The 70,056-nt window shown below is 54.4% G+C and overlaps 2 protein-coding genes across 3 annotated transcripts in view; both read right to left on the bottom strand.

The window, feature by feature from the left end:
- Window positions 1-16,936, bottom strand: part of VPS13D (vacuolar protein sorting 13 homolog D) — a 260,740-nt gene extending 243,804 nt beyond the window's left edge. The window contains exons 1-6 of the mRNA XM_040645796.1: window positions 16,829-16,936; window positions 13,640-13,811; window positions 7,849-7,926; window positions 5,237-5,427; window positions 5,058-5,138; window positions 1,814-1,930 (exon numbers count right to left, since the gene is read on the bottom strand). Of these exons, the coding sequence (XP_040501730.1) occupies window positions 1,814-1,930; window positions 5,058-5,138; window positions 5,237-5,427; window positions 7,849-7,926; window positions 13,640-13,736 (564 nt within the window). The 5' untranslated portion in view covers window positions 13,737-13,811; window positions 16,829-16,936. The remainder of the gene's footprint in view (window positions 1-1,813; window positions 1,931-5,057; window positions 5,139-5,236; window positions 5,428-7,848; window positions 7,927-13,639; window positions 13,812-16,828) is intronic.
- Window positions 16,937-24,923: 7,987 nt separating this feature from the next.
- On the bottom strand, window positions 24,924-58,570 carry TNFRSF1B (TNF receptor superfamily member 1B). 2 transcript variants are annotated; one of them, XM_040645794.1, is made up of 11 exons: window positions 58,404-58,570; window positions 40,053-40,152; window positions 38,182-38,310; window positions 37,449-37,598; window positions 36,835-36,928; window positions 36,169-36,407; window positions 35,569-35,646; window positions 34,928-34,962; window positions 29,407-29,614; window positions 26,653-26,967; window positions 24,924-26,566 (listed from the first exon to the last, which is right to left on the bottom strand). In XM_040645794.1, exons 1-10 carry the CDS (start codon window positions 58,479-58,481, stop codon window positions 26,684-26,686), a joined length of 1,395 nt encoding a protein of 464 aa, XP_040501728.1. In that variant the 5' UTR covers window positions 58,482-58,570; the 3' UTR covers window positions 24,924-26,566; window positions 26,653-26,683. The 2 variants fall into 2 exon arrangements, with proteins under 2 accessions (XP_040501728.1, XP_040501729.1); XM_040645795.1 differs by having other exon boundaries at window positions 24,924-26,964; window positions 58,404-58,567.
- Window positions 58,571-70,056: the final 11,486 nt, after the last annotated feature.

The following is a 70,056-nucleotide window of genomic DNA, read 5'->3' as shown; positions in this document are numbered from 1 at the left end:
GAAGATGGAGGCAGAGACGGAAGGGTTGCGTCCACGAGCTAAGGAACGTGAAGGCAACCACCAGAAGCAAGAGGGGGCGGTTTCTCCCTCAGAGCCTCCAGGTGAAACCAACCCTACAAACACCCTGATTCTGGACTTCAGGCCTCCAGAATGAAAGGGAATAAATTTCTGTCGTCTTAAGCTATTGCGTTTGAGGTAATTGGTTAAGGCAGCCCTAAAAAGCGAACACACTAGGAAAGGAAGTTTATGGCGCACTAAGGAGTTTGAACTTGATACTTTCAGAGACATGGAGCCGCTGAGGGTTGTGGTATAGGAATGCCACCAGGGTCAGGGGTGGGTTTGAGAAACAGGACTCTGCTAACACTGCAAAGTGGAGCTTCCCTCCTCGGTGTGCTAGAGAAAAAGACTCGTGAGTGTGTCAGGAAATGGGCAAGTTTATAGGCTCAATTTACATTTAGAAAGACCTGGCTAAGAACCACCAGCCCCCAGCAGCCGCATGCACTTGCCCCAGCATGCTGGCCAGATGATATCTGTTTTCTGTGTGTAACGTGATATGGAAGAGACTGGGAAGCACTGGTTTAGAAAGAATCGAGGGCATGGGATGGAAGCAAGGAAGTCATGGAACAGGTTGCTTTATGAGCCCGGGCTAAAGCTTAGAGGGTCCTGAAGTAAGGCAGTCACAGTGAGGATGACAGGAAGAGACACATTTGAGACACTCTGCAAGGAAAACCAGCAGGATGCTGGGAGCAGATGGATACTGAGGCCGAGGAATGAGAAGCAAAGGCTGAGCACAGGCTGAGGAGCTCAGCGCAGTGGCTAAGAACACACGCTCCGGAGCAGGGGCGGCGAACTTTTTCTGACAAGGGCCAGACAGAACATACGAAGGCTTCGTGGACCGTATAGTGTCCGCTGTAACTACTCGACTCTACCCACTAGAGCACAAAGCAGCCTTGAACAATACGTAAATGATGGGTGTGGCCGTGATCCAGTCATTTCTTACGGACAAAAACGGGCAGTGGGGCAGCGGGGGGGCTTTGCTCACAGTCCACAGTTTGCAAACCCCCACTCTGTAGCTGGTCCATGTGGGTTCGAGACCTGGTTCTGCCACTCCATCACTCTGCACCTTAGCGTGCTTAGCTGTATGTAATATGAGGCTAACGGGGGTGGTGAAAAGTACTGAGAATTCAATGCAAAGCACTAAGTACCTGGCACAGAAAAGGGCTCAAAAGATGTTAGTTTTGTTTGTTTTAACATTCAGTAACCTGTTAGAGAATAAAGGGGAAAAGTTGGTTTCAGGGAAGCAAAATGGACCGGAGGAACATAATGGGATAATTTTGCTTAGACAAGCCTCAACCACCACGGACGTGATCCACAGGTAGTTACAGACCACGAAGGAGAAGGGAGAAAGGAGGTGGAGCATGGGGTTCAGGATGTGTAAGGCATCAACAAATCTTCCCAGGGCACGGCTGACTCTGTGAAACAGAACTAGCTTACCCCAGGAGTACACATAGCACGAGAAGAAAAGCAGAGCTGAAACCCTTTCTGTGACTCAGTTTCTTCGTGCATAAAATGAAAGGGATCCCATCACCATTGAACGTATGAGTGGAAGAACGAAAAGTCAGAGAAAAGTTGCCATTTCCCGATTTCGGCAAATAAATCTGTTGACACAGACAAGAAACATACATTCCCGCCAAAGAACATGGTGCAAAAGAATGCGGCCTCCTCTACAGAACATGAAATGACCAAAGGCAGAGCCCCAAATCTCCAAGAACCAGTGCTTTCTCCCTAGCTCGCAGGCACAGTTCATACTCACAGGCTCATTCACTGCATTCTGCATGGACACATTCTTAATACAGATGCCAAATGCAAAAGGATGGGACGGATTGGTAATACCATCTTCGAAGCGCAAATGGACATCTTGAATTTTTAACTGCAAAGGGGAGAACAAAGGGAAACGCATTTAGACATGTACTACAGGTAGAATGCTATAGGCGGACGTCAAACTGCCCTTGAGCGTTTAAGTCAGTCACGGCAGGCAGTTTATACAAACGCTTACAGCACACACAAGTCCAATGCTATGATAATTATAACCACAATCCTGAGAGTTATAATCACAAATGACATGAACGACATTTCTTTGTGATTTGTACTACCTCCAGAAAAGAGCTACAATACTTTCATTAAACCATTTCACAAGACCCCTTTAAAAACCACTAAAGGAAATACTGTGGCTCTAGATAACTGGCCTGCCCTCTCTTACGATAGTGTAATCTTGTCTCTGTGTTCCTGCAACTAGACACAGGAACACCAGCAGGACACATATACTTTGTACTTATTTCCCCTGGCCCCTGGAGGTGGGCTAGAGAAAAGGCACTCTGCTTCGGTAAATTAAAAATTGTAACAGAAAGTGAAAAGACAACCCATAGGATGGGAGAAAATATTTGCAAATCATGCATCTGATAAGGGATTAGAATCCAAAATATATACGGAGCTCTTGGGGCACCTGGGTGGCTCAGTCGGTTAAGCGTCTGCCTTCTGCTCAGGTAATGATCCCAGGGTCCTGGAATCGAGTCCCGCATCAGGCTCCTGCTCAGTAGGGTGCCTGCTTCTCCCTCTCCCTCTGCCCCTCCCCGCTGCTTGTGCTCTCTGTCTCAAATAAATAAATCTTTAAAAACCACAACAAAATATATAAGGAGCTCTTTCAACTCAACAATAAAAAACAAATAAACCAGTTTTTTAATGGAAAAGGGATCTGGATAGACATTTCTCCAAAAAAGATATAAGAGTGGCCATAAGCATATGGAAAGATGTTCAACATTAGCCATTAAGAAGATGCAGATCAAAACCACAGCGAGGTAGCACCTCGTACCCACCAGCATGGCTATTACCACCAAAGACAACAGCAGGCAAGTGTAGACACACAGTAACAAGTGTCGATGAGGATGTGGAGAAGTTTAAATGTTCCTACATCACTGGTGAAACTGTAAAACGGCACAGCCTCTTTGGAAAACAGTTTGCCAGTTCCTCAAAAAATTAAACACAGAGTTTCCAAATGACTCCAACAATTCCACTCCCAGGTATATACGCAAGAGAACTGAAAACATATATTCACACAAAACCATATATGTGAATGTTTACGCCAGCATTATTCATAAGAGGCAAAAAGTGGAAACAACCCAAATGCCCATCAACTGAGAAGCAGATAAACAACATGTAGTATATCCCAAAACCCACAAAACCTCTCGGCATGAACACTCCATTCAACCTCCGCACTGACAGAGGTGACCACATTTAACACGGCTTCTAACAGCGTAAGCCTGCGTCCCTGGGACATTCCAGCCTGGTTCTGAGTTCCTGTCTGGAAAAGCTCAGAGCTGTTTGTTCCAGCCAAAGCCTGACAATAGGTCCCTGACCTCCCTTTCTTAGAGCATTTACCAAAAAGGGCTTACAATAGTGAATCCTTTCTCTGTCCCTATGAGACGTGTATGTATCTCCTATAATCAAGGACTTGAAAGCCATTCCTCTGAAATGTAATCACCAGGAAGGACAGGGCCTGTCTCTCAGTCTCAGTCTCTGCGGGAGCACAGAAGCCCAGCTAACAGATACAGCTGGCCTTATCACATGGACACTGACCCTTTGTCATTTTTCACCTGAGCCCTCCCCCAACAGGATCCCCTGCCTCACTCTCCCTTTAAAAGACCCCGTCACCTCTGTGTATTTTGGAACCGAGCTCTGCTCTTTCCGCTTCTGTCAGCAGTTACGGAATAAAAACCGTTTTCACCGCTTTAACCAACATTCAACTTTGTTGATCTTTGACGGTCCCTATCTCTGACTGAATACATTATTCAGCCATAAAAAGGAATCAAGGACTGGTCCGCGCCACAACATGGACGAACCTTGGAAGCATTATGCTCAGTACAAGAAACCAGACACAAAAGGCCACATGGTGTACAATCACATGGATATGAAATGTCCAAAATACGCAGTTTCCATAAAGAAAGATTAGTGGTGGCATGCTGGAGGGAGAGGAGAAATGGGAGTGGCTACTAAGTGGGTATGGAGTTTCTTTGGGGGCTAATGAAAGTGGTCTGGAATTAGGGAGTGGTAATCCAGGCACTTTGTAAACACACTAAAAAAAACACTAGAGTGTACACATTAAAAGTGTGAACTTCACGGGATGCGAACTAAATCTCAATAAAGCTAATAGTAAAAATAATGATGAATTTTTTCAAATTAATGACAGCTTAAAAAAAAAAAAAAAACCCTGCCTGAACCAGAATTCAAAGCACTCACCTCAAATGTACCCATCTCTTTGTCAACGTTATGACAGTTATGAAACCAACAAACTCAGACTGCATCTTGGGGGGAAGTAGTATACCTCGAAACCATTTGGCCTGTGGCACCTTGGCATTGCAAGAAAACCCCGGAGGTACCAAGTAGAGGCTCCCTCTTATGGCACTCATAAAAATTACGTGGACCCTGATCTAGTTTTCGAGGATGAAACAAAATTGTAATTAAAGCAGAAAATGGGGCCAAAAGCCCTGACGCTGTTAACTCCTCAAACCGCCACCAGATCCATCAGTGAGAGATTGAAACACCCCCGTGGGCTGTTCGCAATTCACTATGTAATCAACTAGAAACCATGCACTCAACCTCTCTCACGTTACAGAGAAGAAACCGAGACCAGAGAGGTGAAGTGATTTGCCCTGAAATGATCAGTCATGAAGGTTTAGGTGACCCGGCTTCGAAGGAGGTATATATCCTTTTAGCAAGTAAGAGTCCAACATTCAAAAGCAAAGCAAAATGTGAGTAAAAGGAAAACTCCTACTCATACGAGCTGAAGCAAGAAAAACCTATGTCTTCCCAGAGCTGGAGACTTGCTTTTCCGGTTTCCCTTTGGAACTGCCTAGAAGAGGCCACACCTGAGCCGTCAGCCAAGGCTCTGTACAGCCCGTTTCGGTTTAACCCACGAGAAACAAAGTACTAAGAAGCGCAACACAGTTAAGCGTGAGAAGTCCCTGTCATGTTCGTACTTTACAAAAGTCAGGAGGACTTACTTCAATATTCTCCACAATTCTCGTAACTACAGAGGCAGTAACTGAATACCAGTAGGACTCCCCCTTCCGCTGGCGTTCATTCTACAAAGGAAAGAGCTGGGGTTAGCCAAATCCAGTGCTCTGCTCAGTTCATCTGTCTCACCGCAGCTGGTCTGGTGGCCGAGCGGGGTGTGCCTTGCCTTCCATCTGTCCTCCAGGGCTTGAAGCAGAGCCTTCTTGCGCTCCCTCTCCAAGAGCTTCTCCTTCTCATCATCGAAATCCTCTAGCTTTTCAGGGGCTCCGATCAAGTGAAGGCTGGAGATGGAGATCACCCAAGGGTCCACGTGGGGGCGATAAAACGGAATCTGAAGAGTTACCTTCCCAATGAAGCCTGGGGAAAGCAAAGTCTTGTCAAGTGCCGATACACGTTGTTACTTCTTACTGTTTTTCTATATTCTTTTAGTTTTCTATAAGAAGCACGAGGACTTTTACAATTTATTTTTTAATCTAAGAAAACAGGCAGCAGGTTCTCGTACGTGGGAAACAGAAGTTAGCAGGCTGAGATCTGTAAGAACGAGGCACAATAAAAGATGGAAAAAGCCCAGGGTGGGGGCACCTGGGTGGCTCAGTGGGTTAAGCATCTGCCTCCCCTCAGGTCATGATCTCAGGGTCCTGGGATCGAGCCCTGCATTGGGCCCCCTGCTCAGCAGGGAGTCTGCTTCTCTCTCTTTCCTGGCTTGTGCTCTTTGTCTCTATCTCTGTCACTATCTCTGTCTCTATCTCTGTCGCTATCTCTGTCTCTATCTCTGTCTTTCTCGCTCTCTCAAATAAATAAAATCTTTAAAAAAGAAAAGCCCAGTGTGACTTGACCCTATCAAATGCAACAGCCCTCCTCCGAGAAGTGTCTCTTCCCCAACGGAACTACATCTTAAACTTCCCTGGGGTGTCTTTCTCCCCACAGCACCTGCAGGAGCCCCTGAGCACGAAACTCGTTTCTTGTTGGTTATTCCTGGGCTGGTTGAGAAGCACTTCTTGGGAGTTAACAGACTTACTTACAATATATCCAGTCTTGAACATACCAACTGAAACATGGGTCAGAGTACTACTGTGGCACTCTATCGAGGAAGAATCCTAATTCTTCACGAGAACCCGGACTGACTGGAAACCTGCTAGAACCGTGATTCTGATTTCCCAAGTCCTAACATTTCTAGCCGAGTCTCCTAGGACACAGGTCTTCTTTAAATTCAATTAGTAAGAGGCAAGTCACCACTAAGGAATAATGCATAAGGATATCTGAACTGTCCTAAAGGATCTCTCAAAGATCCACACGGCCCAACTAATATGCTCCCTCTGAAAGAAACACATGTTATCAATTGCTACCCTCTAAGATCTAGAATTCAAGTGGGATTGATCTGTTGAAGGTAAGAGAATATTAACACCAAGTGACCAACTGTGTAATCCAGTAATAAATTAAGAAATGTGGCAACAAATAATGAAAAAACGTTTTAATTTGGATTTTATCTAGCAAAATGAAAGTAAGCTTTTTCTATTTAATAGTTTATATCATAACTGAAACCGAATAGCAATTTTCACTGCAGAGTTTAATAATAATTGGTGTGCAGCTGCAATTCTAACCTAAACTACTCGGGGGAGAGGCATGTTTGATAAGTTAGGTGACAGCAAAATATAACCTCCGTTACATTTCATTTAATTTTTGCAAAACAAGTACAAATAGGGTCATTTTTGCAAAAATATTAGGAAACATCATCAATATTCCCCAAGAGCCTCTCCTAATCCTTTGATATTCAAATAATAATCTTTGGAAGTACCCTCAGTATCATCATTCCTGAGTTTCTTTCAGATTCTAATTCATCAGTGTCTTTGCCTCTGATTCTGGCAGTTCACCCATCACTTGAATTGACTTAAAAAAAGCCTAAATCTTTTGCAAGAAATCTATGCTACTTCACCTAGCAACTAATTTGCATTGTCCCTGCATTTTATTGTAATATAAGTACCCAAAAATGATGGAAAGACTGACATCAACAGGCTATTATTGAACAATGACAATGTCTGAATAGGGACTGATTCTATACACGGTCATTTAACAAGGAATTTTTTTTAAGACTTTAAGTAATCTTTACACCCAACCTGGGGCTCGAACTCATAACCCGGAGATCAAGAGTCACAGGCTCCCCTGACCGAGCCAGCTGGGCACCCCAACAAAGAATATTTTTATTCCAGGACAATTCTTGTTTCCTCACCAAACCTAAGTAACTGCAGAACTCCTATCACAACTGCAAACCTCTACTGTGTGTGCTAGGCGCTGTTCCGAGTAATTTAATTTTTTTTCTCTCTTTTTTTTTTAATGATTTTTTATTATATTATGTTAGTCACCATACAGTACGTCCCTGGTTTCCGATATAAACAGAACCCCCCTTTCATTCAATAAACTGTCTCTCAGTAATACTATGAATCCCCCAAAAATAAGAACCCCCCTGTATCTAGGACAGACGTTCTCACACTTCAGGATACCTAAGAATCACCTGTGGTGCTTATTAAACATCCGGGTTCAATGACACTCCCTTGGCAGTTCTGATTCAATGGGTCTGGGAAACACCTGACCTCCCCGCCGCTGCCCCAAGGTCATCCTGATAGAAAAGGCCACACTCGAGGACTGATCTAAACTCCCTATTTCCTATCCTGCCTCTTCCTGCTCAAACAGAGCCGAACTCAAGGGCTCTCGGTTTTCCTGTCCCAAGCAGTGGAAGCAGCCGAGTACGACTGCCGCCCTCTCCTGCGGAGTGCCACGCACCGGCTTTGACTTCAAATGGTAATTCCAATTCTTTCAGGGCATCCTTCTTTAAAGGCAAGTTTTCCAACTCAACAGCACCTGAAAAATAAAAACAACAGCATGATATGTTCACCCAACACAGGCAGCAGGCACCTACTGTGTGCAAATCTTTGAAGGTGAAAGGGAAAGTTTTACAGCTCAGCCGGGCTATAAACAGCCAGGAGCAGCACGGCGCCCAGCCTGCATACTCTGTCTGTACTAGCTTCCTGGACAGCCCACTCTGACAGCGGAAGCTCACCGGCAGGTGAAGGGTACCGGCAGGGATCTTTTTCTATAATAAGCCAGACAGTACAAGCTTTATGGTATCTGTTGTGTATTCTCTCTGGGACTTTCTTTTTTTTTTTAAGCCTTTAAAAATATAAAAGCCATCTCAGTTTGGATTTGATCAGCTGGCCAATTTGCAGACCCCTGGTTTGGGTGAATATTCACCAGACGACCATTAACATCTGAGTCACTTGGGAAGAAATGCAGGCTCCAGGGCCCCCTGTAAGACATCTCTGGGACTGAAACACAGAATTTTGCAATTTTTAACGAGCTCCAGAAACCCCCTCCCCAATGGGTCTATTGCACGCAACATCTGAGAGCCCATGAGAGTTAAATAAAGCTGGTCATCAAAAGGAATTCTACTCCCCCTTCTGGAGAGACCAGCTCCGCACGTTCTGCTCCGCATCTACGCGTACAGGCTTAATCACCTGTTCGAAAGCAAAGAACAAACCACTGCCAAAGGGCCTTTTCAGATCCAGCTTTGACAGGACTTAAGCCCAGGGGTACAAGACGTCTCTGAACAGCCAAGGCTGTCTGCCCCGTTCTTGCCCTCACTCTCCCAGCTGTGGAAGTCATGCGTCCACACTGACATACCACTCCCCAGTCTCTAGCAGGCACTGTGCTGGCCACTGGTAATATGAAAAGAGAAGGCACGGTCCCCATCCTAAAGGGTGGAGGAGATAGCCATCATTCTACAAAACTGTTTGCACAACTTAAGGCAATTTCTGAGAACAGGGAGTACAGACAACCACCCAGGAACCACTGGTACAGGAACTCAGAAGAGAGGCAAGCCAGCCAGAGACAAACTAATAGAAGAAACAATTATTTTTTCCTTTAAATGACTGTTCAAGACTGTGGGTAATTGGCTTCTAAAGTATTGAAATCTAGCAGCTTGGCAGGTGCAGAGCAAATGCAACCAGCTTACGTTTTAGACTTTTGCAGGAACCTGTGTCCCCACGTGGGTCCCCACATAGCTTAAGACTAACCAAAAGGAGAGGTTAATAGCCCCAGAGGGCCTGGAAACAACTCTAATTCCACATCTGGGGAGTAAATGATCAGAAGGGGGGGAAAAAACATGAAACACATTCCTCAACAGTTGAAACTGACTTAAAGGGGGAAAGCATATGGTTTCTTCTTTGGAAGAGCATCATTTGCACTTTGAATCATTTGCCCTATTTTTCAATACCCAAATCTGTCACAAAGGCAGACGGCACTAGGTTTCCTTGGCTGCTGTGCACCTTGGGGAAGTGGAAGGAACCGCAGGCAGCCCACGCCAGGAAACATTAACGCTAAAGTGCGGAGAGCGAAAGAGGTGCTCTAGGAAGGAGGAGAAACCAGGGACAGGACGAAAAGAAAGGGCAACCTCCAGCACATCAGAAACAAAGGAATCGGGCAGAACAGCAGCAGCGGTTGGTCAGCCGGTAGGTGGTTCCGGAGGGAAGGCTCGCTGATTCCCCACCCACTCAAACATGCACCCACACCTGGCCCTGCTGGGAAAGGTCCCTCAAGGGACCCAGAGTAGGTGAGGACTTGATAAATGATAGTGCTCTCCGTGTCTTTCCCAGCAGATAACGTGCAGGCTTATTCCTGGACGTCTCCTCCCCAAACGCCTCAGCTTAGCCGAGCAAGAAGCGGAGTCCCTAGAACTGGGGTCCGTCTAGAGGCTGGTGGCTTTTCCGTCAGCACTGATGACTGCTGGACTCTCTTCCCGCGGCTCTGCGTCACTGAGAAAGCCAGCCCGAGGTGCAGAGCTGATAGGAACAAAAAGGAGGGCGGCCCGAAGTGCTGAGCCACAAATCTAGATAGGCCTGCAGCCCGCAGTTCAGGCCCCATGACGTGACACCGGCAGCTGCTATCTTCTGGCCCCAAACCATCCTGAGCATGCCCTGCGAGTTCTCTGCTTTCTGCCTGTGCTCACAAGCTTCACTCCACCTGGAATGCAGTGACCCACCCCGCGCTGCCTGCCGAACTCCAGCTGGAACTCTTGCTCGGCTCCCTCCGTGACAGCCTCCCCAGGGTGCTCCCAACAGGGTGAGTGACTCCCCTGCTTCGCACACCCCCCTCCCCGCAGTGTGTCTGCATCTCCAGTGCGCCTGGCATGACTAACAAGTTAACAGGTGTCCGAGGGCAGGGACCCCCGTGGTGGAGTAATAGGAACAGCAATCATCTAGTGAGATCTTCCTAGTGCCGAGCACTTCCTCTCCAGCATCTAAGCCTCGAAACAATATGAGTTAACACAATTATCTTCTCCACTCTGAGGGGAGGAAAATTAGGTGCAGAGGTAAGCAATTTGCTTAAAAATCACAGAGCTGGGGCGCCTGGGTGGCTGAGTCAGTGAAGCATCCGCCTTTGGCCCAGGTCATGATCCCAGGGGGCCTGGGACTGGGCCCCAAGTCAGGCTCCTTGCTCAGTGGGGAGCCTGCTTCTCCCTCTCCCTCTGCTGCTCCCCCTGCTTGTGCTCTCTATATATATCAAAAAAATAAATAAAATCTTAAAAAAAAAAAAAAAAGAATCACCGAGCTGGTAAGTGGTAGTCCTAGAGTTCGTACCAGGTCTGTCTGATCTCAAGTGGCAAGAGGAGGCTTAAGTAACTTGCTCACGGTCACAAACAGCTGGTAAGTGGTGAAACCAGGCTCAGACCCTACGCCTGAGCTCCTGGTATCTACTACTGTCCCCCCTTTCTGTATCAGTCCATAACACAGAGCTGTACCCAAAGCAGGTGCTTAATGGTGTTTGCTGAGAGACGGAACAAATGAAATCATATACAAGTTCTCTCTCTTTCGACAACTCGTATGCTATTTTGCATTTTTATCACTTTTAGTATGTGTGCACAATCCACCCTTGAAGTCCAATCATATGCTGACGATCGTGACAACGGGGGATGATGAGTGACTGAGGGCCCATTATATGCCCAGAATGGTTCTAAGCTCTCTGACCTACATTAATGTGTCTAGTCCTCAAAACCTTACGAGACAGTTAATATTCCCTCCAATTTACAGAAAGGAGGAATTTGAGAATTCATGAAGAATTGGAATAATCTGCCCAAGCTACTGGTAAATGGAGGAAATAGGATTCAAAACCAGTCTGGCTCGGGCGCCTGGATGGCTCAGTCAGTTAAGCCTCTGACTCAGGATTTCGGCTCAGGTCGTGATCTCAGGGTCATGAGATCGAGCCCCAAGTCGGGCTCTGCACTGGTTGTTGAGTCTGCTTAAGATTCTCTCTCCCTGGGGCGCCTGGGTGGCACAGCGGTTAGGCGTCTGCCTTCGTCTCAGGGCGTGATCCCGGCGATACGGGATCGAGCCCCACATTGGGCTCTTCCGCTATGAGCCTGCTTCTTCCTCTCCCACTCCCCCTGCTTGTGTTCCCTCTCTCACTGGCTGTCTCTATCTCTGTTGAATAAATTAAAAAAAAAAAATTTTTTTTAAATAATAAATAAATAAATAAAAATTAAAAAAAAGATTCTCTCTCCCTCTGCACCACCCCCACCCCCACTCGCTCTCTCCTTCCCTAAAACAAAACAAAACAAAACAGTCTGGCTACAAAATTCATACTCTTGACCACTATCTCTGTCTTCTTGGCATCTCCCAAAACATCTCAGACACTAAATATCTGCAGATGGACCGAAATAACATGCTTATTCCTATACAGGACCCTCTGCCCCCAAACACTGCTTTAACTATCACTGCAATGCTCCATGCTCCAACGCCTCCCTAGCCAAGCACTGTGGTGTGCTTTGAATCTTTAGGATGGGGCAGCACGTTAACCTTGGTTATGAAAGAAAAATAATTTTTTTATTCTGCATAGAAAATATTATTTAAACAGGACGAATAGAAAAGCACTTTGAAGAATCAGATACACACAGGTGTCATTGCCAGATACATTCTAAAACAGATGAGAAATCTGTTTAGTATAGAGTCCATGATATATCAGATACCACAAATTTCTATTTATTCATTTCTTCGGCAAACATCCTCTTACCATGCCACTCTTGAAAAGCTAGCTCTTTTATTAACAAGGTTATGGTTTGCGACTCCCTTTCTAGGCCCTGCTACCTGCCCTGTGCAACCTGGTTAGCTTCACAGCGTGTATGAGAACTTCAGTAAGTGACCAAAGAGGTGACCTTGACACTACTCTTGTACTTGGAACACAACCTCTTCCCTGACAGACTGGTCACTTTCACCTTGCACTTAGCAGCTCCCTTCTAAGGACAGGAGGAAAAGGTCAGGACAGAAGTTAGAGATAAAGAAAAAACCTACTTCTGTTTCCAATGAAAGGAAGGGAGTGGGAGGGGCGACCAGAGAGCTCCCCACAGCCTACGGCTGCCGCAATCCTTTTACTGGTTTACATGGGTCAGAAAAACCTGGGAACAACACTTTTGGGGACAAGTGAGCCACGGGCACCCTATTCTCCTACTCCACCACAATCTGTACCACCACCACATCTCCACTAACCTGTCCTGGCCCACTTGCCAAAACCCACACCCCCAGGAAGGTGAACTTCCCGCTGTATCTGAGATCGCCTTTCCACTTTCTGGGATGCTACATGCGTGCAGACTGACTATCTCCTTTCTCTAGATTTGTTCAAGCATTCCATTTTCTGTTGAGGAAAGAGAACTTGTATTAAAACAAGGAGGAGGGGGAAAAAAGCAGTTTTCCGATCCTCACACCAATTCCCTGCACTGCATTAAATCACGTATAGGCATTTACCAAGGATAGGCCTGTAAAGGCTAAAGCGTCTCAACCTTTATTCTGTTAAAGACCCCACAGCAACATATTTTAAAGCTTCAACTTGGCATCTATTATGCACCAGCAGGACAGGAGCTTTCAGTGTCATTCTATTTGATCCATTTGAGCCTTACAGCAACCCTGGAGAAGTATATTATCCACTTTTTCTTTTTCTTTAAGATTTTATTTATTTATTTATTTGAGAGAGAGAGTGACAGAGAGAGCATGAGCAGGGGGAGGGAGAGGGAGGGAGAAGCAGGCTCCCCGCTGAGCAGGGAGCCCCATATGGGACTCGATCCCAGGACCCTGGGATCATGACCTGAGCCATCCAGGCGCCCCTTACCCACTTCTTCTAAAGAAACTGAGGCTTGGAATTTCAATGGCTTGTTCACATAACTAATAAGTAACACCAGAGGATTTGAAGCCAAAGCCAATGCCACTGTCACTACATCATGACCACCTCCATTAAGCTTCATAAAGCTAAAAAATTAACTGGGATAAAGTGCAGTCGCCTGCAGTATAGTCTTTTTCTTTTTAATATTTAATAGTTCCCTAAAATCTATAGCAATACAGCTACATACTTAAGTCACCCTGTAATAATAATCAGCGTCATGTGCGAGAACGTATTTCCTTTTACACATGCTTAGTACAAAGCCATCTGGGCATTATGTTTTATTATTCTCAGTACAACAAAATGAATATTAAAAAAATAGATATGCCATCTGCAGTGGCACACTTTACCAAAAAGAGATACGTGTACTCACCTTTCAGAAGCGCAACAGAGAGCTGATCAGTGTTCAGGTTATTGACGTATTTTCCCAGATAGGTATTGAGAACCCAGGCTACAAGACCTTCCAACATGACTATATCCTCAAGACAGGTGTTTAAAAATCATGGATCATTCTTTATTTGTCTCTCTCATGGTCATAGAAGAATCTATGAAAGAAAGAGAAAAAAAGGAAATCAACAGAAAACCAGGTGCTTTTCTAAGCTGATTTCCTACTCTACCTTCCCTAAAGGTGGACGAATGCAAAGCACAGATTTATGAAAAGATGGGGTGACCGGCACTGTAAGACGCCCTGTTAGCAGAGGATCTAACCAACACGTCTACGTTCTGACACAGCTACAAGGCACAGTCACTTGTAAATATGCCAAAACATGCCTACAATTTCAAGTTGTCTGTCCTTTCAATGTAACTGATCATTAAACTGCTTGCCTTTAGTAATTCACCTTGGGACTAGACTGTCCTGGTCAGAGGTTCTCATCCAAGTGTAACTGGGCAATGTCTAGACACATTTTTTATTATCGTGACTGGGGGTTGCTACTGGTGTCTTGTGAGTAGAGACCATGGAGACAGCTAAACGTCCTACAATGCACAGGACAGCTCCCCCACGGCAAAGAATCACCCACCCCAAATGTCAACAGGGCCAAGGTTGAAAAACCCTGCCCAGAAAGAAAGAAAGAAAGGAAGAAAGAAAGAAAGAAAGAAAGAAAGAAAGAAAGAAAGAAAGATCCTGTCCTAGACTAAGGCAAAAATGCCCTAAGAGATTTCAATAAACTTCACATTCTGCAATGATCCTCTTCAAGCCTTCCCTAATTCAATTGTGCAAATTTGTTCATCAAGATCATTCATAAAATAACATAAGTGAAAGGGAGAAGGCAGGGGTTTATCACTGTTCTTAAATGTTCTGGGCCTGCATTACAGGAACCCAGGCACCAGATGATGCTCATACCATGAACTATCTTAGTAATACAAATACAAGAAATCCTCTGGTTCCAGCTACAGTACTTACATTCAGTACTGCTTTACCACTACCTATGAGAAAACTGTGTTTATTAGCATAGCATAAATATACAGGTTACTTTTTAGTATTGCAAAAAGCTAACACGAAGGAACCTGAGACATAAAAATTGAAATGTGTTCTGAAATTGCTCAGCTAGCTAGCAGATCCCAATTAGAACTGTGAGTTCCAGAGCTTGCTCTGAGCCAAGCACATCACACACCAGCCCACCATGCTGGACACTCCAGATTTGCTATGGCATGTGTCCCACTTGGAACCGGCCCTTTCAGGATCCTTTCCAGGCACTCTGCCCCACCTCCAGTGATTCATCTTAGTGCCAGAAGATACACTTATCCCAAATGAAAGGCTACCACCCAACAACGACCCAAAACACAAGGCCCTGTACGAGTTAACTGAAGCTCCAGGAAAGACTGACTTTTATTTGTGAACAGTGTCTTGCACTTCCAGCAAGATTCATTTTTATTTGCCATCCGTGACAGTAAAAATAAACAAGTAAATAAATAGCATTTGATGAAATACTGATTTCTTTCCAAAGATTTTTTTCAGCCATATTTTGTGTAAAACTAAGAATTTGCTAGATATTATTGGATACATTCATTTAAAGGAGAGGTTCAAGAACAAATTCTTAAAAATAAGAAATGTTTAACAGTCTGGTAAAAGACACATGTCTATATTATAACTTCAAACAAGTAAATCTGTGAAAACAAAACGTGAACCTGACTTATTCTAGTATTACTATGTAGGCTCCAAACACACTTAGGCAGGGAGCCAAAACCAGAGTCCTCCTTATTTGAAGTTAATGCCATTGACTTCACCCCTAAAATGCCAACAAACTCTCTGAAGTGCCAACTACAAATGCTCTCCCAATAGAGGGAAACAACTGTCAGTTTGTACAAAAATCCGGTCCTACTCTACTTCCCCTGAAGGTAGAAGAATGCAAAATACAGATTAGGGAAAAGCTGGGGTGAGAAGCACTGTAAATGCCCTGGTCAGTAACTTAAGACTCAAGCCAGAAAGAATCTATTAGCTCAGCTAAGCATCTAACCCAGGCTTGAAGCCACTTCAAGGATTCCCTTAAGGAATCTGGTGTCAGGAAGAGCCGCCAGACTGGCTAGAATCCCAAAGTGTTTACACTCGGGTCCACCATGGCTTCCAGGCAGCCGCCTGGCACTAACTCGAACCTGACCTCCCCTAATCGGTGTGGTAGGTGACACTGGGGATCAGTGCTCAGCTCACGGGAGGGCAGACAGCCGGGCATGACCTTGAGCCAGGCCCCTCCCTCGAGGGGCGGCCAAAGCCGGGAGTAGGAAGGACCGGCAAAGGGACCAGGGCGCTGCTCCCCAAGCCGGCCGGGCCTGAGCGCTGTGGGAGCCGGAGAGCTCAGAGAATAAGGGACTAGAGGGGGCGAGTGCCAGGACCTGGGCCCCACAGGAATGGGACTGCCCTGAAGGTGAGGGTCCCACAGCCCTTCCTCCACTCCGGGGGCTCCAAGGAATGGAGACCCCCACCTCCCAGATAAAGGCCGGAGGAAACGGCGCCTGGCGGCTGGGGTGCCGCACCTGAAACCAGGAATTCAGCTTGGGTGCGATCCCGGGGAGCGGGGGTAAAGACTGGTTTGAGGCCTGATGTCCCCATCCCAGAGCGTGACCCCAGAAGGCTGGTGGGTGGTTAAAACACTCTGGAGAACTGACCAGCGCCCCATTCTCGGGCGTGAGGTGGGGGGGTTCGCACACGGGGGCCCCGCACTGAGACCGCGGCTCAGGCGCGGAGACGCGGGCTGACACCGTCTCCAATCCCCGGGCATCAGGCTGCCGGGACCCCGGAACGGGTGCCGGTCCGGCGGGGACTCGGACTCCCAGGACAAGGACGCCGGGGTCCCGAGAAGCCAGGCAATTCCAAGCCTGTCAGTCCCTGGGGTGCCCGCGGGGGCTCGGGGCCGTGGGGAGCGCGGACGCCCCAGGGCCCCCAGGGGAGCTCAGACGGCGGGAGGGCCGGACGCCGGGCTCCCCGGGCTCCCAGCGGCGCGCTCCCCGCGGGCGGGCCCGGGCCCCGGGTCCGAAGCGGAGCCAGAGCGACAGACAACGGACTCACGGCCCACCTGCAGTCTCCGACCCTGCCCGCCGCCCGGCGCCGCCCCGCCTCGGCCCGTACCTGTCTGTGTCCCGGGCCGCCCGCCTAGCCCGGCACTGCGCGGCGCTTCCTCTCCCGGCTCCTCAATGGCGCTGGCCGGCGGAGCTCCGGCCCGCCCCGACCCGACCAATCGAGCGGGAGACGCGCCGGAGCCTGGCCAGCCGAGCGCCGAGTCATCGAGGAGGCGCCCCCTGCCGCCGCCGGCCGCTCGCGGATGCCGCTGCGGGTGCGGGAGAACCTCCAAAGGATCCGCCAGCCTATGCGGCTGGGAGGAGACTGAGTCCCAGCGGAGGGCAGGGCCACCGATTCGTGTGGCTTCGACAGTGTCAGAACCCAGGATTCTTCCTCCATCTGGCCCACCCACAGTGGGTTCCCCACTCAGCAGCCACAGGGGTCTGCTAAAACACAATTCAGACCAAGCCACTTCCTTGCTTAAAACGGCTTCCCCCTTATGCTTGAATGAAAATCCACCTCCTTACAGAACCGACACCCAGATCCTCCTGGATTTGATCCATTCCTATTTCTGCCACTCTCTCTGGCTCACTGCCCCCAGCGGCCCTCAGTTCCCACCCCAGGACCCTGTGCTTTTGCCATTCTCTCTACTTAGAATGCTTTTCCCCGAGATACCTGCTGGCCGGTAGAAATATAACACAAGCCACACGTACAAGACACATCGTAATTTTTAATTTACTACTTGGTACATTTTTAAAGAAGAAAAAATGTAAAAACAAATAATGTATTTCATTTAATTCAGTATGTCCAAAATATGATCATCTCAACCTGTAGCCAACAGAAAAAAGAATCAATGAAATATTTTAGGATTCTTTTTATAGTAAGTTTTTGAAATTGAGTGTGTCTTTTACACTTACTGTGCATCTCAATACTAACCAGCCACAGTTCAGGTGCTCCATAGCATTCTGTGGCTGGGGGGCTGCAGAGCAACTTTGGAGAGTCCTACAGTCAATTCTTTCTGGCTTCAAATATTCCACCTCAGAGAGCATTTCCTGCCGTCTTATCTAAAGTTCCCTTCAACCACCACCTGGTTGCATTTTCTTCCCAGACCTTAATGTTACTTGAAATTATCTTATTTGTTTATACTTGCCTTGTCACCTTTCTCCACCCTGAAAGTTCCCTGAAAGCAGCGATTTTATCTTTTTCATTTAAAGGTGCTATACATGAATGAAGGAATAAATGAACAAATGAGCATGTCATCTTGCCTTAGCCCCAGAAGGACAGGAAGAAGACCTCAGGCTCATAAAAAGCCAAAAGATACAGGAGGCACGGTGGCAAGGTTGCAATAGTGTATTTACCATAATAATTACCAGCTCTCATAATGCTAAGCTAATGAAGGAGACTGTGGGCTGAACATTCCTGGCAAGGCCTGAGTTCCTTTGAGGTGGGAACAACCTATCAGAATCTCAGTCCTGGGTCTGTGCAGGGGCTAAGGTTTGGATATAAAACGTCAGACTCCGCGGACGGAAGGCAGAAGGGAAGTAGCCCGTTAGAGCCGAAGGATCTCAGAGTCCAGATCTCCTAGCACAGAAACACCCCAGCCATCCCTGGGGAGTTTATTAAAATGCAGATGCAAGGACACCATTCATTCAACTCGTATTACTGAAAGTCTTTGGGCCCTCACTTTGGAATCTGTGAAGGTACCGGACAGCAATCCTCCTTCTAAATATTTACCTAGGAGAAATGAAGTCACAGGTGCATGCCAAGAACGTACAGGAATGTTCACAGCGGGTTTATTCCTAGCAGTCCAAAACTATTTTGACTGTTAGTGAAATAATGAAAATGTCCATCGATAGAATGGATAAACAGATTGTCGTGTACCCATGCAATGGCACACCAATCAGCAATACAAAAGAACAAACTGTTAATACAAGCACCATCTTGGAGGAACCTCGGAAGTATTAGCTTTGGGTAAAAAGCCAGACCACAAAAGACCACACGTCGAAACCATCCCATTTCTGTGATAGTCCAGAAAAGACCAAACTAGAATGGCACAAGCCGACCAGTGGTTGCTAGGGACCAGGTCTGGAGGGAGGAGACTGGCTAAGGAGGGGCACAAAGGGGCGCCTGGCTGGCTCAGTGTTAGAGCATGTGACTCTTGATCTCAAGGTTGTGAGTTCAAGCCCCATGCTGGGTATAAAGATTACTTGAAAATACTTTTTTTAAATAAAAAATTGGGGTACGAGGGAACTTTTAGGGTGATGTCACTGCTATATCTTGATTGTCGTGGTGGACACAAGGCTGTATACAGTTGTCACAATGCATTGAAGTGTGCACTTAAAATTGCTAAATTGTTTTGTCAATTATTCCTCAATAAAGGTGATATTTTTAAAAATCCCTGCCTTCACGGGGCTTACATACCAGCAGGGGAGGAGAGGGTGGGAAAAAGCAAAATCAACATAAAATATAGAGTGAACCAGATGGTTCCACATAGGCCCTGAAGAGGAAAATCACACAGGGGAGCAAGGTAGGAAGGAGGGATACCGTTTTAGATAGGTGGCCTGGGGAGTTTCAATAAGAAGACCCCCCCCCACCATGCATTCTAATTCGGGGAGTCTGCAAGGGGTCCCAGCCACCCAGGTGATGGCTTTGGAGATACAGAGCTGGTTCCAAGCCCTCACTGTACAGCAGGGAAAACCAAAGACAAGAAAGGGGAGGGGACTTACTTAAGATCATGCAGAGAGACCACGGGATAGTCTGGACTCTGCTGCAAGCCGGCAGCCCCCTCCAATACAGCCCCCAGCCCTTCCTGCACCAGCCCACTTCCCTGAGCAGTCTTCAATTATTAGAGCAAAAGTTACTCCTGTTATGGGGGACCTAGGGGACAGAGAGGTCAAATGTTGGCCTGGCCAAGAAGAAGTGGTGATGTTGGCCACAGGGAAAGTCCTCTGTTGGTCCCCACCCATGCTGTGACCACTGAAGCTACAGGCTACAGACACAGCACAGGTGAGGGGCTGCACGAGATGGGGGATGTCCCTTAATCACCACCCATGCAAGACCCTTAGATGCATGTTGGCCCACAAGGGGCACGTTTTCTGGGACAGGCCAGATTTGAGGGTTCAGCACTCCCTCCATGAGGCCCTTCCTCACCTGGCCTAGTGTATCTCAGCCTCCAGAATCCTCTAGACCAGAGAGGACTGGATGTTACAGAAATGTTTCTTTTGGCTCACACAATGCTTTAAAAGAATCAGAATTACAACATTTAAAAAGCTGGTGATTGGGGCACCTGGGTGGCTCAGTAGGTTGGGAGTCTGACTCTTGATTTGGGCTCAGGTCATGGTCTAGGGGTCGTGGAATCGAGCCCTGAATTGGGCTCCACGTCAGCAGGGAGCCTGCATAAGAGATTCTCTCTCCCTCTCCCTATGTCTCTCTTCCCTGCTTACACTCTCTCCAAAATAATAAATAAAATCTTTTAAAAAGCTGAAGATTATACATGAAAATCCGTATTTGGAGCTTTTCTAAAAAAATAAGAAGATCTGGTGACAGTGGAACCCCCATACCTCCTATGCCTACATTCATTCATTCATTCACCATTTATTGAGCACCTACTATGTGTCTCGCACTATTCCATGCACTTGGGGCTACATCACTGAGCAAGATAGCAAAACTCTGCCTTACTGGGGCTTACGCTCTCACAAGAGGAACAGACAGCAAGCAATAGATATAGTAGAGACATAAATTATACAATATCGGAGCAGGTGGTAAGGACTGTAAGAGTCCCACAGGGGAGGTAGGGATCTCAGGGGTCGGCGGAGCTGCAATTTTTTTTGAGAGAGAGAGTGCATGAAGAGGTGGGGGGAGGGACAGGGGGAGAGGTAGAGAGAGAATCCTAAGCAGGCTCCACGCCCAGCGCAGAGCCCGACTTGAGGCTCAATCTCACGATTCCAAAATCACAACTTGAGCCGAAATCCAGAGTCAGATGCTCAACCCACTGAGCCACCCAGGCACCCTGGGACCGGGGCGGTGGGGAGGGGGGAGGTTGCAATTTTAATTACAAACTAATTTCATCGAATCTTGAAGGCATTTAACTGTCTGATAGAACTACAAGGCAAATCGCATCCGTAATTCTAAATGTTCTAGTATCCACATTAGAGTGAAAACAAATAGGTAAAATTAATGTTAATCATTTATTTAGCCAACATCTCCAAAATATTATGTCAATATGCAATCAATATAAAAATTACTAATGAGATATTTTATATATATGTTTTGTACTAAGTCTTCAAAATTTGGTATTCTGAATGGAGATGCAGCTCCCACACCCCAGTTTGGACTAGCTACACTCAGGAGCTCAACAGCCACACGTGCCTGGGGGCTACTGTATTTGACACTGTGGGTCCAGAGTCTCTTGTGACAATGCAGACAGCCTGGGGCGCCTGGGTGGCTCAGTCGGTTAGGCATCTGCTTAAGTCATGATCTTGAGGTACCAGGATCAAGCCCCACATCGGGCTCCCTGCTCAGGGGAGAGTCTGCTTCTCCCTCTGCCCCTCCCCCCACCCGTGCTCTCCCTCCCTCTCTCACTCACTCAAATGAATAAATAAAATCATTTTTTAAAAAAGAAAAGAAAAAAGGAAAATGCAGACAGCCCTGTGGGAAGAAGCACAAGCACAGACCACAGTTCAGGGCCAGCCTCCTCATCTTACGGATGGAGGTTCTGAGCTCCAGGCAGGACAGCGAGCAGCTGTGAGGCAGGCACCTGGGGAAGCCAGTACAGGATCCCAGGACTCTTCACGGTTGGCTTTGCCCTCTCAGCTCAACCTCCTGGCTTTCTGGATGCTGGTCCTGCTTGCTGGCTTTTAACTACGGAGCTCCAGGCGGTTTAGGGGAGTCCCAGGAGAGAGAGAGAGAGAGAGAGTACTTGCCCTTTAAACCCAGGCCTCATTGACTTTCTTGTGAAATTCTAAGGAGCTGGTTATCAAGAACCTCCCACGGGGAACAGGCTGTCCTCCCGACTTGACTCTAGATAAGCATCAAACCTCCGGCCCTGCCCCTCTGTGCCCTCCTCTGCAGAGCAGGGATAATGGGTACTTGGCCTATCTCCTAAGGCAATAATGGAGATAATATAATTGAAGCTCGACGGGCGCCTGGGTGACGCAGTCCGTCATAGCGTCTGACTCTTGGTTTCGGCTCAGGCTCAGGTCATGATCTCGGGGTCCTGGGACTGAGCCCTGCGTCGGGCTCCCTGCTCAGTGTGGTGTCTGCTTGTCCCTCTCCCTCTGCTTCTCTCTCTCGCTCTCTCTCTCTCAAATAAATTTTAAAAATTAAAAAAAAAAAATCGAAGCTGTTTCCCAACTCTTAGACCAGGCAACTTAAGGAACTTCTCACACTCTCAGGACCCCTCCTACACACTAGAACATAAAACGCCACATCCTTTCCAGCGGCTTCTTGAAGCCACCCTCACGACCTCACGTCCTGCCCCACCCCCGAGTCCCAAGGGTGTGCTGCCCTCCCTTCACCAAGGCCTCTGCTCAAACCCCAGCTCCTCAAAGAGCTTTCCTCAACCCACCCCGCAAGCTAGCAGCACCCGCACCCCTCTGTCTCTGCGCTGCTTCCTCTTCTTAGCCCTTCCCATCCCCTGGCACGGCCTACACGAATTCCTTTCCACAGTCTGTCTTCACAGGTCAGCTCTGGGCAAGGACCTCGGCTGTCCTGGACTCTTGCATCCCCGGCGCCTACCTACACACAAAACAGCAACTAACCTTTATTGAGCACTTACTACGTGCCAGGCGCAGTGCTAAGCACTTTACAGACAGTAACTCAAGGAACCCCTCACTCTGCGGGAGGTACGATTTTAATCCTATTCTAACAGATAAGGAGGCTGAGGCACAGAGAAGTTAATTAACTGCCCCCCCCACACCCAGGTCACACAGGAAGTGGTCACACCAGGGCACCTGGGTTTCGGGGGTCCTCAAGTCCTGACTTCTGGGCTAGTGCATCGGAGCGCCCCGTAGCAACGCTGACAGCATGAAGATTAGATGGAGAAGATTCACAGTCACCGTGACCCCCACTCCCCTCACCCCTCACCCCACACTGGCCCTGCTTCAGCCAAACCACTTGCGCCATCACGGTTAAAAAAGAAAAAGAGGCAGGAGGGGCTGCGCGTGGCCCATTTTGACTGGTTACCCCATCAGGCAGGTGGCTGCCCTCAGGTGCTCCAAATTTATCCCTCTGATATTGTGGTTAATTCTTTTTTTTTTTTTTAAGATTTTTTTAAAAATTTATTCATTTGAGAGAGAGACAGACGAGAGAGCTCAAGCGGTGGGAGAGGCAGAAGCAAGCTCTCCACTGAGCAGGGAGCCCGCCGTGGGGCTCGATCTCAGGACCCCAGGGTCACAACCTGAGCCAAAAGCAGAGGTTCAACCATCTGAGCCACCCAGGCGCCCCTGATATTGTGATTTATAATAAGATCTACCTATTTGGTCTTTGTTCTCCATTTCTGCCCCGAAAACGCTTCAAATTTCCTAAGTGATCAGAGCAATGGGAGCATCTTTTGTTCTAATATTTGGCCTTGTGTCCTCAGTTCTGGAAATAGCTTGAGCCATAAAGGTGAAAGGAGTGTCTTGTTATTCATGACAAGCCCCTTTGAGCCACAGCTGAGTATAGTTACTGAGGTGACTGGAGGAAAACCGATGAGCATGGGGGCTGGTTGCCAGGGAAACCCACCATGGGATCAGAAAGCAGGAACCCCTCACCTCCACCTCTGGGCTGGGGAGAGGGGCTGGAGGTTGAATCAATCAATCACCAACGGCCAATGATTTCATCAACCATGCCCGTGTAATGAAGCCTCCATCAAAACCCCAAAGAACAGGGTTCAGCCAGCTTCCACGTTGGTGACCACGGGAAGGAGCTGGGAGGGTGGCCCACGGAGGGGACCGTGGAAGCTCCAGCCCATTCCCCCAGAAACCTAGCCTTACGCACCTATTCCCTCTGGCCGTTCCTGAATCCGAGTTCCAGCCTTTTTAAGAAACTGGTCATCGGGTGAGTAAACTGGTCTTGGGAGTTCTGTGGGCCGCTCTAGCAAACGAATTGAACCCAAGGAGGGGCTCGTGGGAACCTCTGCTTTACAGCCGAGGAGTCACGAACACAGGTGCAATCACTTGGACAGGTGACGGCATCTGAAGTGGGGCGGGCTTGTGGGACTGAGCCCCTCACCTGTGGGGTCCGATGCTCCCGCCAGGTAGACGTGTCGGACGGAGTTCACCTTGTAGAGTGTCTCTCGGTGTCTGCACAGAACTGGGCAATGTCCTGGTGGCGCGGAAAACACTCCAGACCCTCATTCGTGGATGTGTGGTCTGTGTCTGTTTCTGCCTCGGCACCAGGCCTGAGTACTCATTACAGAAACCGTAAGAGCCCCCCGGTCTAAAATACGTACTACGTGGCTCTGTATGGGAAAAGTTTGCCGAGCCCTGCTCTAGGGTATGGAGAGGGTAGAGGGCAGGGCTATGGGAGGAGAAGTGGTCCAGGAAATCACCAAGAATGGGGAGGGTAGTGCTGAGGGAGTGACCGTGACCCAGGAAAAAGGGTGAGTGACCCAGGGGCTGGCTTAGTGAATTCAAGGGCCAGGGTCTCTCTCCCCTCCTGGCCTTTACATGAACTTCCTTTGCCAGCAACCTCCTCCCCACCACTCGTTCTGGAAAACTGCTCCTGCCCAGGAGCCCTTCTCCGTACTCCCAGAGCTGGCCCCCACACCTACGCTCCTCTGAGCACACTGTGACGGGCCTCGTAGGTGTCACCAGACTGGAGCCTCTGGGAGGCCAGAATCTCACTCCCCTAAGTGAGGAGGGGGGCAGCATGTGAACAAGCAAATCTGCAGAGACCCCAGTTTACCCCAAGAGCAATGTCACCCCAAGAGCCGATGACGCTGAGTGACAGGGCCTGTGATGAGGGCATAGTCAGAGGCCAGCGGGGTGATTCCGGGCCTGAGGGAGTGGCCAGGTTCTCAGCAAGCGCAGCTGTTTCTGGGGAGCTTCTGGGGTCCAGGCACAGCACGGGCCAGTCAGTCCAGTGGCCAGGACTCCATCTCCCCCTCCACATTGGAGGCAGGCAAGTAGGACCATGGACAAACCCCAGCTCAGACGCAAAGCCAGAGCCAGGAGTCAATGTGTAAAACAAACAAAAGGTTTATTTAGAAGCAGGAATGTTGTCTAAAATATACAGTACAAACACAGCCTGGGAACTGGCCACATCCAGAAAGGGCCCCCTTCCAATCCAGAGCTGCCCTGGGAAAGAGCCCGAGGCCTGAGGTCCCCCCACGTGGTCCACCAGGGGGCAGACACGCTCCATCGCCACCCGGCGTCCAAGGCGGGCAGAGACGCCGGCCAGTCCAGGCAGTGGGATATCCTGACTCCAAGGGAATCCTGATTTCTGGGAAGCTTTTACTTTCTCTTCATGGTAAAGGCTGGACTCTCCTACCCTCCAAAAGTTCAGCTGCCAAGTCCACGTCCAGTGGGATTTTTCCACAAGGGATCCAACCTGGGACCCAACTGGCTTCTCCAGGAGCCCCCTCTACCTTCCAGAATCCAGTCAAGGCCACAGGCGTCCATGCTCTGCAGGACTCTGGGCATGCGTTTGGGGGAGGCGGAATGACTCTTTCATGGAAAAGAATCCTTTGACAAAATTGCGGATTTCAGCTGCCTGAGGCAGGCCATTCAATGCAACCACACAGCTACACAGCCGACGGCACGCAACAGACATACGGACACAAGACTGGCTCTCAGCATCCCACACCCACCTGAGATCACAGCGGGCACGATACCCAAGTGGCCCCGTGGTTTCCCTGGGGCCTGGGACTCCAGGAACAGCGAGGGGGGTTGAGGAGAAGAGGAGCACCGCCTCGGGGGGGCAGAGGGAGGGCCAGGCTGAGGTAGGAGGACGGAGATGGCTGTGGGCCTCAGGCATCTCCAGTTCCTGAAATTCCCTGACAAGAGGTGTGGCCTTGCCCAGCCACCCCAGACACGGAGGGAGGAAGGGCGGGAGCCCTAGGTAAATTGGAGTGAAGGTGAAAAGCAGAGAACAGCAAACTCTGAGTTTGGCTTCATCGTTTTGTTGGCTTGTTTGCCTGCATGGTGTTTCCTGTTGGGGTGTTGTTGTTGTTGTTGTTGTTGTTGTTGTTGTTTAACTGCCCCATGTTAAGTTGGCAGATTTTCGGCCAGAGGTTTGCCATCTTGCCCAAACTACAGTATTCACGCAGGTTGCTTGGCTGGGCCCTCTGGGGGTCTGATTTTCCCACCATTGTGCAAGAGGTGAATTTGGCAGGAATGGATCTGGACGGGCTACCAGCTAACGGGGGACCCCTGTCCCCTGCAGGCATTGCCGCCCCCACCCCTGCACAGAACCATCTGATCAATGACACCCCTCCCCCCAGCCCAGCCCCCAATGCGAGCATCCTGTAGTCTCAGCATTCAGGCTCAAGCACTGCCCTTTCTCCACCACCCCTTCTCTGTGGATGACTCACGCCGCCTCCCTCCTCCCCAGCAGGCCCCGCTGGAAGGCAGGACGCTGGGGCCTCCCGGGAAGCCAGAGCTGCTGGGTAGAGCCCAGCAATAAAAAAACAAAATAAGGGCTCCAGAAGCCCAACTTGCAGGAGCAGCTGGGGGGCAGCTCTCAGAGCAGCAGGGGTGGCTCCAGGCTGGCCAGCACGTCCATGTCCAGCTAGCCTTCAGAGAAGGACGCACACTGTGATGGGAGCGGTTTTCCACAATTCTTCCTGCCTCGTCCTTCTGCCAGCAGATGAGAGGAAGGCTGAGGCTGTGGGGGCCATGAAAGGAATTTGGCTCAGAAAGGGCCAGAGTCCTGCAGGGTGGGGGGCCTAGAAGGACCAGCGAACAGCCCACCTCGGCTGAGACACGACTCACGCCAGTCTGGCTAACTGGACTTCATCCCAGCGTCAGGCACACCAAGGGGCAGGGGCTTGTCCTCCGGGTTCTCAAGCCGAGTCTCTGGAGCCCCTGACTGGGACTGAAAAGGGCATTCTTCCTTGGAGAAGGGGACCTGGTCGTCATCTGGGGAGCCGGAGGGGCTGGCATCCACGTCCCCCGTCGTGTAGCTGGCTTGGGAGGCGCACTGAGAGCCATGGTCGGAACCGCTGCACACATTTACGATGCAGGTGACGTTGACCTGGGTCCCGTGGCCACCTGACGAAGGCTCTGCTGAACAGAAGATGGGGGAGGGCGGTCAGTGGGGGGTCCTGGAGTGGAGGAGGTCTTCCCAGCCTCTCTGCTGCCCAAGAGAGACATTAAGTCAAAAGGGTCAAGAAGAGCGCCGGGCCCAGAGCCTAGAGGCCACGGTTCTAGCCCAGCTCTGCTGTGTAACCTCGGACAAGTTACTGAACCTTCATGTGTCTGTTTCCAGTTTCCTCATCTGTCAAATAACTCCCAGCTCAACTCACCCCACAGACAGGAGGAGCCAGTTACATAAAGCAGGTGACGGTTCTCGGAGAACAAAACACTCCCCACAAAGAATCAGAGAAGTGAGCAGGGACAGGAAGAATACGTTACCCAACACTGGTCAAGCAACCAGGAGGAGTTCCCTTCCCGTAACGGCAGGAAGCCTCGGCAGTCCCGGCCAGAACAACCAGGAAAAGGCCGGACTCCTCCATCAGCGGCCCCTTATCTGCTGGGCCCCCAGTCAACATCAAAGGGTTTGGAAATTGCTCCCTTACAGAGATGAAACATTGACCGTGGCACTGTCTTCATTCACAGCGTGGGGCTGCCTCAGTGATTTTATAAATCTGGGATTCCAGAATGGGGTGGGTGGTGGTTTGTCCTCATCACCGAGGCCAGGATGCCTGGAGCAGGTTCATGCCTACATTCCCGCCCGGCCCCGTGGGCACCTGCGTTCGCGAACTAGTGGGTGAGGGACCGAATGCTGCATGAACCGAGGAGCTAAGTGTAAGGGGCTAGATGCAGACTAGCCCCCCTAAGAGGGAGAGCTGCTCCTGCTGTCACTGCGGGGACTTGCCAGGTACCCAAACACACGTGGTGTCGGGTGCACGGGGAGGGCTCCAAGGGAGCCTGAAAGCAGGAGGGGGGCCAGCAAGCTGCTCTGCTCAGAACAGCCCCAAAGAGGCCGAGGGAGGGAGAGGTGAACTCATGGGGCTGGAAGGAAATTTCCACCCAAGCCCCCACGGCACCCAAATGTCACTCAGTCACTGTGGCCTTTGCACATGGTGAATGAGACACCACAGGGGCGGATGGGGGACCACGAGAGGGCACAGCGACATGTTCCCACAGTAGAGGGAGGTATTGGGGTGGGAGGAGAGAGGGAGAGAGCAGAGCTGACACCAGAGAGTGGAGTGGGGCAGAGAGCAGGGGCGGAGGGTACAAGAGGTGGGCAGCCATGGTCAAGAGTCCATGTCTGGGCCAAGGAGGAAGCTGCACCAGGATGACTGTGGAAGAGATGTGGCTAGGAAATCAGAAAGATAAATCCCAGAGACGGACAAAGACCAAGAGTTGATATTCAGAGCTCCGTTCACTCATTCAACGAAGGTTTAGGACCACGGGCTATGTCCCTTCCTGGGGGAGCTCTCAGGCTGGGGTGGGGGCACCGACAAGACATCAGAATGATGAGGGTGGGCTATGGCGGGGGACACAGAGGTGGGGCACCTCAGTGCAGGCGGCAGTCGGGGAGGGAGCAGTCCCAGAAACAGGTGACGAGTAGGAAAAGATATTGCAACCCTGCCAAGGAGAGGCCATGCTCATCTCCAGAAGAGGAAACTGAGGCTCAGCAGGGTTAAGGAGCCTGCCACTACAGAATCCACCCAAGAGAGCCCCAGGGTTTCTGGGGAGGGACCCCGGCAGGGCCTCCCTCCACTATGGGCACTGAAGCTTCTCACCACAGGGGACCCCCGCCACAGCCCAGGCCCAGGGCAAAACGCATTCTGTGTAAATGGGGCCTTGGCTTCTCCAGAACCCACGAGGTCCCCACAATCCTGATGCCTCAGGCCCAAAGGGACCGGGCAATGGGCCACAGTGAGTGGAGCCCTGAAGACACCCATTTATTCATCCAGCTTTCCACCCCGCAGCTCTGGAACCTGAGAGCCCAGGGGGTATTCCTGGCTTTTCCGTTTACTAGCTGTGTGCCCTTGAACAAACTCTTCAACCTCTCTGGGCCTCAGTATCCTCATCTGCAAAATACGATAATATTTAATATTATACAATAATTTATATAATATACCACAAACATTATATAATATGTAACTATGTGACACTATAATAATATTATATATTTATATATTATGACATACACGGTAACTCCCTTCTTGGACACTGGGGACTCGAAGGACAAGCTGGGATCGTCTAGAAGGAAGGGTGTTCCTGGGGAAAGAACCCACATGGGCAAAGGTAGGCAGGATTTTGTGGGTTCGGAGAAATGAACGAGGTTAGTGGCTCCGCGTTGCACGTGGAGGGTAGTAGGGAGAGGAGGCTGGCAGGCGAGCCAAGGCTAGTCACACAGTCGTTCTGATGCCCTGCTAGGAACTCGGGCCTTGCCCTGCACGGGAGGCCTCGGAGGAGCCGGCTAAGACAGAAACCAGGAAGGAACAGAAAGCGGGGGGAAGGAAGGAAGCCAGGTGGGCTCCCTCCTCTCACCTGAGCTGCTGGAGCTGGCCCGGGCCTCCCCGGACCCACCGGCCTTCTCTGCACCCGGTGCTGGCGGCTGGGTCCCGGCGGGCGCCCTCCTGTCCGCGGCGCTGGCTGAGCTCTCCAGGGAGCTGCTGCTGGAGCTGGGGGCTGTGGTCAGCAGGTGCTGCTGCTCGGGGCCTGGGGCGCCTCGGGCCTTATCAGCAGGCAGGTGAGGCTAGAGGGGCAGGAGAGGAGGGAGGGCGGTCAGCCGGTCAGCCGGCTTCTCTTTCCACTTGCTTCCATCGCGCTCCTGCCCCCGCGTGCACGTTCTCTCCACACACGGGGCTTTCAGGACAGGAGAATTCTGCGTGGTCTCTGTGAGACCAGGCATCTGGCTGGCCTACTGGAGTGTGAGCCCTGAGAGGGTGGGGGCCGTGTGGTCCTGTTCACCAAATTGTCCTAGAGGTGGGGCAGGCCTTTCATCCTCGTTTTGCATCAGGAAACAGAGGCCCGGAGAAGGAGAGGGACTTTCCTAAGGTCACTTCATCAGCACAGGGTGATGTGGCTCAGCCTAGCAGCTGAGAGCATAGACTCTGGACCCACAGGACCACGTGGGTACAAATCATGACTCCATCACTTACTTAGCTGTGTGACCTTGGACAAGTTACCTGACTTTTCTGTGCCTCCTTTCTTTCCTATATTGGGGGAGTATTAAGAACCTCCCTCCTGGGGTTGTTGTAAAGATCAAATGGCTGAATATTCGTCACGTGTCCCGAACAATGCCTGTTCCGCAGTAAGCTCTCTGCACGGGTTTGTTACACAAGGGGGTGGGCACGCGACCACCACGAGCCAGATCTGGCCTGCGACTGTTTTTGTACATACAGGCTGCGAGCCAAGAAGGGTTTTGACATTTTTTAAATGGTTGGGGGAAAAAATGTTTAAATACCATTTTGTGACTTGCAAAATGGTATGAAGTGTGTTAGTGTCCAGACATGGCCACTCGCACCGGCTGACGTCTGTGGCTGCTTTCCTGCCCCAGCGCCAGGCTTGGAGAGACCTTGACAGAGACCGTATGATCCAGAAAGCCTGAAATATTGACTGCCTGGCCCTTCCTTCATCGACAATGTTTGCTGGCCCTTGCGTTTGAGCAATCAGTGCAGTGTAGACAGCCCTTGTTTAGGACCCTCAGCCGTGGGGTGCCGGCACCCCTTTCCAGATTCCACTGCCCAAGCCTGCTCTCCGACTATTCCTCATATCGTCTCCCCATAAAAGAACACGAATAACACCAACGATAAGAAAATATTAGCCAATATTTGAGTGCCATCCAGTGCCGAGGGGCGGAAGTCCTTCCAAGACACGGTACGGATACTTCTAACAGCCCAGTGTTTGCAGAGGTGGGACCCGAGGCCCAGACAGCTTGAGTTATTGGCCCAACGTCACACAGTCAGGACATGGTACGGGTGGGCTAAAACCCATGACCCGTTTCCTGCATGTCTGGGTTTTCAGCTCTGGAGGCTCAAGACAAGGAGGTGCCAAGTTCCGGGCCCCCTTGCTGGGGAGCACGTGGGAATTCCATCAGAGCCTGTGGCCCGTCCACACCAACTGAACAGGCACACAGCCCTTGCCTTGGGTCTGCATGATTGCCGGATCCCAGAGAGAAAGGAGACAGAAGGGCCCACGTTCTCATTTACTGCCCTTGGCCTCTGGCCTGTGCCGAGCGCGAGGGTCCCAGCTGGGATGGCAGCCAAGGCAAATGAAGGGCTGGGGGGATGCGGCCCAGGACAGAAGGGAGAGGTGAGGGCCAAGGGGTGGGGGCATGCAAGCCCCTGCTCCCCAGGAAAGGCCTTGACCCCTTGGCTTTGCTCCGCTCTCCAGGGGCCAACAATTTCAAGGGTGCTCTGGGCAGCCCACCCTCTCTGGCCAATCACTGCAGCCCCCCTGGGGGGCCCAGCCCGGCCCACCATGGCTATGGCTTCTCCCACAAATGAGCCTGCCCCAGCCCTCAATTCCCTGCGGCCAGTCCACTGTCATCGGACTGAAGGATCTTTTTTGCAAGCTGTCGCTTGAGGCCACCGAGTCCCAGAGAGGGTGAGTCCCCGGCTCCGTATCACACAGCTGGCCTGGTGTGTGGTGGAGGCACAGCGGACCCAGATCAGTGTCGCAGAGATGCTACCTTCCCACGGCATCCTGCCTCCCTGGTTTATGGCCCCAGCTTTGGAGGAATGGAAGGCATTTCACATTCCGCTGAACCCTTGCCCAGGTGGTCTGACTTAGGCCATTGGACGGCAGGCCCTCCTACCCCTGCTGCGAGCTTGGACAGGCAGGGGAAGGAGGCACAAGAGGGGGATCCAAAAGTCATTCCTCAAAACACCCAAAGAAGGGGCTTTGGGGGCCAGCATCCTGCTCCTCTCCTCGTGGCTAGGGCTGGGCAGAACAGGAACCCCCAAAGGTCACAGTCCACCTCCTTCCCCCAAAGCCCCAAGTTGCAAAGTTCAGGGAGGCACCGAGTGCGGCAGGTGCATCCTGAGTGCAGCTGCTTGGGCTGGGAGGGGAGCACTGAGAAGGCTCGCTCCAAAACACAGGATTCCAGACAGCCAGCCCCCATCACGGCCCAGCCCCCCCAGGGGCAGAAGCAGAGCCACCGCAGAGCCACCAGCTGGGTCCTCCAGATGCCACAGCTTCCTTGTCTGTCTGTGTGAGCGTGTGCTCTTGAGGCTTGCACATCTGTATGTACAGGTGTGGGGGGGGGGGGGACAAGACCAGGGCGGGTGCATATCTGTGAGTGGTGCTGTTAGTGTACGTGCTGGGGCTGGAGAAGAGAGGCCCTCCTAGGTTGGTGTCTCAGGCTGCTCTCATTAGCTGTGTGACCTTGGGAAAGTTACTTAACTTCTCTGAGCCCAAATTTCCTAGGCAAGACAATTGGGGCAATAATCATACTGCCTGGGTCGGAGCGTGGCTGTGAGACTAAATGCTCAGAACTGTGCCTGGCACACACTCAGCGCCTCACAATCGTTCACTCTCCTTGTGAGACACGAGCCCATGCCGGAGGGCGTCGGCGGGAGTGACAGTGGGCGAGTTCCCATGCATAGCCCAGCTAGGCTCCCTCCTGGCAGGCACAGCCACTGCCCGCAGGCTGAGGAAGAGTGGGGCACGGGCTCAGCGTGGGGCCGGGGTGGGAGCCGGGGCACTGGAGGGCCCCGGGGAGGAGGCCCAACCTGTGGGGACAGGCCCTGCTGCGGGCCGAATGTCTACCGTGGCGGAACAGCATGGGGGGAGCGGGGAAGGGCAAAGCCTGCGGATTCCCACCGAGCTTCCAAGCTGGACTCGGCCACTCACCCAGGGGTCTAACCTTCCCTGGGTCACTGACCCTCCCTGAGTCTGTCTCCTGCTCTGTAACATGGAATCGGCCGTAGTGCTTCCCTCGCGGGGCTGTGTGAGGATTCGGTGGCTGGGTGCAGGCGAGAGGCCTGGCGTGGGTGGCTCCGGGCCTCTTCCCAGCCACCAGTGAGTAAGCTCTCGGGAGCTTGAAACCAGCCTTGGGGGGAATGTTTATATGGTGTGAACAAACACCACAAATCAGAGTCTGGGTGGTTTGTTTTTTGTTTTTTGTTTTTGAGCTGCCCAGAGAGCCAGTTACCAGCACACCACGGGGCTCTCTGCTGAACCGCACTCAAAGAACAATCGAGTTACACTCAGTGAACAGAAACTCAGTGAAGGGAAAGGAGAAGTGGAGGCCACTGGGCCACGCCCAAGACACCTCCGGGGCGCAAGTGTTGGGAAACACTTGGTCGGGACAGACACTGCGGGAGCAAGGAGGCTGGGTAGAGCCTGGGGGTGCACTTGCTCTGCACCCCACGAGGCACCAGCTGTGAGCACCCCTGAACTGAAGCCAAAAGATAGGAGGGCGTGGCATTTGTACCCTGGGGGAATGGGAAACAGTTCGCACTTGCAAGCGGGTCCGTTTGTCTAACGCAACACTGCAGGACAGGTGGGCCACGAGTCCAGAGACAGTGCTGTGTGACCTTGGGCAAATCACGGTCCCTCTCTGCACCTCTCTTCCTGCCAGCCACATCAGGAGCTGAGATCAGTCTCAGGTCCCTACCAAGTCCAACTCCCTGTGTAAACCTTGGGCACTGGGCCACCAAGGGCTGAGCTTCTTCCTAGCACGGTAGTTCTCGGTCAGGGGCGATTCTGGCCTCCAGGGGACATTCCGCGATATCTGGAGTTATTTTTGGTTGTCACTCCCGAGAAACGATGCTAGCGGCATCTCATGGGGAGAGGCCAGGGGTATGACTGAGCAGCCCACAGTGCACAGGACAGCCCCCCTCCCCTCCAGGGACAAAGAATGATCTGACCCCAGATATCAAAATTGCTACAGTTGAGAAACCTTGCCCGAGCAGGATTGGGGACATGGAGGGAGTTCCTCAGACTCTATTTCCTCATCTCTAAAGCGGGTAAAAATTCTGCCCTTCCAACCAGGTAGAGGTTAGAGCAGACACGGTGTACTGGTTCCTCCAGCACCCATTCCCAAGCCCTGCCCTCCTCTCCTCCACCACAGAGGCTGGAAAAGCAGCCAGGGGTGGTCCCATGACACGGCTCTGGCCCATGAGACCAGAGAAGAAGCCCACCCAGGGCTTCAGGGACAGTGTCTGACTTGCTGGCAAAGGCACCAGCGCCGGCCTGGCCACGTTCCCCTCTTCTTTCTGCCTCAAACCTGGAGCTCCCCTACGGAGTGGGGCCCGCGATCTTGCGAGGTAAGGTCACAGGCAAGAGAACAGAAGCCGACAGGCGGAAGGGGACAGAGCCTGGGGTCCTGCTGGCCTCACAGAAGGATGTAACTGAACAGTTCCAGCACCTGGCAGCCCCTCGACAACCTGGGACATGAGAAAAAGAAAGCCCCTCTGCTTTAAGTCACTGGCAACCAAATGCCTGACGAGCTGCCACGCCAGTGTTCTAGCATGAGGCCCTCCCAGACCCCGCTTTATAAAACGAGACCAAAGGTGGGCTGCTTCGGTCAAAGCAGAGAGCAGGACGCGGCACCCAAACCCCCAGGCTCCCTCTCAAGCCCGGAGACGACCCCCTCCCAGGCCCTCTTGGGAACACCAGGGTACCCCCCGCACGGCTCCATGAGGAAGTGCTCTGTGAGGTCTCAGGGAGACACCGAGAACAGTGGCCACTGAGTGACCAGCACAGCCCTCACGCGGGGCTAAGCCACACCGTCTCCTTCTAATGGTGAGGAGACAAGCGTCGTGAGTCATTTCACATCTGCCCAGCATCACAACAGGGGTCCGTGACCAGGTGCGTGACACCGACACCACGGACCCCCTGCTCTTTGCTGGGGCACTTCACACTCGCATTCTCGTTTAGCCCAGGGAGGGCTGCCTAACCACCAAGGATAGACTGGCTGGCCTTTCCTCAGCCCCGCAGGGCTGCACACTGCCTCACACGGGACGGACCAACCTTCACCATCCACGACTTCCCGTGGGAACACCACGGCCCACCAAGGAAGGAGACCGGGGGAGGAGGGGGGAGGCAGAGGGACACTTACCACTTTGGCTTCTCCTTGTAGGCAGAAGGGCTTCTCTGCGAAGAAGAGAGAGGGGACAGACAAGTCAGGGAGAGTGGCTTCCTCAGGCCACACCTGCTCGAACGAAGAGGGGAGCACGGGGCCCAAGCAGAACCATTCAGAGTAGGCCCCGCCCTGGGCGGCAACAATCACCCACCAGACGAGGTACACGGGAGCCCCCGTTCCCAGCTCCCCAGCTGGCGCAACCCTGTCCCATTCCCTTCCACCATGCTCACCTGTTCACCAGCACCCCCCTCTCTGCTCACTCCATGCCCTCTCCTTAGCTTGCCTTCTCTGTCCTGCACACGTCCACCCACGGACATCTGACTCAGCTCCGAAGCCACTGTTCCAGAAGGCCTGGGGAAATCCCCCAGGATTTCCAGACAAGAATCCCAGACTGCCACCCCCTTGGAATGCTCTGATGGCATCTTGCCTCCTAGTAGGTAAACTAGGGGCAAGGCCTTCTGCCCCCCGCTCTGAGCTCCCACGGAACAGGGACTGCCAGTAGCTAGCTCCGTCTGACCCACAAGGCTATGCCCAGTGCTAGACTCATAGGAGGAGCCCTAGAAAAGCTTCCAGAGCAAATGGATGAATGCACGAAAGAGGAAGGAATGAAAACTTACTCTTTTTTTGGGTCATGATGACACAGTTAACCAGCCCTATTATCAGCAGACCCAAGGCTGTCACACCTACAATCAGTCCTAGAAGGAAAAAGAGAAGCTCAAAGCAGCTGCAGAAAGCAAACTCAAACGTACCAGGGGCCAGGCAGCCAAGTCCGTGACCAAAGATGCCTGGATTGCCATGGGAGGGGCAAGCTCAGTCCAGAGGCTCTCAAATTCAATTACAAGACCAACAAGCCAAAAACTACGTACCAAACAAAACATGTCTGTCGGCCACATTCAGCCCCCGGGTGACCACTTTGAGATCTGTGGCCTGATGGGAGTCCTAACCCCAGAAGGGAAACCCATGAGGTGACCTGCCCAGCGCACCGGCTAATGAGTTCATCAGAAACGGCAACCAGGAGACCATCTCCCCTTGCAGATAAAACGCTGACCCCACCACTCCCACCCAGCAGTTCTTAATGACAGTGCCAGGTAGGTCATGGCAGAAGACAGGCAGACACCACCTGCCTCCCAGGACAGGGGACAGGGTCCAGCCCACAGCAGGTGCTCAGTAAGGCTCTGAGATAGTAGAGAGGCTGAACGAGCCCTCCTGGGACTTACCAATCGGAAGAGAGATGTCGCCTGTGCTGAGCCCTTCAGTGGGGGGGCTTGGAACCATGGGGAACAGAACGGAGGTGCTAGGAGCCATGCTGGGCCCTGGAGTTGGCTCCCCACGCTGCGATTGCGTGGGCCCTGGCTGGGACGTGGAGGCTGGGCGTGGGGCCATTCCCAGGGTGGGGGACACAGAGGTGCAGACTGCATCCACGCTGGCGTTGCCAGGGACGGCCACCGAGCTACAGCTGGGGGAGGGGGAGGTTTGGTCAGGGGACGACAGAGGCCAGAAGGGCTCGGCGTGGCCGGGCTCACTCATGGGAGCCAGGCCAGCAGGCAGGGAGTCCCAGCAGCCACGATGCGGGAGAGAGCACTTGTGCCACACCCGCCCTCAAGACCACCCCTTTCTGTGCCCACCCCTTCCACTCCCCATGCCCCCCGACCCAGTGCTGACTTCCAGGGCAAGGCAACTATACACCTGCTGGCTGTCCTGGGACCCACCCGCCCGCGTACTATGGGATAGGGCCATCCTGGTGGTGAATAAGGCTCCCAAGGCAGTGGATTGGGGGGGTGGGGGTTCACGTCCCGTGGCATGGCCGCTCTGTGCTCTAGACCAACAGTCACCCAGGGACCGCCCTCCCTGCTCCTCCAGAACCGAACCGCTCAGCCACTCACGTCCGATGGGGCCTGCAAGGGTCTGTGGATGACGTCGTATTGGAGAACGTCCCTGGGGCACAGGGAGCGCACACCACATCTGACGTTGCAGTTCCTTCAGGGAAGAATCGGAATCTGTCACCACCTCAAACTCTTAGTAGAACAAGCGGGCTTCAGCACGGGGGGCCTAGGAGAAGTCTGAGGGGCCTACGGACCTCTGTCTGCACCTCTGCCCCTTAAAACACACACGGGAGCACACTTGCACACGTGTGACCGCACACACATACACATGCACGCGCACACACAGACACACGCGCAGCCAGGCACTTTGTACTTGAACCAATTCTCGTGACTTCCTGGTCTCCAGGATCACGTGGGTCCACCTTCTGAGGCACCGATTTTCCAGGATCTTTGGGTTTAATCTGATCCCTCTCTGGACCCCCCAAGGCCTAGCCCACGGTAGGTGCCTGATCCTGCACGCTGGAGGGAAGATTGCGACGGGGAGGGGTGGACAGCTGCGTGGTAGCAAGCACCTGGCCGCCACCGCCCATGTTCCCAGGCCCGGCTGATGGGTTGGCACCCATGAAGGAGAGGCCCACGGGGGTCCCTGAGGACCGCGGGTCCTGGCCGCATACCTGGTTTGGCCACGCCGAAGCCCGGGCGGCACTGGCGCAGTGGTGCGCACAGCCGGCAGCCTTCCTGCCTCTGCAGCGTGCAGTACCAGCCCGGTTTGCAGCTGCAGATCCGGTTCTGCTCCCGAGTGCAGGCTTGAGTCTCCACTTGGTCTACAAGAGCCGGAAGGGCAGCCCAGGATCAGCCCCGCCTCCACCGGCCCCGCCCGCTACGGTCTTGCAGCATCTCCGTGACAGCGCGAGCAAGCACACCTGCTCTCCGAGGCTTGGCTTCCTCAGCTCGAAAATGGGCCCAGTTCTCCCCCTGCTGCCCTTGGCCTGCCTGCCCCATGGGGCTATTGGGGAGCATGTGATGAGACAGGATGAAAATGCCATTGGCAGGGCGCCTGGGTGGCTCGGCCAGTGAAGCACCTGCCTTCCACTCAGGTCACGATCCCGGGGTCCTGGGATCAAGCCCCACGGCGGGGTCTCTGCTCAGCAGGGAGTCTGCTTCTCCCTCTCCCTCTGTCCCTCCCCTCTGCTTGTTCGCTCTCTCTCAAATAAATAAATCTTTAAAAAAAGAAAGAAAGAAAAGGCCATTGGTCAACAGGGAAGGGCTGTACCCATATAACCTCCTGTTCTGGGGCATGAGGACAACGGGCCTGGGTAATCCTAGCCAGCACTCAGCCGGAGGGGCGGACTGCACAGTGGCCTGGGGAAGGCTCCGGGGCCCAGCCCCCTCTCTGAGCCCACTCACCAGAGCTACAGCGGGAGCCGCAGCTCAAGCACTCGGGAACCCAGTTCCAGAGCTGGGTGTAGGTGCTGTCCTCACAGCGGGCACACACGGTATCTGAGGTCTCGGTGCAGAACGACTGTGCATGGAAGCCTGAGAAAGCAAAGGCCAGAGGTCAGTGGCTCGTCCACCACCCCCCAGAGCCCCAGCGTCCCGAGCCTGCGTAGGAAGACTCTTTGAAAGCGTTCCAGGTCCTTCGCCAAGTCATCTCACATCCTGCAGGCCCCAGCTGTCACTCCATCGCCACAGCCCTGATGCTCGTACAATGCCTTTCCCTCTGCTCTTTCCAGATGCCTGGCATTCCACCACTGGAACTGCCTGGTACTAGTCAATCACACTTTAGTGAGAACTGGTTTGCTAGCTCCTTTCTTCTCTATAGTTGGCTAAAATTCTCCACCTGTGGGTATGAACTAGCAGGGCCACAACCACTAGTAGGAATGCAGTCCCTGATTTCCTATCAAGGATGAGGATATGGGACTCTTGTGGGCCAGGAGAGAAGGCATGCCAGGAGATGGGGGAACACCAAAGCAAACCTTTAAGGGGTTTCTCTCTTGAGCCTTGAGCCCTATCCTGCCATACCCACCGCTGTGCTAATCCAGTAACTTCTTACAGAGACTGCCAGTTAACAGAGAGTCACTTGGGAGGTCTCTTAAAGTGGCAGCGGGAGATGACAGGTACACGTGTGCCCACCCACACCTCAGGCTAATGGCTCAAGGGCCCTCCGACGGCTTCCTAGCTTCTATAGAACAAAATCTAAACTCTTACTGTGGCCCCTGCTAACTTACTCTCTGTGGGCCACACACTGGCCTCACTGTTCCTCAAGTTCACCAGATAGGCTCCCACCTCAGGGCCTTTGCACCTGCTGTTTCTCCAACCTGGCAGGCCGTTCCCTGTATATTTGTATAACCCACTGCCTCACCTCCTGCATGTCTCTGCCTCACCTCCTGCATGTCTCTGCAAGTGTCGACTCTGCAGAAAGGCCCTCCCTGACCACCCCGTACCAAACAGTGTGTCCTGCTCCATCGGCTTTGCCCTGCCCTGTTTTCTTCACAGCATTTACTCTGATAGGACCACACAACTATTTCCTCTGTTGGCTTCTTTGCCTGTGCCTCTATTAGATGCAAAATCCATGAGGGTGCGGATTTTGTCTGCCCTGCTCTCCGTGGTACTCCCGGTACTTAGGACAGTGCCTGACACTTAGATGATGCTTTACAAATGGTACAGGAAGGCATGTATCCATGAACGAGCAGGTGGAGGACACCAAGAGTTGAGCTACTCAGCTTTCCCAACTGGGGTTAGGCCTCAGGTCCACCAACTGTGAGATGGGTAAGCACACACTGCTTGGGTCATATATGTACTGAGCACCCACTATGTGCCAGGCGCCGTGCCAGGCGCCGGGGATTCCGCAGAGAACAAGCCCACACACAGGAGCACACAGTGGCTGTGGCAAAAGAGGAGCCAGGCCATGACTGTAGGGTGAAAAGTTGCTGCCATGGGGGATGCCTGGGGGCCAGCAGGAGCTCAAAGGAAGGGCCAGATCTGACCAGGCAGTGTGGGCAGGCTTCCTGGAGGAGGGGTCCATCTAAGCTGAGGTCTACGGGAAAAGTAGGAGTTAACCTGGGGAAGGGAGTTGGGAATTATGCCAGCATGAGGGAACAGAATGTGCCAAGACCCTGAGGCAAGAGGCAGCATGGGGCCAACTCATGGAACTAGAAGGAATTCAGTTAGAACTGAGGGCCGTGACCCTACCCGGCTCCGAGCCCCATCCCCACGCTCCCTGCAAGGCGCCAGCCCCCAGGCGTCCAGGAGTCAGGGCCCCAGCGGCTGCCCCTCACCCGGCGGACACATGCTGCAGCACATCTGGGCCCTCTGGTTGAAGTACTCTCTGTGCCCGCATTTGCTTCCAGGCTCCAGGGCATAGGGGAGCAACGCCACCTGGAAGAGGGAAGGGAAGGACAGCCATCAGCACGGCCACGCCTAGATCCTGTCACCCCTAACACCTCAGGATGGGGGTCCTGTGGCCTGCCAGTGTTAGGCCCTCTCCCTCTGGGGCTCTCCCGATGTGCGGACGGCCCCCTTCGAGAGGAAGGTGGACAGGAGAGCCCCCACCTTCTCTTATCGCCTCTTCTCCCTCCCTCACTGCCACACGCTCATGTCTGCAGGTGGTGGCGCCAAGCCAGCTGGCCGGAGAGTGGGGCTAGCTCCTCTAACACTCCAGGGGACAGACGTGGGGACCCAAAGCTGCCCAGAAGGCAGTGGCTTCAGTCACAGAGAACCACGGTGCTCAGCACAAAGCTGCCCTCTGCCTAGGATGCCTCCTGCTCCCTCCTGCACCTGGGAATCACACACCCTTGGTGCTTCCAGCTGAGTGCTGCCTCCTCTGGGAAGCCCTCCCTGACTCCCCCAGCCTGTGTCAGGTTCCTCCTCCTCTGGGCTCTCTCTGAACACTGGATATGCCCCTGCTGACAATCAGCTCATTCTGCTCAAGTGGGGTAGGGGGGTGCCTGTGCACCTGCACACCTGTGCACAAGTACGTGTGCCCCCACATACACACACATGTGCACACATAGACGCACACACCACCAATGTCTGTGACACGGGCAGAAACAACAGCCCCATCATCTCTAGGCCCTCAGACTCCAGCACAGGGCCCACAAGTCGGGGCTCAGTAGACAAAGGCCGGTCGATGACGATAATGACAATGACCATGCCTTGAGCACTATGGGGTGCCAGGTGCTCTACCCAGTGGATACTATCGCCCCCCCCAACTCAGGTCCCCTTGTACCAGCAGGGCGCCCAGCCCCCAGGCACCCTAGGTGTTGCCCAGTACCGGCCCGGCCTCCCTGCAGGACTGACACTACGTATAGTTCACGCTCCAGGGACCCCCCTGGGGGGTCAGGCTGCAAGGAAGTGGGCCTTGGCCTTCCCCCTCCACACACTGCCTGGGAGTCGGGACTGCCAGAGCCTCTGCCGGGCCCCCGAGGAGAGGACGAGTGGCTTGGCGGGCAGCACCACCCCCACCCTGGCTGCACACAGCTCAGGGCCAACAGCTGCAAGTCATGGGGGAGACGAGCCCCGGGGCTGGGGTTCCCTGGGACAGAGCGATCTGTGGCGCTTCCTGCCCGCACTGCCTGATCCACCTGGAACAGCTTCACGCTTCCTCAGATAAAATTCCACATATCTCTTCCGACGGCAGCCTCCCCGTGAAAGCTTCCCAGGTCCATCATCACTCGGACCCAGAATCCCGACCTCCTCCTTCAGGGGCTCCTGGCCCACAGGGCTGTGCCCCCACTAGCTGGGTGCCCTCTGAGCCTGTGGGGTGGGCGTAACTCTGGTATTACCCCGGAGCCTAGCACGTACTGGTGTTCACGTTGTAAGTGTTCAGTAGATGTTCAGGGTTCGCTAATCTAAGCAGCGGGCTTCATGACAATATCATTCGTCAAGGGGGCCAATGCAGCACCACGGCCACGAAGCATAAACAGGGGGTGCATCCGTCACGCTGGCCTGCCCCCTGAAGCCCCCGCTCCATCCCAGGGCCAGTGCCGAAGCCCCTCTAGTGAGGCTGGGGAAGACACAGGTGGCTAGCAAGGGAAGCGGGAACCATTCTGCACAGCACAGAGCTGAAAAAAGTAACCCATTCCCATCTGGACTACCAGCTTGCACGCCCATGGCTGGGCGTGTGCGTGCACACACACGCGTGCACACACACACGCACACGCACCCTCAATCCCAGCCCTTCCTCCTTCCCCGTGTGGTCCTGGAGCGGGCTGGACAAAAGCAAGGCCCCTTATCAGGGCTCCTCACAGGTGGGGGTGAGGCTCACTGTCAGTGTCCAAAACATCTGGGGGGCCTGCACTAATGATGTTACTAATGACTCCCACCCCAACAAACGGGGCAGAAGCTCAGGGAGTGGGCTCAGGAAGCTGTTCGGTTATAAAAAGAAAGAAAGAGAAAGACCCCCGCCCCCATCGCAGGGATTCTGACACTCCGCTGCTGCACCTATCCGATTATCTGGCACCCGTGGACAGAGCAAGATGACCTGGCGGGGGGCACAGAGAGGAGACCCAGAGACCAAAGGCCGGGGCAGCCCCTAAACCAGAGATTCGTACCTTCTGCAGCCCCCTTTACACACACCATTCGACTGTGCACCAACGTGGCGGAGGGCCTGACTGTCCCCCGGGCCCCCGATGGGCCTTCCCTGCAGGCTGCCACTGTGCAGCTTCCCGAAGGGAAGGGGCTGTGGCTCTCCCTCTGGCTGAGCACCCCCAGAGAGCAGCCCCGAGAGCAGGGAGGGCTGCACCTCCTTCTCCCGCAGGGTGGCCGGCACAGGCCTCGGGGACCCAACCCAGCACACCGTGGGCTTCATCCCCACCAGGAGGGGGGCAGAGGGAAAGCCGCACCCTGAGGGCAGCTAGGAGGGTACAGCCCTGGGAGGCCAGCCCTGGCTGGGGGGAGGGTTTCCTGTCAGGGTCCAAAAGGCCTGATGGGAAAGGGCCCTGCCCTGGCCAAGTCTGTGCTCTCTCTCCACCCACGGGCCAAGGGTTCCTGGACAAAGGCAGGCAGCAGGACCCCACAGCCCCCAGGCCACTACCCAGAGGCCTCCCCTCCAGGGCCTTTTCCGGTCAGCATCTTGTTATGAACACCCTTCCCTATACTTCCTCCTGCTGCTCAGTGCGATTCCAGACCAGAGGGGCTGGCAGCAGGCAGAGGAGGTCAGCCCTCCCTTGAGCAATCTCCAGGCCTGTTTATCCTCTTGGACAGGGGAAAAAAAAAAAAAAAAAAAAAAACCAACCACAGCCCTGTCATGGCTTAACAATGAGGAACAGAAAGCCCCTCCACAGAGCAGGACAAAAGGTCACCACTCCCTCTACTGTGGAGCTCCCCAGAGCAGAGGCCCGGCTGACCCACAGTCCAGGGAGCCGGCCTCAGGTCACCCCAGAAGCCACATGGGCCAGGGGTCTCTGGACGGCCCCAGCACGGGGCCAATGGGCTCTGGGGAAACGTGATCTATGGAAGCTTCTAGATCCTTTGGCTGGTGTTGGGGAGGCTCACACCCACATATCACCCACCCACAGGGGAGCTCTGACATTTTAAAATGAGGAAATAAATTGGATAGTACTCAATTTACTCAGCAGTGTGGCAAACCCAATCTTCCAAAATACAAGGTCCCCAGGTGAAAAATCTGGAAATCACTGATGACTCTTAACCACTCATTTAACAGGGGGGCAAGCTGTGACCCAGTGTGGGGATGGGGGACTGGAGAGAAGATGGATGGATAGGTGTATGGGTGAATGGATGGATGGAAGAGAGTTAAGGGAGAGAGGGAGATAAGGGAGGGAAGAAGAGAGGGAGGGAAGGAAGTAGGGAGGGAGGAGTGGGAAGGAAGGAGGAAGAGAGGTGAGGGAGGGAGGGAAGTGGGGGAGGGGAGGAAGGGGAAGCAGGGAGGGAGAGAGGGAGGGAGGAAGAGAGGTGAGGGAGGGAGGAAGGGCCTATCTAACATACAATATATGAGACACCTCTAACTGTGTGAAATGGAGAGGGAAAGAAGCAAAGCCACCTCCCTGGTCTCCCAAAAGTTCTAGATCATTCCAGGGCCTGGCTGGTGGCAGGCTGATGGAGGACCACGCACAAGGAGGCCATCAGGGCGCCCCCTCACCCACTCTCACATCAGGGTCAGCAGCTCCCTTTCCTCTGCTCAACATGGGGCCCCCTTCTCCCAGGACAGGAGAAACCCGCAGAACAGAGCAGCAAACGTGCACTGCGCACCTGCTGTCTCCCGGGAGCGACTGACTGTACGTGTAGATCCGTGGTCCCACGGAGTCTCCCGGCAACGTTCCCAGCAGCCCAGAGGTGAAGCGACAGCCCCCCGAGGCTAGAGCGCGAGAGCGCCACTCCTTGCTGCCTCCCCTCCTGCCTCCCTTCTCTTGGGGAGGTCCCCAGAACACAGGACCCAAGCTTCCCTTCCCTCTTGACACAGACCCAGAACCCCAGGTGCCCCCCAAAACTCAGCACCCCCTCCCACCACCTGGCCTCCGTCACTCCTCCACGTTCTCAGCTCTAGCCCTTTGAGGAGGAAATGAAACGACAGGATATTCGTTAAGCACCTACTGTGTGCGGGCCAGGCTGCAGGCACTCCATGGAAGCCTACTTCTGCCCCCAAAGGCCAGTGGGCGCATGCCCAGCTCACAGCTGACGGAGATCAAGTCATTTGTCTGAGGTCATCCAAGAAGGATGGGGTGGAGTTGGGGTGTGACTCTTGTCCTGATCCCACTAGAGAAATCCTAGGTCCCCTCCTCAGGACAGCAGAAGGAGCCAGCTCCTTGTCCCCGGGTCACTGCAGCGCCCTCCCCCCCCCCCCCCCCCCGCCCCCGGTTCATCTACCTCCGTGCCACACAGGGACGGGGGCCCTGGCTCACCAGGGCTCACAGGGGCTCACAGGGGCACACAAGGGCATACAGGTTCTGTCTGTCACTCGGGCTCTCCTTCCTACACACACATACACACCCCCGTGCAGGGTACCCCTCTCGGGCTCAGGCCACCACCCTCTGAGCTCAGCTCTGACCTGGTTTCCCAGCTGACCCCCCAGGAACCTCAGAACAGGCCGGTCTTCCACAGCAGGCAGGGACATTCGCCAGCTGAGACCTGGCTCCTCCCAGAACTGCCTGTGTCACTGGGCTCCTGAGAGGACCCGTCTGCAGGCTCGGCTTTGCCAAGTGCTGGAAGGATGCCTGGGAGCCCAGGAAAAGAAGGATGAAGCCCAGAAGTGGGGACCACGATGGAGGTGCAGCTGCTGGAGGCCAGCAGGGGCCTCAGACACTAGATCTTAGCGACCTCCCATTTAAAGGCAGAGAAAGTCAGGGACAAAAGTGGGAACGTTCAGTCATTCAACAAACACACCGAACACTTGCCAGTCCAAGTGCTGGGCATTACTGCACTGAACGCTGCCCAGTCCCTGCCCCGCCTGGGGCCAGAAGGCATCGGGAGAATGGGTTTGGCGTGGTGCAGGCACGGCCAGGAGGAGGCCAGGCAGCTAGGCCGGGCGGCGGGGGCCAGGGTCAGGACGGCAGACACAGGGCCAGCGGCCGCGCCTCCTCCCAAGGCTCCTCCACGCCAAGCATCGTGCAGAGCTGTTCAAGCACCTCGCCGGCCCTGAGTCCCCATCCCAGCTCTGTGAGGTCAGCACTGGGGTTACTCTCAAGTCACAGCAGGAAACTGAGCCTCAGACGGTCTCCTCGCCTTCAGCACGCGTCCTCCCTCGCACCAAGCTGGTGCCTTCATCACCCCCACCCCAGGAAGACTGGACTTCAACGCCCCTGGGCCCACCCAGAGGTCCTCCCTGTCCGACTCAGGCACCCCCTCTGTGGTGGGCAGTCACTGGCATCTCTGTGCCTCAGTTTCCTTGTCTGGAAAACGGCGCTGCGGGCCTGCTTGACGCTCTAAGCCCTTTCCAGCTCTGCCCTCTTAACGACGGGTGTCAGAGAGCTCAGGCCCCTCCGCAGACCTCAGAGGACCGGGTGGGTGAGTGGGTGGCCGCCCACATGAGAGGCGGAAAGACTGAATGAGCCGGGAGGTGGGGCGGGGCTGTGAGGCCAGGCTGAAAGTGGGTACGGGGAGGGGCTGGCAGGCCCCAGCCTCCGCCCCTCACGCCTTCTCCCAGGGCGAGGGCAGCCTGTGCAGTTGGCCTCTGGCAGGAGAGGGACCCGAGATCCAGAACCTGGTATCACGGGAAGAGCCCTAGACGGAGGTGAGAGCATCTGGGGGCATACGCCGGTCCTGGGGGACTTGCAGGTGTCACTTACCCTCTCTGAGCCTCAACACTGTCACCTGTAAAATGGTGACACAACACCTTGCCCTGCCTCCTCCTGGGGCTGTTGTAGGAACAAAGGCGGGGGGGGGGGGGGGGGAGGTAGCGTCTGAACTTGGGTCCATCACCTGCTCCCAGGCTCCCAGGGGGCCCCCTGGGGGAGCGCTCAGGGTCTGCAAAGGCCCTGAGTTGTAGACTTATGTCAGACAGACTATAAGAACTGGCTCCTTCTGCTTGGTTTCAGCTAAAAATGGACGAGGTAAGGACAGGACTCTGGGCAGCAATTTGCCCGGGGCCTGTGAGGTGCTAGATGGCTCAGGTGGGCCTTGTAGAGGAGGGGCTTCCCTCCCACCTGGAGGCCAAGTGTGGGGAAGCTGACCTGTGACCCTTGGAGTTATAGGGTCACCCATGGGCTAACCCCAGGCCTACTCCTCAAGGAGCTAAATTTGGGAGGCCGTGGCAGGCCAACTGCCATGACAGTGGGGTGGAGGCCTCACTGGGGCAGAGAGAGAGAGAGAGAAAGAGAAAGAGAGAGAGAGTCCCACGGGCCAGATGGCGAGCTTCCTGGGGTAGCTGCCTCAGGTGGTCTCAAAGGGGCTTCACAGGACCCCTAAAATAAAGAGCCGGGGTGAGGAGCCAAAACCCAGGGACGCAGTGTCCAGGATGAGGGACAGTAATATGGCGGTGAGCACCTGAAAGCACGGGAGCCTCGGAGACCTGCCAGGGCCAAAGCTACAGCCAGACGAGAGTCACCTGGGGAGTCAGGCATGCCTTTTCCTGCTCGCCGCCCCCCCCCGACCTCCTCCCCCCTCACTCTTGCCCTGGAGGAGCAGGAATGNNAGCAGCCTGAGAGCAGGGCAGGAGGGACAAGGTCAAGGTGGACATGCACCGGGCCCTCACGGGGGCCATCAGCCAGCGAGCGGCAGAGCCCGGGCCGCCTCGCAAGTCTCATTCTGGAGTCTGAGTCAGCGCTGTCCTGGGGAATTGGGCAACCCTGCACCAGATGACTTCCTGTCCTTCCCGTTCCTGGAGCCCGGCCCGGCCCTGGCCCCGTATGTACCCAAGGTGGTGGCCCTCCGTCCCTTCTCCTATTTATAAATAGACAGTGAGAGAGAGGAAGGCAAAGCAGGGCAGGCCCGGGGAAGGAGAAGCGGCTGTCACCAGGCACTGTCTTCTCAGAGCACGGCAGCTCCGGATGGAGCCTTCTGCTCTTCCGGCCACTGTCAGCGCAACATCTCTGGGCTCTTCAAGACTCTCGAATTTTCTGGAGACCCTCCCCCAGCTTAGATGCCAGTATCATTGGGAAGGGGTCACCGTCCCGGCCTCCCCCAGGAGCTCCGCTGTGTGCGGGGAGAGGGCAGGAAGGGGAGACGGTGGGAAGAGGCCCCAGGGAGAAGCTTCAGGCTTCGGGGAGTAGCATGTGCCTCTCAAACCTACTCTTTTCCCAGGGCCAGAAAGACAGAGAGACCGTGCAGACCCAGGAGAAACGCCTACTGTATACACACAGCACTGGCACCGCATGCATTCTCTCCTTTATTCCTGCACCAATGCGAGGAGGTCGCTATCACCCCGTTTTAGGGATGAAGCAACAGAGGCCTCTGGAGAGTCCGCACTAAGTCCAAGAGCACGTAGCCAGCAAGTGGCAGACGGGAGCTCGTCACAGCCACGTCCATCTCCGTGTCCTTGGACAGTTTCATACCCTGTGGTCTGGTCCTGTTTCTTTGTGTCATAGAAGAGGGGCCCCGGCAGGGACAGTGACCCCTCTGAGAACACTCAGCGAGCAAGGCGTGAGCGGATGCAGTGTCTCTCCCAGAAAGGTCTCCAGGGTCCCAGGGGCAGAGGCCGCGGCCATGGGGAGGGGCGGAGACGTCTGCCGAAGGACCCCGACACCCCTACACAGGTGGAAACCATCTTCGAGCAATAGAGAAACCCCATCATTTGCATGGCAGCCCCTGGGGCCCTGCGATCCGGTGGGAGGCGGCAGAGCCGTCTGGGGCTCCATCTTGGGGGGTTCGGGGGAGCCCGGGGACTTCGGGGGGTGCAGCCACATCAGGCCAGGCCGAGCCGGCGGCGCCGCCGCTGGGGCCAGGCAGCAGAGGCCTGTCTGCCGTCATGGAGAGGAACAGCATGTGCGTCAGGAAAGACGGACCACATCACAGGCGGCGGCCCGGGGGTGACACATCCCACTCTCTGCCTCCTGCCTGTGATGTTGCTTTAGAAGTGAGCCAGGGCCAGACAGGAAGCCCGGGCTGGTATCCGGTTCTGGGGCCAGGCTTTGTGCTGAATGCCAGGGCTTGCATCTAGCAGGGTGTGGTCCTGCCCCCGAGAAGCTAGTGGCCGAGGACACCCCCTCCCACTCCCACCCCCCACCCCCACACACACCGGCCTGTCGGCCTGTCAGAGTGGTCTCCTCAATGTACCTGGCTCCTACCTCCCCGCTCTCGGCGTCTCCTGCTGGCTACAGCCTCCTCCCTCTTGGTCCCCCGGCTTTCCAGATGGACCTGCAGCCACCTTCCTACAGCCAAGTCTGGCCTGGTTTAAACCTCTGGCTCCACTATGCTCAGGCCCAAGCTCAGTGTCCCCAGCTTGGGACCCAGGCACCGCTGTCCAGCCCCTGCAGCATCCCCACCACAGCCTCCCAGACAGGGCAGCATGTGGCGCCTTCCCCCCCACCCCCGCCCCCACCATGCCTTCACTCCTGCTGTTCCCCTGCCCCAACATCCTGACCCCCACCCACTCCGCCACACCCCCGCGGCCAACTCTCCCACTTCTTTCAAGAGTCCTCTCCACTCTCACCCTAGGGAAACCTTCTCTGAATGCCCAGATGGGGCCAGAGGTCCTCCTGAGGGCCCCAGGGACAACCTGGGTCCAGCTCTATACTGCCCAGACCACTTTTTGGTTCATCATTCGTTTTGCAGTGTCTCCGCCTCAAAGACAGGCTCCATGCCCCTCGCTACACAGCGTAATAGGAGCTCTGAGCCAGGCACCGGGGTTTTAATCCCAGCTCTGCCATTCTGCAGCCTCGGTTCTGTCATCTATGAAATGGGGACAAACACAGTGCCCGCCACATAGGGCCATTATGATTCACCGGCAGTAAGAGCCAAGCGTTACTTGCTGGCTTCTTATTACTCATTGCTCTAGGCGCAGGGCACAGGACACAGCAGGTGCCTAATAGATGCTGAATTGTTTAACAGAAGCAGAAGTCTTCATTTCCAGTTAGTTGAAATGAGTTGGAGCCAGCAGGAGAACGGGGCGGGAAATGGCTCAGAGAGGGAGATGTCTGTCCTTCGTTGGGGGAGACGAACTGACAGCTTTCAGAGAAGAGTCCCTCACAGCCACGGCGACCACCATTACAGGCGACCACCATTACATCTGGGTGGTGGTTTGCATGCAGAGCTCTGGAGCCCGACTGCCGGGGGTGGAATCTTGGCTCTGCCTCCAGTGAGCTGAGACCCTGAGCACAGAGCTGACCCTCTGTGCCTCAGCTGCCTCTCCTATAAAATGGGGGCAGTGATGGTCCCCTCCCCAGGGGGCTGTGAGGACTGAGGGCTCAGGAAAGGCATGAGGTCCTTGCCTGGCCCCGTGAAGCCCCCCGCCCCCAGATGTCAACCCCAGCCCTTGGTTCACTGCACTCTCCCAGCCCCCAGGGGAAGTGACAGAGACACCTTTATCCCCACCTTACCGATGGGGAAAAGCGAAGCTCAGAGAGGAGCTCAAGGTCCCCGGGTACTCTGGCAGCAGAGCGGGGCCCCCCCGGAAGTCCTGCTCCCCGCCAGTGGGGGGCACGTCACATCCCACACCACACCTGGGAGGAGTGGGTCAGCCTGCCCGGTCTCATGGCACCCCAGCAGGAGCCCAGGTCACCCTACGGCTCCCCATGACAGCTCTAGGAACAATAACCAGAATCGCTTGGCTCAAGCTGGGGCAGGGCTGAAGGCAGACATGCCTTGTGTTTCAGGATGGGACAGAGAGAGACAACTCCTCTTCCTCCTGAGTATCTCTGTCCCACACCACATCTTGAGTCCAGTCCAAAGGCCTCCTTTCCTCCTTGAAGCCTTCAATCCTTCCTTCCTGTTTTCGGCTACTGCCTCAGCCCAGGGCTCTGGCTTCAACTATTCCACATTCTCTACCTCATTTGGCCTGCCAGGGCCAGAGCGATCCTCCTACTCTAGTCTCTGTTCTAGTCACTCCCTTGCTCTAAAACTATCAGTGGCTCCCTATTGCCTCAACCCTGATAGGAGGGGAGGATGGTGCTGAAAGCAGGGACTCTAGAGTGAAGCTGCCTGGCTCTGAATTCAGACTCCCCCCTTATTAGCCAGCAGCACGAGAGTTAGCTTGTTTAAGAAATGAGGTTAATAAACGCCAATCTTTTCATCCACAGACAGTATACACTTCGGGGGGCTGTTGTGAGGAGTAAGTGAAATAAGACATGTAAAGTGCTGGGTGCCTGGGTGGCTCAGTCGGTTAAGCATCTGCCTTCAGGGTCCTGGGATCGAGCCAAGCATCGGGCTCCCCAAGCAGGGAGCCCGCTTCTTCCTCTCCTTCTGCCCCTCCCCCTGCCTCATGTTCTCTCTCGCTCCCTCTCAAATAAATAAAACCTTAAAAAAAAAAAGACATGTAAAATGTTTAAGAAATGCTCCCAAAAATCACAGAAGCTCCCACTTTCTAATGTAATCTTTATATTTTTTACTACTTGGGTTACCGGCCCCAAACAGCTGACAGCCTCATGAGCCATCGCTGTTCCTCGTGAGGCTTTAGCTTCCGCCAGGACATCTAGCTACTGTCCCCTGCTACTCCCGCCTCCATGCCTCCCTCCACACCTTTCTCCCTCCGGTGCTCACTCATTCCCAACCTGCCCACCCTGGGGGGGCTCAGCTTTTAGAGGGATCCCTATGTGGTCGTTGCAGAAGGAGGACCTGGAAGAGGACAGGATGGAGAGGCAGAGCCAGGAAAGTGACAAGAAAAGATGAGGGTCAGGGGGCCAAGGGGCCAGGCCCGGAAGACAGTGGAGCCATCGGGGTGGGGGGCGATGGCTGGGAGGACAGGGAGGGCATCGTGCCATGAGGTGGGGGCGGGGGGCTCCGGACCTCTGGCAGCGCAGGACAGCAAGGAGCAGGAGCCCTGCAGCAGCAGGCAACAGCTGGCCAGGAACGAGCTGAACCCGGGGTCTCTGCGAGTGGCAGACAGAAGCCCCGGGCTGTGGGTTAGCAGGAGGAAGGACAGACAGGGCTGCCCGGGATGCTGGTGGGCAGCCCTGCTCACTAAGGTGAAGTGCTGGGAGCCCTTCCCGGGAGACTCACTGTCAAGTTCCGACCAGGGCCTTCTGAGTGGGGGCCGTGTGGAGGCCAGAACTTCACTCCACCCTCTACCCACCCCTGCACTGCCTCCCCCAGTCTAACACTTGGGGCCAAAGGACTCCAAGGCAGGAGTGGGCGAGGTCCTTGCTGATCTCAATTTCCAGCCAGGGCAGCCGAGGCTCAGTGAGGAGAAGGAAGCTGGCCAAGCCCTCCAGAGCTCAAGGCTGAGCCAGGACCAGGTCTCAGACCCCCAGCTCCCAGCCTCATGCTCCAGTCGCTTCTGCAGCCTCGGGCGTCTCTCCTGGTAGACATTTGACAAGGTCTCCCACGGACGGCCCAGAAGATACCCGTACACAGCCTGCCTGTCCCCAAACCCCTCCGCACTCTGTTCCCCACCCCCCAGGCCCACTCAATTCCCTGAACCCGTGGCCACGGCAGCCATACCCACTCAAGGCCAAGCTCAGAGTGAAACAGATGGGTGGGCCACTGTCTGGACAGCAAAGGAAAACAAACAAAAGCCCCTGGGGATTTCTACCCTAGTCTCTGGTCAGAGCAGCTGGGTCAACCCAGGGCCCCGGCTCCAAGCCGGGGACAGAGCAGCAGTTTGCTGGCCTCTTGAGGACCCAGAGCTCCAGAAACAGACTTAGCCTGGGGCTTGTGAAGTCGGCCCGCATTCCACCCTGCCTGTCTTCCCCACGCGTGCCCACTTGGTGTCTGCTGCCCAAGTGGGGAGGCCGGCGGCCACTGGGGGCCTGGGAAGTGGGTCCTGCAGCCTCCCTCCGTACCCATGCATCGCTTGGTGTGAAAGAGCTGGCTGATGGGCCTTCTCATTCTAGAAATTGAACCAAGAGTCCAGTGAGCATAAATTTGCACAGGTGACACCTGAGACATAGTCTGTCCCCACCCCTCCCCCTCTGCAAAGACGACATGGAGGCTCAGAGAGGTAGGACGGTGTCACCGTCAACCAGAAAGCAGGGCAGAGGCAAGACCACAGCTGCAGCCTGGGGCCTCCTGGGCAGCCGCCCCCCACTCGGCTCCCCCAGCACGGCTCACGTTTGGGGCAGAAGGAAGTCTATTCTTCCGAACCCCAGTCGGTAAACAGACACTTCCTCCTACGGCGTGCGCAACCCTAGAGCCCCAAACCACAGTGATGTCACTACCCCCCGCCCGTGACCTCACAACACGCCACTGTGGAAAATGACCGTGGGCCCCACAGGGGTGGGCCCTGAGCTTCGGAGTCCCAGCCCCCCAGTTGACAGCTCAGCAGAGGGGGACAAATGCCCACAGCCCTGGGCTGTGAAGGGGGCCAGCAGGACTCAGAACCAACGGCGAGGGCCATGTGCCCATCATAGGTGACAAAGGACTTCTTCGCGGAAACTGTCACTCCCCACCCAGGCTTCCCCGAACCTTTGGGTTCCCAGACAGCAGGCCCTGCAGTGAATGCCCACAGCACTGCCTTACCCACAGTCTGCGGCCCCAACGGGTCTGGCTTCTAACTTTACTAAGGGGCAGGGAGGCAGGAAACCCATGAATTCTGTTCTGCCTGAAGCTTCTGCATCTCGTCTAGGAAGCAAGCTGACAGGCAGCCAGGAATTCTTGATGCCAACGGTGCGAGGCAAGGAAATCATTCCAGGCACAGCAAGCAGGAGGAAGACAGTCTGGGAAGCCAAGATATTAACAGTGGGGTGTGCTGGGCTCTCCTTCCTGGGAAAACTTCTGGAACCCCTCACCCCTCAGTCTACGGCCTTTGTCAAGCGCGTGCAAAGCTGGCACTTCCCCAACATTCCAAAGAGAGTGTGGGGATCAGTGGTGCGAGGTTTTATGGATGGGAATGCTGAGCCCCAGAGAAGCTAAGTAACCCGAGCAAGGTCACACAGCAAGCCAGTGACAGTGCTCGGCTGGGAACTCTGCTCTCCCGACACCCAGGCCGGCGCTCCTTCCTCAGGGCCTTGCTGTCTCGGCAGCCCCTTGGAGGCTGGAGAATGGACAGCACAGCCTCAGGGGATCCTTCGCAGGGCGTTCCCTTCTAGAGATTACAAGTAAACAGAATTTCAGGATCACAGAGGTTAGAAATGGAAGAGTTCTTAGAGATAGCCTAGAAGGCCCATCTTGCAGGTAGGAAAGCTGAGGCCAGAACATCCCCTTCACAGTGACGTCATCAGACTCCGCTATACTGTGCCACATGTACCCCCTCGCTCACTCTCAAATGACACAGAGCACCTGTAACTCATGAACGGAGCAGGGGTGTGATTTCCTGACCCCCCAGCCATGGCCACATGCTAGGGTCCGCAGGCCAGCCAGTTGGACTGGTGGTGTGAGAGGCCCAGCAAGGGGCATCGGGGTAGGAAAGACAGCCAGGGAAAGGCAGGCAGAATGAGAGCTGTGCTCAGGGACGTTGGGAAGAAGCTCTGGGCAGCTGGAGGTCTGCCACCCACACCTTGGGGCCCCATGGCTCAGAGACAGAGACTGATCCATGGTTGTCCCCACCTCGGCCCCAGCACCGTCCCACAACCCAGAGTCAGGTCAGGCCCCGCAAAACCACAAATGCTCAACTAGCCACCAGGGCGCTTGTACAGCCAGCGAAGCACTTTTAACCGTGACAGCCAGCCAGGGAGGATGGGAACCCAGAGACTCCCAGAGACGGAACGACTTGGCAACAACACACGGCCTGTAAACAGCAGAGTAAGGATTTGAGCTGAGGTCTGCCTGATACTGAGGCCTGGGCCCTTCCCCTAAGTCATCAATACTGCTTCCCCCCGGCCCGCCAGAGCGTCCGGAACTGGGAGTGGCAGCTTCTCTACTCTGTTCCCGTTCCCCTGGTGGCACCCCTCTCTCCTCCCTAACCCCCAGCTTCCCCCCCTGCCTGCTTCTAGGCAAGTCACATGCCTACTAGAGCCCTGAGTCATTGCCAGTGGGTGGCCCCATCACGAGCTCGGGTGGGGAGGTGGGGGACAGGAGGGAGCACTTTAGGGAGAGCACCCCTAGCCTCAGCAGACCCAAGCGCAACACGAAGAAGAGCCCAGAGAAATACCCCAAACAGAGGGAGACGGCCTGGAACCCAGCCCTGCCACCGCTGGCTTTTCACACTCTTCGGTCTCATCCCTGAAACAGGGCCATGATAAAGGTCAAACGAATATCGTTGCTCATTTATTCAATATTTTTTAGCACCTACTACATGCCAGGCACTATTCTAAGCCAGGGGTTCTCAACCAGGGCAATACCTGGTGACATTTTTAGTTGTCACAACGAAAGGGGGGTGACTACCAGCATCAAGCCAGTAGAGGCAAGTTGCTACAGGCCGGTCCCACAACACCTACATGGCCCAGTGTCAGGAGTACCAGAAACCCTGCCCTAGGCTGTGAGTCTATACTGGCAAGCAGGTCCCTGCCCTCTCCCTGTTCACATTCCAGGAGGAAGATGCAATGAAAGTGAAAGAAACAGAACAGGTGATGGGTGTTATATATAAAAAAACCAAGCAGGTCAGGCGAGGGAGAGCACCTGGTAGGGAGCTTTTTTAGGCAGGATGGTCAGAGAAGGGTTCTCTGAGAAGGATTCATCTGAGCAGAAAGAAGTGGGGTGAATGAGACTAGGGGATATCAGCAGGAGGAGCTTTCAAGATGAAGGGCAAAGCAAGTGCAAAGGTCCTGAGGTAGGTGTGTGTGTGTGTGGCATGCTCAAGGACCAAAAAAGCAGCCAGCATGGCGCAAAACTGAGAACTAGCACTAAATATAACACACACACACACACACACACACACACACGCACGCATGAACCATGGTTGGCATCAAAATTCCCCCACCCAACACACAACTTTCCTGGCTATTCCTCCAGGAAGCACAGGATGGTCAGGACCATAAACGCTCTCCCAGCCCTGGGGAGGAGCAGGGCTCCAGGAGCCCCTGGGTCAGGCTCCAGGATGGCAGTGAGGGTCACTACCCGACACAAAAATGCCAGCAAGGTTCTGAGCCATCTTCTCAACCATCTCTGCTGCAAGGCCTTTCACACCCACTCGGCTCTGTGAGGAGAGCAAGGTGGGAAATACTTCCCATGTCCACAGATGGGACAACGGAGGCTCACTAACTTGGCCCGGCTCACGAGGGCAGGTAGGGGCAGAGCCCAGGTCTGTGACCATTGGTGATAGGGCTCCTGGAGGGCTGGAGCCGGGTCATGGGCATCTCAAGGTCCCCAGAGCCCAGCACTAGGGTGGGCCTGGAGTAGAGGTCCATGAATGTCGGGGGAATGAATGAATGGCACGCATCGGGATCCCTGGCCGCCTGCCCACTGCCCTCTGATGGAGTGCCCCGCCACCAGGCCACATCCTCAGTCAGCACCCAGGTTCCCCTCTGCGATGTCAGGCAGAGCACAAAGGGACATCCTGGAACAGCAAGTACACTGTTCACCCATCTCCACACCAAAGGCCATCGTCCCCAAGCCAGTCTGGGAGCCCCAACTTCTCCCCTTAACTCGAGTTGGCCCCGGGTCCCTGGGTGATGAGGGGGGAAGTGGGGAGCCCTCAGCCTCAAGACTTGCAGTGGGAGATGGGCCTGACCCCATCCCCAGCAACAAGCAGACAGCCAGACGGCTGGGAATGCAGCCCACCCCCATCAGAGGGCACTAAGTGCTCACCTACCCTGCCGGCTTTCCTGGCCTTTATTTGCCGAATGAATGAATGACCGGAGGAAGGAACGAAGCGTTCCACACCAGCCAGCAAATACGGCTTTGGAAGGAGGCAAAAGCCCTAAGGGCATGAGGCTGCCGCAGCCGCAGCCAGGTCGGGTCTCCTGGGGGCTCCTTCTGCCACTACACTGAGTCACAGCCAATGTTCCTGACTACACAGTGAGTGTGCGGGACCTGACAGGGGCAGCAGGGGCACCCAGATACAGGGAGGGGGTAGCGAAAGGAGCTCTGCCATCCGGCAGACCTGCGTTCGAATCTCCACAGCCCCCACCCGCCCCCAGCTCTGCAATCCTGGGAAACGTCACCACCTTTCTGGGGCTCAGCTTCCACATCTCCGAATGTGAACAACGGCATCCCCCTTTTAGGAGTAGCTGTAAGGAAGCTTTCAGTGGGGCTCTGTACGAAAGGCCTAGGACAGCGCCTGGCACTTCGTTCCAAAAAAGAAGCTACTGTGGTACTAATAAGGAGGAGGACCCCACAGGCCCTGCACTCCAGGAAATTTCCAACTGTTGAAGTGGATAAGACACAACGAGATTAAAAAGCAGAACAGAGTCTGTCCTTGGGAAGAACAAAGAGCCGAAGATCCAATCCAACTGGGAGAATGAGGAAAGGGTTTCCTGGAGAGGGAGGCATGTGGGAAAGGCCCTGAAAGAGGGGGCAAGGGGAGTGCCATGTAAAGGGGACAGCGTAATGACCTTATCTCACTGGATGTGGGGTACAGATGCAGAGAGGTGGCAGAAAGAACCCAGACCCTTGACTCACTCCAACATGGGACTCTGGGGGAAATTTCTGCCTCCGCCACTGGGAGCCATAGCAGGCTTCTCAGGCAGGGACAGAGGAGTGATGCCACCAAGGACGATCAGTGGGAGAGGGGGGGGGGGGGGGCGGCTCAGGAGACCAGCCCCAAGGCTGTGGAGATAGTCCTGGGGGAGGGAACCTGCTGGTCAGGAGGGCTGGGAAGTGAGAGGCATGGAGGACCCCTCCCACTACTCCAGGACTCAGGCCTGGTGTCCCACAGAGAAGCCCTGTACCTCTTCCACCGAGGGGCTCCCATGACCCCAAGGTTCACCAGCACAGGACAACACCCCTTGAGGCCTGAGTCTGTGACTTGATCCTGCACTCAGGCTCTCAGAGCTGGGACTCTTGTGACCCTCCTCGGTTTTCAGGACAACCTCTGGGGCAGACCCCAGGACACATCCTCGCACCCACGGCGAGCGAGTCAGTTCTGGTCTGACAGCCTCCATCCTCTGCCCTCAAGAACTGGACTCTAAAGTTATCTCTAGTCGCAGCCAGTGAATCACTTCACATTACCTCATGAGCCAGTGCCACCTGCCTCCCTCCTCCTGGTCAAGATGTTCCCCTGAGTCGGCACACCACACGTCCATCAGGGTGAGCTCATGAGGAATGGACGGAGGAATACCTCCTCCCCAGCTGGTGCAGGCGGGTTGGAGGGAAAAATGCCCCCCTTTAAAGGAAGAGCACCCCCAGGCCCTTCAATGAAATACAAGTTCTTTGAGCCTCAGTTTGCATTCTCTGTGAAATGGGGTTACTCTGTCTTACCAGACTATGGAGACAGCCAAAGAAGGCAAAGGATGAGCAATCCCTTTGCAGACTCCACCTTGCTACTGTGGTGCGTGCAGGTCATGCTGACCAGCACCTCTCTCCATGCTCCTGGAGTCCCTGAGGGTCCCAGCTGTCTTTGATAACCCGCCCAGAAATCCTCCCTTACCTCCTGTGTGTCCCCAGAGCTCAGCCAGGGGAACCTGAACACACTGTCTCCTCCCCATTACTCAGAGCCCACAGAGAACAGGCTCTGAAATGGTCGCCGGACATCCCAAGTCGGTCCTAGGGAGGGGGTCTGTGCAAAGAGCACGGGACACAGCCCACAGTTCTCCCGTGCCCTTATTAGGCGCTTACTGCACACCTGGCCCTGTTCTTTCAGGCGTGCAACCCTGGTATTTCTAAGAAAGAGGAAAACCATAGCCCAGAGGAGGAGGAAGTCTGAAGAGGGTGCCCGCGTCCGCAGCGGGGACAGAGCCCCAGTACGGAACCCCCTCCCCCCGCCGCGGGAGGCAGGGGAGGGTGTCCGTCGGAGCTGGAATCCAGGCTCTAGCCGGGTCAGCCCAGGGCTGGCCGGCCAGCCCCCAAACACCCGGGCCTGCGCGGGCGGAGCCGGGCTGCGCCGCGGGTACCAGAGTTCGTGGCCGAGCGCACGTGTGCCACGCCGGCCTCGGGGGGGGGGGGGCTCCAGCGGGTGTCCAGGCGCGCGCGCCGCGTCCGTCTCGCCCGCGGACGGCGGCGCCTGGGTCGCCCCGAGCCACGCGCCCCGGGGGAGAGCGCGGCCGGGGCGCCCCGGGATGGGCGGTCCGCGCCAGGCGGTGGGCGTGAGAGCCGCGCGAGTCACCCACCTGGACCGGCACGGCGTGCCCCGCGCCCCAGAGCTGCAGTCCGAAGGCCAGCGCGGCCCAGAGGGCGGCGGGCGCCATGGTGCGGGCGGCGGCGGCCGAGCGCGGGCGGGCCCGGCCGTCCCTGACTGTCGCGCCCTCGCGCCTCCTCTCCGCGCTCCGCTGCCTCCGGCGCCTTGGACGGAAAGCGAAACCCCGCGCGCGGGCGGCTGGAGGGAGGCAGGTGGCGGGGCGGGGCGGGGCGGCGGGGCGGGGCCTCTGTGCCACACCTCCTCCCACGCCCCCTCCCCGGCGCGCGGCCGCACCTCCCCCGCACGCCCCCGGCTCACCACTCTCGCGGGGCCCAGCTGGAACCCCGACTCCGCCGCCCGACCCACCCCCGGGTTTGTCTCCCCCCAGCGCCAGCCACTCCCAGCCCTCGCGGACCCCGCAGCCTCCTTCTCGCGGGGGGGCCCCCTCCCCTTCGAGTCCCCCTCCCACCGGGTTTGTTGCTGCCCCCAGATTGTGCCTCTCAACCTGGGCTGCGTCCGCCTACCCCTCCCACCTCCCGCAGGGTCCCCGGTCCTGTGTGGGTGGGGCACTAACTTGGAAAAACATCTCACAAAGGTGACACTTGCTCTGGGGAGACCACCGGTGTTCTACATAATTCAGTCATTTAAACTAGAGCCAGACCACCTGAGTCTCTGCATTAACCTCATAGGGTGACATTTTCTGAAAATTAAAAGATAGTATATATCATAAATGTGTGTATGCTTACAAAATATATCTGTAACTTAAACCGTGATACTATATTAGCTGCTATTACTATTATTCATTTGTTCATTTATCCTTAAACATTTTTTAAGTAGGCTCCATGCCCAGTGTGGGGCTTGAACTCACAACCCTGAGATCAAGAGTCCTGTGCTCCACCCCGACTGAGCCAGCCAGGGCCCCCTATCTTTAAACATTCTTCAAGCCCTTCTGAGAGTGAGCCATACCCTGCCCTGCTTTCCCTGTCTAGGTAACTGACAGGTAAACAGAGGCTGGGGCAGAAAGCCATCCAGGAAGTTGAGGGGGCCCAGAGAGGGGCTGACTGGCTTCCCTAGGGCTCACATCACCACTGAGCTCCCACTCAAGCTGCCATTGTTACCACCCTCCTTTGAGTGGCAACTCTAATGCCAGCACCAGCCCTGTGTGGCCAGAGTGTCTTCCCCCAGCTCTGGGAGTCCTCACCACCAGCACACAGGGCATTTCTGAAGAGTGGGGTGGGCAGGACGGCAGGAGACTCTTCTGTTCCCCCGTTCCCTCGTGGCAGGCTGCCCCATGATGGAAACAGCAAGGATGGCGCTTCTAGGCGCTGAATGAGAAACTGGGAAGTGATTTGTGGGGTGGAAAATCCCACCTCCTGACCAGGAGTCTGGGAAATTACCTGGTTCCCAAACATTTCTGAGAGATAGGCCATGCTGAGGGTGCGGCTAGCACAGCCCACGAACTGAACTCAGCACAGTCAGCCTCTCAAACTAGCATAAAGACTTCTTCTTTATGGCCCTTACAAGTCTCACCTGGGAGTCTGAGGATTCCCTGATCCGTAAGAGAGCCAAAGACCAGGAGCGGGGTGTCACCTGGTGGAAGCAGGGGCAAATGGTTCTCCACGCATGACCCACACACACCTCAAACCCAATGGGTCCCACAGACTCATCGCCTCCGGTGGCTCCCCATCCCAGCAAATGGCACCTTCACCACCCAAACGTGGGGATCCTTTTGGGATCCCACCTCCCAGCCCACCTCCATCAGCTGGACCTAAGGGGTGGGTGACAGCCAAGTCAAGAGGAAAGCAAACCCTCTGCCTAGTGATTCTCTAAAGAGTATTTGGGGGCACCTGGGTGGCTCAGTCAGTTAAGTTACCAACTCTTGATTTCGGCTCTGGTCGTGATCTCAGGGTCATGAGATCGAGCCCCGCGTCAAGCCTCGTATTGGGCTCCAAGCTGGGCATGGAGCCTGCTTGAGATTCTCTCTCCCTCTGCCTTTCCCCAACCTCCCCCACCCCACTTTTGTGCTCCCTCTCTCTTAAAAAAAAAAAAAAAGCATGAAGTTAACAAAAATATATATTACAAAGGAATTGGTTATAAAGATGTTAGAGGAATTAAAAGAACAATTAGGGGAGGGGAGACAACCCTGAGATTAGCAAGTCTAAGAAGCCACCTCCACCTCTGGGGCTGGAGCCGCTTCCTCGGCCGGGAGCCAGGACATCGGGGTGATCTGGAACCATGGAGGAGACAGAGCCTCGGCAGGAGACAGACAGCACAGGAAGCACAGAGGAGGGAAATATCCTGGCTTCTCCCTTGTGTCCTACCCCCCCCCCCCACCCCCCCCCCCCGGCACTCATCTCCCACCAGTGCCTCCCACTGGCCGAACCTGAGATGGAAAACATTTGACAAAGGAACTGGGAAATGTAGTTTGTGGGGTCAGCCCACTGCCGTGGAGAGCAGAGCCGGGGCATGGTAGGGCCTGTCGCTGAGCACAGGCCGCCAGCTGGCACTGGTCCAAGGCAGAGGCGCCCTCCCCGTCAAACGCGCTGCGGGAGTCTGCCTGTGCCTAGCCTCTGCATGAAATCCTGGGCAGGTCCTTAGCTTTTCCAGGCATCTCAGGCAAGAAACAACCCTCGGTCCTGTCCTGGGAACTCATCAGAGCTCCAGTCTCGGGGGTGGCGGGGCAGGGGGGGGGGGGCTTCTTCCCTTTTCCCGCGGAACCCAGCCTTGGATACTGTGTCGGAGGGAGAGGATCTCGTGACTTCTCTCTTGACTCTGGCAGGTATGGCTGGGGAGAAGCTCCCCCAACCCTCCCCCAACCCTCTGTTCTATGGCAGCTGCAGGTGTCACCCCGTTCACATTGGGGCCTTTGGGAAGCAGTTTCTGGCTCGTTCTCTGGAGGCACTTTCGTAGGCATCTTGAAGGCTTTCTTGGTAATTCCTCTGACCCCAGCTCCCCAGCACTCTAGCTGCCCGACCTCCTGCTGGCCCCAACGGCCTGCAGCCCCTTGCCCGCAGTGCAGCACGAATGGTGCTCCTGCAGGCTTCTCCTGGCGAGGGCTCCTCCCCCAGAGGAAGATGGCCCCAACCTCACCTCTTCCCTGGAATCCACGATTGCCCTTTGTCCTTCACCTGTAGCAGCTGGGCTCACACCTCACGCACCCCGTCTTGCTCTGGGTCGGCCACCTCGGGCCCATCTAGCCTCGGACTCTAACTCATGTCACACACCTCTATCGAGCACTGCAGGGTGCCCGCCCTGGGGTGCTGGCCACTCGGGAGTGCACAACGCAGGCAAGAACTCCTATCAGGCTTTTGGGCCCTAAACTCCTTGGATATCAAGCTCTGAGTGGTCTTTGTAAGGCCCCTCTGCCTTGCCCAAGATAAAGGGAAGCACCCCCTCCCCCAAGAGGCAGCAGGGCGTGCTCAGCACAATGGCCACACCCTTCTCCAAATCCCTTCTCTCCGCTTCTCCAAACCCAGCATCGTCTTTGGGCTGGGGTTGGGCAATGGCAAATTCTGGCTGAACCACGTGACATTCAGTCTCTCAGCACAACCTCACAGGTGGCCTGGAGCTGTCTCTTCAAGTTGGGGTTTGATCTCGGCACCCACCATATTGTACCTATCAACTGGGAATCTGGTAAGACTCAGCAACAGCACAGGAAGTCCCCTTAACACCCTGCCTCAGTCTGGCTCACCCGGCCCCTTTCCTCCTACCCCACAGCCCCAGCTTTGGCCTTGGCCATTTCTCCCTTGTGATGCTCCAGTGGCCACCCAACTGGTCCTCTGGCCTTCAAGCTCCGTCCCTCTCCTCTGTTCTCCATGGTGCGGTCAGGCAGGGCCAGCTCTCAAAAGCATGAGGCAGTCATGTCATTTCCCCCTGATCAAGTAGTTCTGAAATCAAGGGCCGATTTTTGCCCCCTGCCCCGCAAGGGACGTCTGTTAGTGTCTGGGGACATTTGCGATTGTCACGATTGCGGGGGGCAAAGTGGTGCTGCTGGCGTCTCGTGGGTGGGGGCCAGGGTGCTTCTAAATACGACACACAGAACAGCCCCCACAACAGAGACTTGTCCGGCCGCACATGTGCACAGCGCCAACACGGAGAACCCCTGGGGTCCTCCACGCCCTAGCCTGTGGCTCCCCGCACCCTTCAGAACTGAGCTCAGTCTCCTTGTTGAGACGCCGGAGGCTTCACATCCTGGCCCAGACCGTCTGCCAGGCAGACCTCCGCCCCGCCCCCGCTGCCCCATACTCTCACCACCCTGGACTCCCTGAATAACCTTGAGTCCCCATCTCCGTGCCTTTGTCCGTGAGGGTTCCTCTGCCTGGGATGTCCTCCCTTTCCATCTGCTTGGTGATCACCTACCTGTCCCTTCAACTTGAAGCCCAACTCCCTCTGGTGAAACTTGCCCTTAACCACATCCCAGCAACCCAGGCAGGGCTGGTACTTCTACAGACCTTTAGCAAAACACTCACCTCCGTATGGTTAGTTGCTTACATGTCCCTCTCCTCTCTTAGTAATTGCGATACTAGCAGTTATTGGAAATCTCCTCTGGGCCAGATGGCTTACAGACATTGTCTTGCTGTAGAAGGGCCAAGCTTTAGAGCAAACTTAGACAGCTAGTAAAGGGAACAGTGCGTTCCAATGGAGTTTGTCCCCCACGGCCAAGGAACTCTGCTCAGGCGGCTGCTTCTCATGCCACTGGACTGGGTGGTCTTTGATGGCAGAGGGATTTGGTCATGGTCCCTGCTGTTTCCCCGGTGACCAGGTGATAGATACACAGAGGAAGGGGCTCAGTAAAGCTGGACTGCACAATGGGACTAGCGTATGCAGGGGGCAATAAAGGGGTGCAGAAGTGAGCGAGGGAGTGAGTGAGTGGATGTTAGGGTCGAGGCCCTAAGAAGCTAGTCCATCCCCATCACTCCCAGGCTCTACCCACTCAACTTGGTGTCCTAGGCCATGCATGTCTCACACAGCAAAGCCTCACGGTGCAGAAAAAGCGCACTGTTTTTGTTCCTTGGTCGTGGAGAATAAGCAGGTTCCAGCAGACAGGACTGTGGCCCTCTGGTACCCAACACAAGGGCTGCATGCCCAGGATATACCCTTGGCCTGGGGCTCCCTGGAGCCTGTCCTCCCTTCCCAGTGCAGCCCGTGGCCCTCAGAGAGCCCCCCACCATCTCGCCCCACCGAGTTGATGACTCTGCTTTGCAGGCAGGTGGCGTGGAAGGCATCGGGCCCAAGAACAGCCCGTCTGCCCTCCAACATTGGCTGCACACCTACTGTGTGCAAGGCGCTTGGAGGAATGGCTCTCCAGCTTCAGAACGCATCAGAGTTAGCTGGAAGGCTTGTTAAACATGCAGGTTCCTGGGCCCCACGGGGCCCCATCCTGTCTGTTGATGGCCTGCTGATCTGGCTTTTTAGTGCGCCCTCAGGTGACTAATGGCTGTCTTTTGGGAACACGGAGGGTTTAGCTGCAGCAGGTGCTGTGGCCAAGGGCGGTCTGGAAGGCAGAGCTGAGGTTTGGGTGGGGAGTGGCAGCTCACGCTCTGGGAAGCTCTCAGAACTAGCAGTGAAGCCAGCTCCCTCTGACCTGGTCTGGGGGCCCCCCTGTGAGATCCTGTCTTGCAGGGGCTGCATGGGCCGTCTGAGCCCCTCCCCTTCCCCACGAGCTTGGCCCACAGCCAGGGCGAGCAACCTTCTCTCCTCCCACTGTCCTGCTTATCTCAGCGCCCTAAATGCTCTGGGCCAGCCCCTTGATGACTCATGTCCTAAAATCACGAACAGGAAGTAACACTTGGTATTAGCCACAGCCCCGAAACTGCCTCTTTCTTCCGTGCCTCCCCCTTGCCCTCCTGCCATGCCAGAGCCACATCTTGGGCTAAGCTGGCCATAGCGAGCTGCCAGCTCCCGTCCCAATGTCCTTCCAAAGGAGAGGAGGGCCAAGGAGTGCAGCTCTCCCTCTCCCCAACCCTCAGCGAGGACCCCAGGCAATTTGGGGAAGGGAATCCAGAGAGCCTCCAGCCCTCCTCCTCCCCTCACTCGGCCCAAGCCTCCCTGCTCTAAGTTGCCGCAAGAACCAACCCCCAAACCAGCCCGAAACTTTCTGAAGACCCTCAGTTTCTAAGCCCTGCAAATGGGGCCAGCTAAGAGTCCGGGGGAATTCCCATCCTAGCCCCTCCCTGTGTGACCTTGAGCCAACGTTCCTCCTCTATAACCGGAGGGAGCTGAACTAGATTGGGGGAGAGAGCCTGATTTCCTTGATGTCCTCCTGCTCCTCGGCAGGGCTCTGAGTTTGGAAAGGCTGTGAGCCTGCGCGTGGGCTCTGTTAAGAAGGATGCCTGACCTGACCGAGGAGCCCTGTTTGCGCTGGGTGCACAAGAGGCAGCCATGGCATGATCACCTGGCCCCTCTGCCCTCTGGGGACGAGGACCCAGTGCCTCTCCTGTCCTGACGGTTGAGGATCCGGTTATCCAGAGACGTGGGGAGGTGGGGACAGAGCAGGGCTGAGCCGGATTCAAAATCCCCGCCTTGAACAAAGAGGGTGTGCTTGTCCTGCAGGAATGCCTGGCCCTTGATCCCGCACAGGACCCCACCAGATGAGACCTCCCTCTCATCCTACCGCAGGCCAGGCCACTATATTTTACACCCATCTGTTTTTAACCTCACATTGTTCAGGTTTTTCTAATTTAAAAAAAATTCCAGGCGTCGATCAAAAACACCCATATTCCCACCAGCCGGAACTGACCAGTGTTAACGTCCAGGCTGTCCTCACTCCTCTCTGACCTCGGATCGTAACCCCTCACCCCTTCGCCCTCCTGGCTGGTCCTGAACACGGAATGCACGTTCCCACCACCAGACCTTTGCACTTACACTTCCCTCTGCCTGGAACACCCTTCCTCCAGATACCTGCATGACTCACTTCCTCGCTTCCGCCAGCCTCTACTGAAGTGTCACCTCCCCAGACAGGCTTCTCTGACCCCCTAACTAAAACAGCTGCTTTACTCTCCTTCTTAGCACTTGTATAAATTCTGTCTGTGTATTGTCGGTCTCTCCCACCATGATGGCAGGCACTTTCACTGTTCTGCTCTCTCCTGGGTCCCCAGCACCTAGAAAAGCAGCACAAACACTGATTTTATATATATATTTAAAACAGTAGGTTCTCAGTATTTTGTTGAATTATTTTTGCTTCAAATTATTTTATCATTAAAATCGAAGCCCTTCTTGACCCCCCAGTTCTCATCGCTTCTCCTTCTCCCCAAAGGCAACTGTTCCTCTGACTGTGCCCTATTTCTCTCCAGTCCGTTCGCTGCCTTCTGGTTCAAACCAACAACACAGAGCATCATTCCATATCCGTCCCTCTGCTTTTACAGCAATGGTAGAAAACCCGCCTCACTCTTCTGGCCCTTGATTGCTTCCCCTCCCCTTGGCTGCGTTTCTGAGAACTTTCCGTGTTGAGTTCAAACCTGGCTCATTGTTTGTACCTGCTGGCGTGCTAGCCTGCACGCCTGCCCCACCCTGTGTTCCCTGCTCCCTGCTCTGGGACTCCCGGGGGTGGGTGGCTGAGCTCTGCTCCAGTCTCTGCTGGGGGATGCCCATCCCTGTGCCTGCCACCCCAAAACACAGGATTGAGCGCCTCCTAGACTCCTAGGTCGTAAACCTAGAAAGTTGAACTGCCAGGTGGTGGGGTTTGCACATTTTCATTTTCACTAGGTCCTGCCAAATCCCTCTCCCAAGGGGCTGTACCCGTTTACACTCCCACCAGTGGCATGGGGGACTCCCGCGTGCCCACGTGCGAGGACCTTTGATCTCGTCAGTGGGTTTCCTTTTATAGCCCTTCATATTTTCAGACGGCTTTCAATTCTCCTCTCTGCTTTCAGCCTCACCCGGGCCCTGCGAACATTCCTCCCACTTGAGGGATGAGGGTCCCAAAGTCTCCTGACCCCCAACCCCCAACCCCTCTGCCCTCTAGCCCCCAACCTTCCAACCTGCCACCCACCTCCCACCCCACTCTCCAAACCCCCCTCCTGACCCCAGTTCACTGCCTCCCCTTCAGGCCCCGGGGGAGCTGGGAAGCAGCGGGTTCCCACTTTCTAGTTAAAGACGCAAAGACACAATGGCTGCCTTCTGCCCCACTCTCCCCAGGCGCGCCCTACTCTGCCTCAGTTTCCCTGCCTTCCCTAGGTCCCCTCTGAGGTCTCCACCCCATGACAAACTGGGCAGCTCTGGCCTGGGCAGGAGGGGCTCCCCTCAACAGACCCCTCCACTCCCCTCCCCTGTTTTGTGAATAATCCCCAAGGATTTTATAATCTGCTAGCTGGTATGAATGGACTCTTTTTTCACCTAACTTCTCTCGCTCTTTGCTGGACCTCCCTGCGCTTGCTTCCTTCTTTCCCCGTCCCTACTCCCGTTCCCCTCCCACCCTGAGCTCCATCCGGGTGTCCTGTGGCGTCTGTGGGGGGTTGGGTTTCTCTGCAGCGGGACTACTGCTGGGTCTGAGGGTAACCGTGTACCTATTTCCCTGACAACCTGCCGGAAGTCGCCCCGGGATGGCCACATCAGGGGGGTGAGAGGGTCCCACTTCCTCACGTTCTCCCCCAAACTCACCGTCAGCCGGCAGTCTGATTTTGGCCAATTGGCTGGGTGTGAAGTGGAACCCACTCCGGTTGCATTTGCATTTCTCTGAATATTCGTGGGTTTGAGCACCTCTCCGTTACTTGTTAGTCATTTGGGTTTCCCCTTCTGTGAACTGCCTATTCACATCCTTTGACCGTATTTCTATTATTTCCTGTCTTTTTCTTGTAGCTTTGCAATAATTCCTTGTATATTCTAGATATTAATCCCTTGTCATTTTTAGACATCACAGATACTCCTCTCATTCTGTCATAGGTCTGGTGCCCTTGCCTAGGGTTGCTAAATCTACCATCCATCCATCCATCCTTCATTGTAATGGCATCGAATCCGCCAACCTTTTTTCCATTTGCATCTTCATCAAAAGGTCCTTCTCAACCTGTAGGATAAAGAGGTATTTTTCCATAATTCTTCTCATTCACTTTATGATTTTACATCTTGCATCGAGGTCTTTAATACAACCAGACTGTATGTGGTGTGTAAAATCTAGAAACCCGGCTTCATTTTTCTACCGAGTGAGCTGGTCTCTCCTGTCCCGCCGGCCGGGGCCCAGCCTGTAATCCCCGGTCATGATTACGCGCGTCTACGCTGGACTATCTCCTCCTCCATAGGTCTTCTTGCTCCTAGGATACTTCCACATGGTTTTAATTAGTAGAGCTTTGTAGGCTGTTCAGTATCTGCTAGAGTGAGTCCCCCTTGCTCTTCTTTTGCACAATTGACTGAATTCTATAGGGTTCTTTATTCTTCCATACGCATTTTGAAATACACTTGTACGTTCTTCGAGCTCCAGCCGTGATTTGCACGGAATTAATAATTCAGTGTGGAAGACAGTTAACTTCGTGGCAGCATCGACATATCCCCGTCACCACGGTGTAGCCTTCATTTGTTCAGAGCATCTTCTGTGTCTTTTAATATTTTTTATTTTTCTCCGGATGTCCGGGTGTGTCCAGGTGAAAGGTGTCAGCACCCCTCCCTATCCCTCCACTCTACCCACCCTGACTCCCACCTGATCTCTGCCATGTCTCCAGCCGAGGTGAATGGCGGAGCCCAGTAGTCCTGTGAGATGATTTAAGAGATGATCTTACATGGGGGCGCCTGGGTAGCGCAGTCGTTAAGCGTCTGCCTTCGGCTCAGGGCGTGATCCTGGCGTTCCGGGATCGAGTCCCACATCGGGCTTCTCCGCTGGGAGCCTGCTTCTTCCTCTCCCACTCCCCTGCTATGTTCCCTCTCTCACTGGCTGTCTCTCTGTCACATAAATAAATAAAATCTTTAAAAAAAAAAAAAGAGATGATCTTACATGGCTCATCCACGTCCACACAGCCAGCAGAGTGTGAATCCATAACGTAGAACAAATTGATATTACGACGAAATATCATTAAAATCTGAAAAATTCCATTTCATAAGGGATTTGCCAGACCCCCAGGCAGTGCCTAATATGCTAAGTTGTACCACTCGTTCTAAAGGGGCTCCACTTCACAGATGGAGAGCCTGGGGTTCTTCTTGTGCCCCGAACACAAGGCTTTCTCCAGGCTGGCCCTCAGGGAGAGGTGGGATTACCGGGCCCATCTCCCCATCACCAGTAGCTTATACCTACTTGGTGGCCTTAGCTCTTCAGACAAGCTAGCCAGGAGGCAAAGGTCATACCTGTCACATCTTCTTTGGCCTTTCCTAGAGAAAATAGCTTTCCTAAACCTGTCCTTACCTCCCCTTCCTCAAAGGCTTCCTCCAAAGTACCTTCCCAGAGGGCTCCCACCTGGACCCCCAGGCAGTCTGGGCACAAACGCTCTCACGCTGAAGTGCGATGCCTTTTTCCTCTGATGGGATGGCTTTGTTCCAACCCCACCTCCTTCTTGAAGCCCTCCAAGATGTCTCCAGCTACAGGGGTCTCTTGCCCTCTCTACAGGAAGTCTGGTATTGGAGAAAAAGAAAATGAGCTAAACCAGAGACTCACAAATACATATATATGTGTGTGTATATATTATATATATATATGCCATAAAACTCTTTGTTCCAGTGGAATTTTAGATGGAGAGACAACTCAGTTTTCTCAGATTACCGGGATCTGGATCCCAACTCTGCCACTCACTGGCTGTGTGACCTTAGAAGAGTCACTACACCTCCTTGAGCCTCAGTTTCTTGATCTGCAGAACGGCAGCAACAACTACACCTGCCCCCAAAGCCTGCTGTGAAGAGTAGGCGTGATGATAGGTAAAAAGCACCTGGCACATAGTGGGAAATCAGTAATGACGACAATTAGGGTTGAAACCCGTTTGTAAAACAGACCCGAGGGCTGCTACTTCATCTGGAGGGAGCTTGGGAAGGTCTGCTCCCCACTAACGTGGCTCACTCCTGAGTTACGGCCCCAGAACCCTTAAGTCCCGTGGTCTGGATCCATGATCCAGACTATGCAGAATAATGTGCATTGTTTTAAAATTGAAATAGGCAAAGGTGATTCCCTAATACAGCACCGAGTTTGAGAAGGAGCAGGTCTGCTATGCAAAATAAAAGAACAAGAGGGGCGCCTGGCTGGCTCAGTCAGGAGAACATGCGATTCTTGACCTCGGGGTTGTGAGTTCGAGCCCCACATTGGGTGTAGAGATGACTTAAAAATAAAATCTTAAAAAAAAAAAAAAAGAATAAGAACTAAAAGCAGGCACCCTCTAGAAGTTCCATTTAGAATCGCTAGAAGCAAATCCCGCAGTGGGGGCTCCGTAGAGGTGAGGTCGTGCAGACAGTCCAAGTCATGAATTGCTAGTGAATTATAATTGTGGGATAGAAATGGTTTTAACCACGTGAGGAGAGCTATGAACAAAGACCCATAAGAGTCGTAACCTTAGATTGGGAGGTTTTATTTTGTTAATAAATCACCAAAGATAATTTTAAAAAGTTATTTAGAGGAAGGAAAAGAAACCAGAATGTTTGAAGTGGTCATAAGGGGCATGGGATCATGCATAATTTTTATAATTTTCCTTATACTTTTACTGTATTTATTCATTTTATCCTCTCCCCTCCCCCAGATTATA

Source organism: Ursus maritimus, unplaced genomic scaffold (assembly GCF_017311325.1).
Source record: "Ursus maritimus isolate PB19 unplaced genomic scaffold, ASM1731132v1 scaffold_32, whole genome shotgun sequence".
In the NCBI taxonomy this organism is placed as follows: Eukaryota; Metazoa; Chordata; class Mammalia; order Carnivora; family Ursidae; genus Ursus; species Ursus maritimus.
Note: the sequence above shows the minus strand (reverse complement) of the source record. Positions and strands in the feature narration are given on the sequence as shown.

What these genes read in the sequence shown, in the direction of transcription:
- TNFRSF1B (XM_040645794.1), bottom strand. Translation starts at nt 58,481, where the DNA reads ATGGCGCCCGCCGCCCTCTGGGCCGCGCTGGCCTTCGGACTGCAGCTC. An exon ending in GGCACGCCGTGCCGGTCCAG is followed by an intron (nt 40,153 to 58,403) that starts GTGGGTGACTCG and finishes TCCCTCTTCCAG; the next exon opens with GTGGCGTTGCTCCCCTATGC. An exon ending in CTTCGGCGTGGCCAAACCAG is followed by an intron (nt 36,929 to 37,448) that starts GTATGCGGCCAG and finishes TCTTCCCTGAAG; the next exon opens with GAACTGCAACGTCAGATGTG.